Below are 72,089 nucleotides of genomic sequence, written 5' to 3'. Positions count from 1 at the left end.
CCTGAATAAACTAATTTAAATTATGAAAAAATTATTAAACGTGATAAACAATGACCTAACTTGTTATTTTCAATACTCTGATTTTTAATTTTAAATGCCCTGACTTCAATTATATTGTAATTACTAATCCAAATTTTAAAAATTTGTTCTAATGTGAATCCTAAATTTAACTCAAATTATAGATCGAATTCCAATGGCTAGCTTGGCAAAAAAAGCAGAGGTGCTCTCAAGAGAGATTGAGAGAACTTCATGCATGGCGTACCATATTCACTACAAGTTGGTAAAAGACCGTCTAATTTGAACAAGTTTGAAGCTAACTTATAGGGTTGATCAGAATTCAGCCCTAACCTGTTCCATGATAGTCGAATGCTTCAGTCAATTTAATGAATTGAGATATATAATAATACATATATATATATGTTTTGAACTCAATATATAATAATTTCCAACCTATCATGAAAGCCTAGCTAAAAGTAGCCCTTTTTCAGGATCATACAAAGGTATATGGTTTTGACTTTTGACTACTATTTAGCGCTACACGTACAATGGAGAAATTTGGCCTTTCGATGCAGCTCAACATCGGATACGAATCTTAGGTATACAAATCTTTGCCACACACCAGGATCAGGAGGGTAAGAGTTTGGTTTTCGAAAAAGGCAAGAGAGAGAGAGGAAGCCTATGCAATTTCGAAGCCTTATTGATCTCTTTAAACCGATAATCGGAAAAATGGTGATATTGCAAACAAAATGCTTTTTGGTTCGGATTTCCTTTTTTCATATCTAAATAATAAATGCATATTTCATATCTCTACTAGAAGATGGTATATTCGTACAGGAACACACTATATCTCTACTAGATGCCATGTTGTATTTGTTAATTTTGTTATTGGTACAAAATAATGTTGGTTAATCAATTTTGGTCAAACAATTAATTAGTTTTTGTCAAACAATTAATTAGTTTTGATCAAATAATTTTTGGTCAATAAATTTTGGTCAAACAATTATTAGTAAAACGCCCTTTGTTTAAATATTAATTTTTGTCGATCAATTTTGGTCAAACAATTTTTGGTCAAATATTAATTTTTTGTTCAATTTACAACATAAACAATTAATTATGGTCATATTCCAGTTATTTTTGGTTCTAATCCTAAATTAAATTATCTAATACTAAATTGAATTTTGTAATCCTAAATTTATCTAATTCTAAATTAAATTACCTAAATCCTAATCCTAATCATAAACCCTAAATCTAAACCTAATTACTAAACTAAACTAAAAATTGAAAAAAGAAGAGAAAAAGAAAACTCACCTGAGCTCGAAGGGATTGAGAAGTTTCAAATGAGACAAATGAGAAGAGCACTAGCGGCCCCCTTTATATACCCCAGGGGCAGCAGATTGGCTGTGCGGCCCTCCAAAAATGAGGCCACACAGTCAATCTGCGGTCTGAATAATTATCGAATTTTGATCAAATGAGAGTGTTTTGGTTTTTTTTTTTTAATATGGTATAAATAAAAATTTCGGTCATCTTGTCACATCAAATTAGTCTTTATTTTTTATTATTTCTAGCTCTCCGCGTGATAATTGAGTATCACATCACTTCAAAATTACGTAATATAAAAAACAAAATGTTAGCATTTTAACATACCATTTTTTTTAAATAATCACATTCTCAATAAAGGCACTTTACTTTAAAAGTACCTGTTTACTTGTAAAAACAAAAACTAGGAGCATTTTAAAAAAAATTCAGATAAACTAATTAAGACCTTTTTTTTTCTTTTAAAAAAAATGAATTATGATTTAGACCTTTTGTTACTACTGTAATTTGTAAAAATAATCTGACATAAATTATTTATTATTTAAATTGAATTATGATTAAGACCCTTTGTTTTTAAAAAAAAATTGAATTATGATTTAGACCCTTTGTTACTACCGTAATATATAAAACTAAGCTGACATAAATAATATGTCAATATTATGCTATTTTTGACAGGGTTGTTAAAATTATTCTGTTTTAATATTTCATCCGTTAATTGACAGAACAACTTTATGCGTTAATTACCTTTTTTTGTGGTTCCGCTCTTGCTCAGAAATAAAGGAACGGTGTAGGGATACTAAAGTTTCATTGACAAAAAGCGAAAGAAATTAAGAAATGAAATAAGAAAGAATACTGCTAATTAGCTTACTGGATAAGGAGAGCTAATTAATGCAATGGAAAAGCGGGGGTTTAGGGGAGTCAGCATCGTCTGCATTAACTCAAAAGAGCATCTTTTTAGTTAATAGATATCAGCCGTCCGACTATAAACGGAGCACATCTAAAACATAGGAGTCTTTAATTTTAGTGCGTATCTAATTTGAACGAATCTCAAAGGTAATCAGACGGTCCAGATACATAAACTCAAAAGATTCCTTTTTGAGTTAATGCAGAGGATATACTTTTTAGGGACAATTTCGTCATTTAGTTTATAAAAAAAATAGGGAAAACCCTATGGGCTCGGAGGCGGCGCTGGACCCCACTATATAGTAGTCAGTTCACACTTCACTCTTTCTTTTCAAGAGAGAACAAACCAAGAAACAAACAGGAGACAAAAAGATGCAGATTTTCGTCAAAACCCTAGCGCTTGAGGTTGAGAGCAGTGACACGATCGAAAATCTGGAGTCCAAGATCCAAGACAAGGAAGGTATATGCATATGTCTCTAATTAGATCTTGCTATCTTCTTTTATTTTCAATGTGTTTTGCCTTTTCAAGAAGTTTTAACTAGTTCATTTCATTGTTTCTTTTTAGGAGATAACGAACCAAGCAACAAACAAGAGAGAAAAATGCAGATTTTCGTGAAAAACCTAACTGGGAAAACGATCACGGTTGATGTGGAGAGCAGAGACACGATCAAAATGCTCAAGTACAAGATCCAAGACAAGGAAGGTATATATATATATATATATATATATATATCTGTTTTTAATTAGATCTACTTGTTTTCTTTGCTTTTTCAGTGTATTTTTACATTTGCCAGATGTTTTAATGTTCTAGTCTATATCCTTGATTGACTTTTCTGATAGTACTGATATGATTTCTGCTCTGAAATTGTTATGTTTCATGATTTCTTTTATTGTTTTAGTAGTTAGTACTTAGTACTTAGTACTTAGTTTGGGTCTTTCAAGATCAACAGATCATGTCTATTAAGTCGTAAGATTTACACTCTGATTTTCTTTAAGCTGTAACAATACTAGAGCATCTGGCTTGTTGATTTAACCTAGGTTGATTCTTTACCTTCAAAGAGGAGATGTAATGATATGCAAATACATACTACCATTTTTTTTTTTTTTTGTACAATTCAATGTAGTATTAAACTGATAATACTGATTCTGTTTCTGCTATGAATTTGTTCTGTTTTCATAATTATTTTCTTGCTTTTTATCCTTGAAATATAATGTGCACTTAGAACTTAGTTTGCGTCTTTCATGATCAACTGGTATACGTAATATTATCCTTGGATGATGTCTTTGCAATCGTAAAAGTGTCTATCTGATTCTAACTATTGGTTTAAATTCTGATTGTGTTTAACATGTTAGAATAATGTGAGTGTTTGTGGGTGGGGGGTTTCTTCTTGATTTAACCTGGGTTGATTCTTTACCTTTGGAGAGTGGATGTATTGATGCACAAGAATACAATTTCAGGTCCATATATAGATCTGTATTAAGTTCTTATTATTTCTTGATAAGTTGCAGTGTTTTTTATCTCTTTTGCATTTGCAAGGTTCTTAACTGCTTATATATTACCTCTGATTTTGTTCTTTTTTTTGGTCTTTTTAATTAAACAGTGGCCTTAACTTTATGATTATGATTGGTTTTCATTTCTAGCCTCTACCCGACTTGTTTGTTGTTGTTTTTATAGTAAAAATATAAAATCATTTTGTGCTAGTTAGCACTTATTTTATATCTCTGAAAATTGATTCTTAGATATATTTTTGCTTAATTGACATCTTTTAATTGTCATGGTGCCCATCTGATGTTAAAAACTATATACAAGCTCTATAATTAATTGGGCGTTATCGGTGTTTGATGTTTTAGGTATCCCACCAGATCAGCAACGCCTGATCTTTGCTGGGAAGCAGCTTGAGGATGGCCGTACGCTTGCTGATTATGACATACAGAAGGGTAATGTTGTAGTTCTGGCTTTACAATTTAGTCCCTTATTATTTATTAAATGTCTATTGAGCAAAAATAGAAATGTGAATTTTATGTTTCAGCTGAGTGGACAGTGCATTTGGTGCTGAGGTTGAGGGGTGGCATTCCTGGCGGTTTTCAATTCAAATACCAAGAGATTAACTGCATGTAACACTCTTTTCTTTTTGGTTTTAATTTCTTAATTGTAGTTTCTTCACTAATTATGCGCTACATCATACATTGTAGTCCGAGGTAATAATATGCTTTCTACATGTATATATGATAATAACATAATTGCAAATTAGTCAATTATTAATTTGAAATATGCATGAATAATATTAATTGTTACATGACCCCAGCTAATTTAAATTTCTCTGTCTGACTTTTCTGGTGTGAGTCCCAACAGAGATGCAGTAGAGAGACACCAGAATGTCCGCTGTAGAGGACTTGGCCCATCTCGGGTTATATGCTCAGAAACAATGGACACACTAGGCATCATTGACCAATTCCAGACCATGACTCAGTGCATCAACATTTGGGAATTCCTCAGTGACCTCACCACCTGCAATGTCTACAGAGAATTAACCTACAATTTCTTGTCCACATTCCACTATAACCAAGGGGTCGTATCATTCCAATTCAATGACGATGTCCACCAGATGCCTATCGAGGCATTCAACACGCTGCTAGGGTTTCCGGTGGATGGAGAAACTGAATTTACTGTTGATGATATACATGAAACCTGGAGCAAGATCACGGATAAAATGACCTTTCACAATGGCAGAAGCAATTCAATATGCCATCCACTCCTGCGTTACATCCACCGGGCTGTGTCCGGCTCAATTTTCGCAAGAGCGGATATGGCTACAGTCACAGAGGAGGAAGTCTTTTTCATTCGATGCATGCTCTTGCGCTCCGGGAAAAGAAGTGTGACTAAACCAAATGTGGGTCATTTCTTAGCAAAGCATATTGCTTGGGTCATCGAAAAAGATAGCGTCATTGGACCCATACACCTTGGTGGAGTTATACACTGTATTGCACGGAAATTGAGAGTGAGGGTTGAAGAAAATGAATTAAAACACAGTAGGCAGTTATTGGATGTCAAACAAATCCGAAGGATGCAAATGATAAAAATTTCCGGGGACGACCTGCTCTTCCACCTATACAACAATGAGGAGATTCCATTCCCACTCGAGCCTATCCATTTCTTGATGGAAAACACTTGGAAGGCAAGAAACCCCAGGCCCATGCAACAGCAACCAGCTGCAGAGCAAGTAGTAGTAGTAGGGGACAATGCCAATAAAGAGGAGCAACCCCAGCAGCTGCATGTGGCATCAGAAATAAAGAGGAAGAGGGGAAACCCACAACCATCAGGGCCACAGTTGCAGGGGATCCCGCATGGAGGATTTATGCCCCAACAGCCAGACGATGCAGGGGATGAGGGCTACGAAGATGTGGGGGACGAGTTGTATTGGACATTTTAAGGGTACTGTACATATTGTTGATGCCATTTTCTTTCTTTAATTTATTCTCATTTCATTTCATATTCAGTTTTGGATACTTATAATAATTGTTAATGTTGTGTTTTTATTAAGCAGCTGAGGAAGAGGAAGCCCCCCCTTGCAATAAGGTTTCAGATTTTAATTTAAACATGTTTACTTATGTTCAATTTTTTATTTTTGGAATAAACATGTTTATTTTCTTCCAATAACTTATTTTGACATTGATTTCTTTCTTAACTAAACAGCAGAGGAAAAAGAAGGCCCTTGACTAAATGAAGAATGCCACGGCTCTCTAGCAGAGATACTTTTTTGTTTGGTCATTACTTGCTATTCATGAACTGTGATCACTTTTAATAGAAAATGTACTTATTGGTCATATTATATTTCGTTTTATATCATTATTGCTGTTCTCTGTTCTGTGGTGAGAAATTGGTGTCAGTTACCAGCTTAATCATTATCCTATATTGACACAAATAAACATTGCATTTTATACAGGCATCATGAACGACATCAATATCTCACATCCTTAGCAGTTAGACATCCTCCAAAGTCCAAACCTAGAATTGCATGGATTTCAGTTGAAACTTTTTCAGTATTAGCCTATTAGGGGACAGTCTTAGTATAACTGGGAATTTGGCTAAGAAGTTATCTTCTCTTCAAAATGCCTAAACCAGACATTCAGAATGGCTGAAATCTAGTTATTTATCCTTTGTCAGCGTAAATTGAAAGATTGAAATAGCACTCAAATGTAAAATTTAAAAGCGAAACTTCAATTGAGTAAAATCAGCAGAAATTTATATCACTTGGTTTAGAATTTAGTCTAAAAGGAAAAATAAACGCATGTTTCATGTCTGCCCGCATGCATGCGAAATTGAGTCAAATTTTACATAACAGAGAGCACCCCCCCCCCCCCCCCCCCCCCCCCCCCCCCCCCCACACACACACACACACACAAAGAAAAAAAAACCACATTCAAGATGTTTCACCAGTCAACACAACACATGGATATTTAGCTCCAACTAAAATAATCAATACAAACAAAGCAATGAAATTGACTTCATTTAGCTGGACTATATATATGCAAGCCCAAGCTAGGAGCTACAAGCTTGTCTCTTAGAGGAACATTCCTTACAAAGCAACTTGATGACTTCTTTACGATTCTCTTTTATATGAAGATTTCTGAAATAAGCATTGCATTTATTACCATCAGCATTACACGGTAGCTTTGATTCCCATTCTTTCCTTTTCTTTCGTCGTTCATTATAACAACTGAACATGGGAACCTAATGTAAAAAACAAATTTTATAATTATATAGTCAGTAGCAATATACTATAGAATCTGGAAGGACAAAATATATATATAAAAAAGGATGCAATTGACAAATTAAAAACTGAGTAAAACAACTTTACTGTGTCCCTAGAAAATCTCAACCATAGTAAAGGAACTAAAACTAGTTCACATTCTATTCCAATGGAGGCGACACTAAGAAATGCAATTGAACCCAACTAAAAGTTCTAGGGTCATTTAAACAATTAAATATAAAGAAAGATTGACAATTCAAAATAATGCGGACGTTCAGGAATTATTTCAAACTTTCATAAAGAAACTATAAGGAAAAAAATTGAGAATAATTAATACACAAAAAGTAAATAAAAAAATTGAGAATTGAAAGAAGTACAAGGTCGAGAACAACGGACGGAAGTTTTAGCCAAAATTATACGGGCTATATTGAATAAAATCATGTATTGTCATCCTCCCAACTATATATATCCTAGTTGCTCTTTGAAAAATAAATAAATAAGAGTTCAATCCCAGCCATACCACTACGCTAAATTGAGATTATTGTAGCAGATAAATAATATGATGAATTATCAATTATGTTGCTTCCATAACTAAAATGTTAGTTTTAATTAGCTTGTATTTATAATTATAAAGTTTGATCTCTTCTTGTGTTGATTATTTTCGTCAAAGAATCATCAAACATTCATATGAGAGAAAATATAATGAAAAATTCTAAGCATATAGTTTACAAAAATAAAAGAGATTATGCACCTCATGAATCAACTTAATAGATTCCAAAACGGGACAATTATGGAGCATCGTGGTGACAACTTCTAAATTGTACTCATGAAAGCAAAGGGTCACATCCAAGTGCTTTAAATTAGAAAAATGTTGCACATCTTTTCCTATTTTCGACAAAATAGGAATTGGATAGTTCTTAGGCTGTAGAAATAAAAGAAACATGTCAAGTATATTCAAATAAAGCATCAACCAACAATTAATTGTACCATACATTACATTACGAAGTTAATTAGCATATAAAATTGTCATACCTAATTCAGATGCATATCTGACTATCATAACACATCACTTTTAATTTAATTTAAAAAAGACTTATAGGTTCAAACACACATACCTAACAAATTAAGAGGTGCAGAAAGGTAAAATTTATTACCGTGCTCTCTCTTATACGCAGGCTTAGCTCTTCCACATGTGAGATACAATTCAGCAGCCGAGCAGCAACACTAACATCTCTCTCACAAATATCGCTAAAGTTAATCACAACTTTTCTCAACAAAGGAACTTCTACATGAATGGTAGACAGACTTTGAAAGGCATACAAAGTTTCCAAATGAAGTAACTCTAATGAAGGAAGAGATAACACTAAATTATCAAGTTGTGGAGTGAATTTAATAATCAGTTTGAGATTTTTTATTGTGCGGGAGGAAAGGCTAAGCCCAAGCATGCCTTGCATATTAAGATGTAAATCTTCCAAGGAACATAATTCAGAGATAAGTTGGTTCAGTTTGGTCGGGTCTGTTTGACTTAATCCAAGGGAAAGATGTCTCAGGCAGGTTAAATTGGCTCCTGAAGGAAAACTATTTTTTTTTAAATTTTCATGAGAAGGCCAACAATCAAGGGTGAGGCACCTAAGAGAGTTAATGGTGAAGATAATAGGGACGATAGGTACTATATCTGACAAACGGAAACCCTGAATGGTGAGCTGGCGCAAGTCGAGAGAGCGGGCCTTGGTAAGCAAGGAAGAAAGAATTGAGAAATTTTGGTCACATGGCCACATCATTAGTTGCAAGCTAAGTAAGGGGTGGGAGGCATTGCGATCGAGAAGCGCACGCTTCGCCATGGAAATAAACTTTTTATATCGGGGGTTGGGAAGGAGGAGGAAGTGGAGATAAAGGGATGGAGAAGCCTCCCAGAGGTGACGAAAGCGGCGGCATAGGACAGAGGTGCGAGCGGCATCGTGAGTGGAGAGAAACGAGATGATTGTGAGGAGCAAATCATCAGAAAGATTAGAGAGGCGATCGATTTCGCCTATGTTCGCCATGGCAGCCGCTGGAGTAACGGGGAGAGATCAATATGTTTTAATGATATGTTTCAGCAGCTAATTATGGAGAGTCAATTTTGTGAATGGATGGAGCATGGACCAAGATAAATTTAGCCTACTAAGATAAATTTAGCCTGATAAGATTTCACTAAATAATGGTACACGGATGTCTTTTGGAAATTTACATGTTTATGTCCGGTTGTTTTATTTATTTTTTTATAAAGAAAATTTGGACTCAAATATTTTTTGCAGTGTTTTTGTTATTATTATTATTGTTGTTGTTGTAATCCGTATTTCCAACTGAGTATAATTTTTTCACAGAAAATTATTTTATTTTTTAAATTGACGCTTTTTTATATCTGTCAACATTGTTATTTTTTAGTTTAATTATCTTTTCAACTAAATCAATTTTGCACGTGCAAGTGCTAAATGGCTCTATAGGAGTTCTGTTAATTAAGTATCAATATGTAATTAAGCTATTTTAGTCATTGTTATCAAATAGCTCTTTTTTTATTAGTAAATGTAGTTGGTGCACACACCGGATGCATTTAGGTTTTGGGGGCACTAACTATATTTACTTAAACTAATTAAAAAGGGAGAATAATTTAGGATACAAAGAATAACCGCCATGACATTATATGTCGATCCTCAACTTACAGAAATAATATTTTAGAACTTATAATATTACCATGCAAATTTGAAATATCATAATCGGAAAATATATAAAAAAAACAACTTTCTTCTTAAAATTAAAATATTGTTTAGAATTAATTGATCTTAATTTATTGGACTATTTTCAAGTAGCATATATAGGGCTGGCAAAAAAATTCGTAATTCGTGATTCGATTCGGGTTTTATTCGAGTTTAATTCGATTCGGGTTTTATTCGAGTTTAATTCGATTCGAAATGAGTTCGAATTGAAACGAATCAAACCAAGTTCGGTTCGAAATTAATTCAAACCAAACTCAAACCTAACCTGGTTCGATCGAAATGGTTCGCGAACTTTTATGGTTCGAATCTCATAATAATATCGGCCGTTCATTTACCTGATGAAATTAAAACCCAAGATAAAGAGTCATAATTTAACTTAGCCGACGCTCCCTCGCTCTCAAATCTCAATAACCTAGTTCTCTCTCCGTCTCTCCCTAACTCACTCTCCCTCTTGCTCTAAAACCTAGCCGACGCTCTCGGTGACTGGCTGTCTCTCCGGCTGTCACTCTTCTCTCCGGCCTAGACGGTTGTTTCTCCTCTCTCTTCAGCCGTCTCTCCTCTGCCTTCTCTATCTTTTGGATTCTCACTTCATTAGATGGTCTGATCGAGAGTTTGATCGAGTGAGCACTCAAGGTACAATTACTTGTTTTATTGCATATTCAATTCTTGTACTTAATCCTTCTTTTACGATTATTTGTTGTGATGTATTTTTTCATGAACAATTTTTCAACTTAAAAACACTCATTTCATAGTTCATACCGGTAAAAGGAAGCCATGTGAATTTTGTCCCGCGAGAAAAGATTAATGTATAAACTACCGGTATAACCAGGGCTGCTAAAAAATAATTTAGTTCGTGATTTGATTCGAAAAAAGTGTAGTTCGCAATTAATTCAATTCGAAATGGGTTTGATTCGAAATGAATCAAACCAGGTTCGGTTCGAATCTTATTCAAACCAAACTCAAACCTAGGGTAAGTTCGATTCGGTTCAATTCATTGCCACCCCTAAGCATATATAATATAAAATTAAGTTTCTAATTTTTTTTTTGATATATATATATGAGGAGGGTTCAAATGCACCCTATCTTTTAAATCATTTTTCTTTGTTTTCAAAGTCCAAATAGTCAATCTGAACCGTTAGATGCGATCTATATATTAAGATGTGCTTGGAGATCAAATTTTACATTTTTGGAATTTTTTTACTATTTATTAAACCACTTTGAAAATCGCTGATCCAATGGTCCAGAAATTGTAAAATCAGCGATTTTCAAAGTGGTTTAATAAATAGTAAAAAAAATTCCAAAAAATTTAAAATTTGGTCTCCAAGCACATCTTAATATATAGATCGCATCTAACGGTTCGGATTGACTATTTGGACTTTGAAAACGGAGAAAAATGATTTGAAAGCACTAGTACAAAAAACCCCTTCACCGACCCTTAATCAACGACTATTTTAAGCAAAGCATCATTATTGCTCACACTACACTGACCCTTTTATTAAATAATAGTCAGAGTTGTTGTTCAACACTGACGCTTTATAAACAGTCAGTGTTGGTGATCAACACTGACTGTTTTTCAAAAAAGAGTCAGTGTTGAACACCAACACTGACTGTTTTCTAAAAAGAGTCAGTGTTGGTACTCAACACTGACTCTTTTGAAAAACAGTCAGTGTTGAGTACCAACACTGACTCTTTTTCGAAAACAGTCAGTGTTGAGTACCAACACTGACTCTTTGTGAAGCGTCAATGTTGAGTAGCAATACTGACTCTTTTAAAAACATTCAGTGTTGGTGATCAACACTGACTGTTTGTAAAGCGTCAGTGTTGGTACTCAACACTGACTGTTTGTTCATTTTATTTTACATTTTTTTTCTTTATTGTTTTTTTTCAAATATCATAATTAAAAATATATTATTTTGTTTTGAACATTTCATTAAACACATGTAATACATGAATTTATTTAATAATATCAAGTTAAAACTTAAAATCTTTCAAGTTTTTACAAATACGAATTTAATAATCACAAGATAATACAAGAAGACGGAGAATCCTAAAGAAAATCACGAGTTAATTATATGAAATGTGATTTCAACCGAGATTTTGCTTTCATTGACAAATTTGATAAGGGAATCCAATTAAGTAATTTGTGGATATTTTACAATACAATTAAGTCTTCCAAAATTCATAATATATTTTTAATCTTTGATTAGTTGTTAAGAAAGTATGTACATAAATAAATAATATGATAATATAGTTTATGTTGAAGAACATAAAAATAAAAATAAAAATATGTTAATTAGAAATTTAGAATTTTGTAAATTTAAATTGTAAATTTAAAAATAAATTGTTAAATAATTTTGACACATAAAATTATATAGCATTACATGCATGTTGCATATATGAATTTTGCATAAATTAAGGTGGGTTTCTAAATTCAATTTAATTCTAACTTCAAATTTTGCATAAAATTATTCTAATGTTTTTTTTATTGACCGGCTCTCAACACAAAGCAACTAAAGTTTAATTAGGATGATAGAATTGATTTATACAAAAAATATAGCATGAGACAAGTTAAAAAAAAACAGTCAGTGTAGGCAACGAACACTGACTATTTTTAAAAAAACGGTCAGTGTAGACAACGAACACGGACTATTTTTAAAAAACAGTCCGTGTTGGCAACCAACACTGACTGTTTTCTGTGGAGCCGTCGGTGATTTTCGTGAATTTCATTTCCCGGTTCGTAACTCAAAATACAGATACAAAGGTCCAAATATGAAAGATAAAAGGTATGAGTTCAGATCTAGTGCGGTATCATACCGTGTAGAATGAGATCTGCTTTTAATCTTGTAAAATTTCAAATTGGATCTTTTTATAATTCAAATAGAAACTGTTCTACTTTTATAAAATATATAAACATATGTTCTTGTTAATATTTTATAAGAAGCTTAAACTTTATAATTTCTGAAACATCAAACATAAGAAAAATATTTTTTGAAAGATGATCACATAATATAACAATTAATGCACTGAATTAAAGTATACGCCACCATTGAACTTTCATCGGTAAAAATCAAATTTTTTTTGAGCCATACAACTAATTTAGATAATAATTCATTCTTAATTTCAATACAATACCTCATATTATTGCTGGTTAATATTAAGAGATGGACTTAAAAAGAGAAAGTAGGGCTTAATTGATCCCAACTTTTTTAATAATTTTTTTAATAATTCACCCCGAAGGGAAGGCAACAGTTGCAATTATGTTAAGCACAAGCAAGACAGAGAGCATATGTTAAGCCAGCACCAAATTTTATGTCTAATCCCACGTATCATTGTGTAACACATGCTCATGCAAACTTGGATCCGTTAATTAAGGACTTAATACCCAACAACAAATATTCATGCATAAATAATAATGCAAACTAAGATCAAGAATTTTTTCAATTTTTTGTCTGGCGCGGAGGGAAATGAAATTTTGAGTTACAACTTCGGAAAATAAAATTCAGCGGCAAAAATCACCGACGGCTATAAAAAACAGTCAGTGTTAACATCCAACACTGACTGTTTTTTTTAAACAGTCAGTATTAGCAGCCAACACTGACTGTTTAAAAAAAAAAAAGTCAGTATTACAACTCAATACTGACTGTTTTGCATAGCCGTCGGTAATTTACATCCAACACTGACGGTTTTGTACAGCCGTCGGTGAAAATTTTATTTCCCCGTCAATTTGCGCCATTTCCCTTCCTTTATGTCCAAAAATTTTCATTTCCCCCGCCCTCCTCTATCCCTCTTTTGTGATACCGCACTAGATCTGACGCGCTCCCATTCTCCTCCGCCTCCGCCTCCGCCTCCGCCATCAGATCGCCTCTCTCCTCCGCCTCTTCACCCATCGGCGCCTCTCCTCCCATCCTAGCGCGTCCTCCACTCTCCACCGATTCTCTCCTCCGCCTCTTCACCCATCGACGCTTCTAGCTTGATGCTTCTGAGTTCTGATCAATAGTGCCACGAAGCCAAACATGAGTGTGTTTTCTTTCTTTTTCCACTTCTAAAGCATTTTTTAAATCATAACCTAAAAAGTCAATCCATCTACCTAGGCTGAAATTAACCTTAATAGGCTTGATTCTGGTAAATTATTCACTGTGGTTTACCGTTTGTTGTGCATCCTTGAAGATACGAGCTTTGCTTTTTAGTTTATTTTGTCTCTCTTGTGTGTCTACCACTGTTATCCATTTGTTTGGGGGCAGAATGGACTTCTGTTGCCTTTACGCCTTCCTTTTAAACTATGATGAAATTACTAATATTTTGAAGGCCTTGTTGTTCTATTTGATCAAATCATTATTAGAGAAGTTTCCTACCTTTTTTAAACAATTGTTATTGAAACAGGATAAATTTGTTCATTAGATTTGATATAAAAAATTAAACGCTGGTATTGTCAGTATTAATAGGCATATGTCAGTATTAATTTCTGGTTGAAAGGTATTGTATTGAGATCTTGCTAATAGATAAGTATTTACTCAAATTTGAAATTTGAAATCTTTTTTTCTCAACATATAGCTTATATGCACAACTAATTCTGAATGATGCAGGGATGAATACTATGCATGGGGGCTTCATCAAATAGCTAAAGCCGTTAGCTTTTTGAATAATGATTGCAAACTAGTAAGTATCTTTACTATAAGCACATCTGAATTTACACTCTTATTTCTCTGTAGTTTATTGTTGTCTTTCATTTTGGTAATTCCAGGTTCATAGAAATGTGTGTGTGTCGAGTGTTGTTGTCACTCAAACTTTGGATTGGAAGTTGCATGCATTTGATGTTCTATCAGAATTTGATGCCAGTAATGAGGCCGTGAATAGCCCCATGCTGGTAACTATTACTGTTCATGTTATCTGAATCTCACTAGGCTTGTTAAAGGCTCAAAACTTTTTGTTGCTCGACACTTCCTAATAGGAAAATAATGTACCTTTTGTAGCAATATGACTGGAATTGTCAAAGTCAGAGTGGGCTACAACAACAAAATCACCTCCATGGTCCATTGACGGTTGGGGCTTAGGTCAGTTATTATCTCTTATATTTAATTAACTTCATTTAAAAAGTTTTAATTTGATCCAAAAAGCATTCAGAATTGCATTGTGAAAACTATAACTACTTTGATCCAAAAATACGATTTTTTATTCTTTGGTATATTTTTGAATACTTACAGTGGCATTTATAGAGGTATGAAGTATTAAAGAGAATTTTATATGTGATTGGCCAAGCCAGAAGATCAACACTTGAACAATTGAGCAGGTATTTTTTTTCTCTCCTTATACAGGGAGAATGCCAGATAGTACTTAATTGCTGTTCCTTGTTGAATTTTTTTTTATTGTTTTTATTGATGCATAACTTGACATCAAGCCGCTATCTAGCCTCTATCTAGCTTTTGGCTCCATAACAACAGTATGGTACCCCTGTATGCTTTTCTAAAAAGAAATATTTACAATATGTTGTCAGAAATAATATGCAATTTATAAAATCTTAACTGATTTGGTTTCATTTTGCTTCAGGTGAATATGCAACAGCATGAGCTGCATCAATAGCCAGCACCATCATGGTTTGTTCATTAATCTCTTAAATATTTTCTTGGATAATTTTATTAGAGTGAGGCTATGGTAATATGCATAGCGCATATTGGTCCGCGTTATGAACTCAAAGCTTCAGTTTGATAGTCCTAACGACCAATCCGAATAGTTCAACATGGTCATTATGCAAAAGAATATCATGCCTTCTTATTTTTCATGCTCACTGCATTTTACTTCTGAATTGTGTGAGCATATTTCTGAATTCTGTATTGGGATGCAACAATGAAAAGATGCTTCAATTTTTTGTAGAAAATATATTGGTTAAGGATGGAATAGTTAAAATTGCGGATTTGGGGCTAGCAAGAGAACTTTACTCGGAGCCTCCTTATACTGAATATGTCTCTACGAGATGGTAAGTTCATTATTTTTGTTCACTAAATGCTTTAAAGTTTGACCCTTGAAATTCTACTGGTACCTCAAAAACCCCAAATGACCTTTTGTGACAGATCAGCCAGTGCAGGCTGATCAGGAGTCCAAACCAAAAATCCACATGGAGAGTCAGATAGAGGACTCAAAAACACACACTTTAGACCCAAATTTTATATTCATAGCATTTTTCTATGATTTACTAGCTATTTTTAAAGTTTGCTTTCTGAATCTCCAAAAAAATGCTGTCTCTGCATCTTTTACCAATCTGCCCCTGCATTCAAGCATCTGTTAAAAATAGTTAGAAAATTATGAAAATCCTGAAACTTGGCAAGAATGTAGTTTAGACTTTCCTTTACATTTCTATAAAAAGAACACAAAATTTGACTTTGTAGATTGTCCAGAATGAATTTTTAAAGATTGGCTGATAGCAGCTAAACTCAGATCTGGGTTGGTTTTCTTTCCATTGATCTATCTCGATCTTCTCTTCCTACTTTAAATCTGTTTCTTTTCAATTGCTAATACAACATTGCTTATGTTCTTAATTTTGCTTAATGGGTGAGCTTGCATTAATTTGAGAATCATTTGCAGAGTTTGCATAGTAAATACCCTTCTACGGTATATTGTCATACTACCCTCTTGTCATACACTTTATCATTGTGATATTAAATTTAATGGCACAAATTCTAATTTTCACTAATTTCTATCCGTAGGTTGTACTAGGTGAAGTGACAATGTGAGGTTGATTACGTTGAATAGGCCTCGTCAATTGAATATCATCTCTTCTCGGGTGGTACTATCCTTTATATTAGTCATAGGTTGCAAGAAAGAGAAACATTTTTTATTTAAGTCAAGTAAATAGATTTTTGATGGCAATTAACTTGGATAATTTGGTGTCTTTTGTGTGTTTTGTGGATATATGGCATGTAATTTGGATAACATGGATAACATGTAATTTGATCATTTTTAATGGCAATTAACTTGTTTGGTGTCTTTTGTTTGTGATTGTGGCATATTAATTTTTTAATGTCAATAAATGTTGAATGGTAATATATGGCTAGCAAAACAGAATCATGCCAACACAGAAAAACAGTTGGTGTTGGTGCTCAACACTGACTCTTTTTGAAAATAGTCGGTGCAACACTGACTGTTTTTAGAGAGTTAGTAAAAGGTAATCTTCACTAGCGCTAGTTTTACTGATGCCGCTATATTAGCCGGTGTAGGGGTATTTTAACAGTCAGTCAAGGGGTTTTTTGTACTAGTGAAGATAGGGTGCATTTGAACCCTCTATATATATATAGAGAGAGAGAGAGATAGTAAGGCTACGCTACTTTGTGAATTAATGGGGTATTTAATTCGCGCTCATATCTCTAGTTTCAACGTTCAAAATAGCTGATTCAAACTGTTAAATGTTTAATCTATATTAAAATTTGCTTGGATATCAAATTTTACATTTTTTGGAATCTTTTTACTATCTATTAAGATGGTTTGAAAATCGTTGTTTTTAATCAAAAATAACAATTTTTAAACCATCTTAATAAATAGTAAAAAATTCAAAAAAAGTGTCAATTTTGGTCTCCCAGCACATTTTAATATAGATTAAACATCTAACAGTCTGGATCGGCTATTTGGACATCGAAACTAGATATATGAGTGCGAATTAAAACACCCCCATTAATTCACGAATTAGCGTAGCCTTATATCTTCATATATATATATATATATATATATAGAGAGAGAGAGAGAGAGAGAGACAGATAGACAGAGATGGGCTATGGTGCATTGCAATGTATGGAGGGGTTTGTGCATTGTACCATAAATCTAAAATTCAAAATTCAAATGACCTATCCAAACCGTTCATTTTGTTCTCCATATCAATATGTGCTTGGCGACCAAATTTTACATTTTTCTGAAATTTTTTACTATTTATTAAGTATTTTACAAAATTATTGATCCAACGGTGGCTGCTAATTTTACTGTTTTGTTAAGCCATCGTTGGATCAACAATTTTGTAAAATACTTAATAAATAGTAAAAAAATTCAGAAAAATGTAAAATTTGGTCTCCAAGCACATATTAATATGGAGAACAAGATGAATGGTTTGGATCGGCCATTTGGATTTTGAATTTTAGATTTATGGTCCAATGCACAAACCCCTCCATGCATTGCAATGCACCATAGCCCATCTCTCTCTCTCTCTCTCTCTCTCTCTCTATATATATATATATATATATATATATATATATATATATATATGACGAGGGTTAAAATGCACCATCTCTTTTGTGCTCTTAACGTGACCCCTCCTCTCATATCTTCATTTTGAAAGTTCAAATAGTCGATTCGAACCTTCCAATGTGTTCTTCACAGTGTTCTAAATAGCGCGCTATAGCGCCGCTATAGCGTTTTTGGAGACCAAACGCTATGCTATGGCATTAAAACACGCTATTTGCGCTACAGACGCTATAGCGGTAATAGCGGTCCTCTATAGCGTATAGAGTGTAGCGCAAATAGCGCGCGCTATGCAACATTTGCTGTTTTTTTTTTCTTTTCAATTTATATGAGCTTTAAAATAAATAAATGGTGAAGATATTGTTTAATTTTGATGAATATTACATTATATCAAATTCAAGTCCGCTATAATAACTTTTTCATTTTGCTCTGGTTTTTTTTTAACTGATGATAAATCAAATAAATAATTGCTAAATTATGAAAATTTTAGGGACTAACAAGAATTTCTTCAAGGATCATGTGTTTATTTTACTAGAAGTATGATTTTTTTTTCTTTTCAATTTCTAGGTTATTTTGAAATTTAAATAGAAAAAAAGATAAATTATGTTATGATGTTGAAGATATTTTAAATAGAAAAAGATCGATAGTTTATGATATTAGTATTACTATAGATATTTTGAGTCGCAATTTGGACTTTGTATTGGTTCAATATGAATATTATAATTTTTTAATCAATTTGATATTATTTATTGTTCTATGAGACTAAATAATGTTGATATTTAATACAAATATATAATATAATTTTTATAAAAATAAAAAACGCTATTTGGAATAGCTTTCGCTATAGCGTCGCTATTCGCTATAGCTTTTTTCGGAGGCTCCCCGCTATGACGCGATAAACGCTATTTAGAACCTTGGTTCTTCATATTAAAATGTGCTTGGAGACCAAATTTTACATTTTTTGGAAATTTTTTACTATTTTTTCAGAATTTTTTATTAAACTAAACAATAATAAAAAAATTCAGCAAAGTGATGATTTTCAAAAATTCTGAAAAAATAGTTAAAAATTTTCAAAAAATGTAAAATTTGGTCTCCAAGCACATTTTAATATGAACAACACTTTGGAAGGTTCGAATTGACTATTTAAATTTTGAAAATGAAGATATGAGGAGAGGGTGCACGTTATTAGGAGCACAAAAAGGAGGGTGCATTTTAACCCTCTATATATATATATATATATATATATATATATATATATATATATATATATATATGTTCATATAATTACTATATATGCTACATATATAATCTTGTCACATCAATTACTCTATTTTTATTTCTAGCTCTCCTCGTAACAATTGAGTATCACATTTTTCCATTACTTCAAATACATTTTTTATTTTTTATTTTTTATTTTAACAACACATTTTAATTAAAAATACGAGCCCTCATTTCACTAATTAATTCAATGGTACAAAGATCTTGTAACACAAAATTTTACAAAGCAATTGTCACTCAAGAGTAATGAGTAATGAGTAATGAGTAATGACCGTCAGTGAATATAGAAAAGATGATGACTATTCAGTACATCGAATATAAAGCATTGAGGAGACCTTGCATGGTACTGTTCACTCACGTAGCGTTTCCAATTCCATGGCAGATCAACTTGCTATATCTTATTTGCATTCGTATTTCGTGTGGACTATTCACGTAGCGTTTCCAATTCCATGATGTTCTCCATTCTCTTAATTAATTAGCTCTACTTGTGAAAGATTATATATGGAGCACCTCTCTTTCTAATCTCTATATGATAAACAGAACTATGAGCATGACTAGGGGTGAGTAAATCGCTCACAACTCGTGAGCCGCTCATAACTCGCTCATTAAAAGCTCGCCTAAACTCGCTCATTTATCCGCTCATTTAAACTTGCTCATTAACAACTCGCTCATTTACTTAATGAGCGAGCATGAGCATGACCCAACTCGCTCATAACTCGCTCATTAAGCATTTGCCACATCTAATCCTTGTCACATTTAATCCTATGTAACTATGTGTAACATCAACCTTGCCTCATTAAGATTGATAAATAGTAAGCATAGTTTCATATTTGATCATGTATAATCTAGTGAGCACAATGTAACATTTAATCGTGTGTAATATACTAATATTCATAGTTTCATATTCATTTTTTTTTGTAAATCGGCAGAACCAAAACCTCCGCCTAAATTCCAAAACAAGTAATAGTCATAACAACTCGCTCATTTAAATGAATTATGACAATTTGTTGAATTTTGTTATGATGACTTTTAACAAATTTTGTTATGCGTGGGCACACTATATAATTTTGTTATGAGTCATAAGTCATAAGTCATAACTCGTGAGCCGCTCATAACTCGCTCATTAAAAGCTCGCTCATTTACAACTCGCTCATTTATCCGCTCATTTAAACTCGCTCATTAACAACTCGCTCATTTACTTAATGAGCGAGCATGAGCATACCCTAACTCGCTCATGCTCGCTCATTAATCACCCCTAAGCATGACTGATCTATCTTCGTGTGGAAAGATCTTCAGCAATAACGCTTGTCCAGCGTCGATATGATGTGCCCCACTGGCCACTGGCATATTTATTCTTTGCGCTTGGTTTATGTTTCGGTATACTTGCATTATGTACGGCCACCCTTTTGAGATTTGTAGATCACACACCTGTTAATTAACCAGATACGTACCAACCCCTTTGTTTAAAACCATAAGCCATCCAAATATCTTCATCCGTGCATGATTGGACCCAGGGGCGGATGTAAAGTGGGAAAATTGACACGATACGTGGAGCCGGCTCCGTCACGGAACGGCACAGTTACGGCACGGCACGTGTTACTATTATGTGCCGTGACTTGCGTGTCGCGTGCTGTGACCATTCACGTTCCATGATCACCCCTTGACATTTTGGTCACGGTACGGCATGTAATCACGCGAGTCACGTGTAATTATGACCGTTAGGTCTTAAATTATGAAAAAAAATAGTTAAACGTGAGAAACGTGACCAGTTACGTTTAGACATGGCACATCAATAGTCACGGCACACGAGACTCACGTGCCGTGACCACCCCTTAACATGTTGGCCATGGCACTACACAACACGGGTCACTGTTCACTTGGTCACGGCATGAGGCTAAGGTTACAGCGTGTTAGTCACGGCACGGCACATTTTTTTTCCCTCTAGGCGAATGCATGATTTTTGCCAGGGAGGGACAGGAATCGGATTCAAATAGCTTATTGATTCAAACCCATTTTCTTCACGAGATGTTCTAATAGGGTGCATTTGTTGAATCCTAAAAATTTGATAATTCATTTAAGAATTTTATCCGATTAATTTATTAGAAGATTGATCAATTCAATGCCTTAAAACCTAATTTTTTGAAATTCACAAAAATGAGATTTTGATTTATTAAAAATAAAATCCATAATAATATTCTAAGCGTTAAACCGAGAATTCCAATATGAAGAGCGCGGAAAACCTCCAAACGGTTGATTTTATATGGATTTTACAAGATTTAACACAGACTTGGGTGTGGTAGATGGCGATCCCACCAGGGGGTCCACTGTCATAGAGACGTCATTTTAATTAATTTGAATTCCTCATTTAATGTGACTTCTTCATTTTGGGTACATCCACATCACATAGACCAAAACATGAAAAACATGAAAAGAAATTGTCTCATCATAAACCAAGCCTACCCAAAAATTAAAATAAAACAAGAATAATTCTATTAGATCAATGACATGTGGGATCGCTTTGTAAGACTCTTCTCACTCTTTTGTTACCCTAAAATTGACCTAAATAAGAGGATTTTTAGAACTACAAAATTTCAGATAAACTGACTTAGACCTTTAGTTGTAAAAAAAAATAGCGATTCAAATTTACTTAATAGTTAATCGGATTTAAACTCATTAGCTAATCGGGTACTATATAAAAAAAATTAAAAAATTAAAAAAAAAAAACAATGATTTAACTTGCTATTTCCAATGCCCTGACTTCAATTGTAATTACTAATCCGAATTTAAGGAATTTGTTCTAATTTGAATCCTAAATTTAAACCAAATTACATATCGAATTCCAATGGTTAGCTTGGCAAGAATAGCAGAGGTGCTCTCAGGAGAGATTGAGAGAACTTCATGGCGTACCATATTCACTAAAAGTTGGTAAAAGGCCGTCTAATTTGAACAAGTTTGAAGCTAACTTACAGGGTTGACCAGAATTCAGCCCTAGCCTGTTCCATGATAGTCGAATGCTTCAGTCAATTTAATGAATTGAGGTATATAATTAATACATATGTTTTGAACTCAATAATAGTTTAACCTATCATGAAAACCTAAATTAAAGTAGCTTTTTTTCAGGGTCATACAAATCAAGGTATATATGGTTTTGACTACTATATAATTTTGCGCTACATAATGGAGCGCATGAAATTTGGCCTTTCCATGCAACTCAACATCGGATACGAATCTAATTAGGTATACAAATCTTTGCCACCTGCCACGCACCAGGATCAGGAGGGTAAGAGTTTAGTTTTCAAAAAAGGCAAGAGAGTGAGAGGAAGCCTATGCAATTTCGAAGCCTTGTAAATCAAAATTATATTTTGACGTAAATTTATGTGTTGTGCTATACTTCTTAATATTATTTCAATAAGAAGACCGAAAATGTTATGCTTAAAAAGTCACTTAGAAGACAATTTATACTATTTATTTTTATTCTTCATAAAAGTTTCATTGTACGTAATAAGTTAGTAATTAGTATTCAAGTAGTTATATATATAGCTACTCATGCAGTTAGCATTCTTTTTACAAGATATTTTTTTTTCTCGTTCATCAAATATGAATGAAGAAATAATATTCTCCGGGATAACAAAACTGATATGGCTAAAAAGACATTTAATTGGCTTTCAATTTCAAATTCAATTTGACCTAGCTACATCAGATATGATAGATATGAATGAAGAAATAATATTCTCCGGATAACAAAACTGATCTGACTAAAAAGACATTTAATTGGCTTTCAATTTCAAATTCAATTTGACCTAGCTACATCAGATATGATAGATATGAATGAAGAAATAATATTCTCCGGATAACAAAACTGATCTGACTAAAAAGACATTTAATTGGCTTTCAATTTCAAATTCAATTTGACCTAGCTACATCCGATATGATAGATAGATATGATACAAAGTGAGAAATCCAACATATGCTTTAGTGGATTGTTATATACACAATGTAAAGAGTAATGCAGTTGAGTAATGTAGATTTCATCTAATATCTATAAACCTTCTATACATCCGATGTGCATGTTCTTAAAGGCTATCACCTTACAAGTATTTAATACAAGAGTAAAACTAAGGTGTTCTTAAGCTCACCAAGCTTGGTGAGCTTAACTCCAAAATATATTATATATGCTTCAAACAACAAATCCAAGCCATTCAAATCCATTTACTTCACAAGTGATGAATTTATATGCAAATATTTCAAGTTTTAAATTATTTTTGTATAAAAACAAGAGGTCAAAATTAGAAGGTTTATAAATTAATTTTAGTGCATTTATTTTTTGACAATTTGACTTTATACAAAATTAATTTAAAATTCTAAAAACTTTACATGTAATTTAATCACTCGTGAAGTAAATTGGTTTCAACGGTTTGAATTTATTGTTTAACGTCAATTTAATAAATTTTGAAGTTAAGCTCACCAAATACCTTAGTGAACTTAATTGAGTCCTAAAAGAGAATAAAAATCCCTAAGTCCTCCTTTCCCTAAGCAACCTATAGTATAATACTCACCCAATACCAAAGACATAAATACCACTGTCGAGACCATGACAAACAAAGGAACCATGTTACAAAATTACAATATAACTCGTAAGGAAGCATCAAACATAACTTATTCTAAAAGAGGAGGGTTCAAATGCCTCCATGTTTTTGTGCCTCCATCATGCCTCCATCTCTCTCCATCATTTTCAAAGTTCAAACAGTCGATCTGAACCGCTCAACCTAACCTCCATACTAAAATATGTTTGGAGACCAAATTTTATATTTTTAGGAATTTTTTTACTATTTTTTTAGATAGATACAAAAATACTGTTTTTAGATGGTTCAGATTTACTGATTTTGTACCTATCTAAAAACATAGTAAAAAAATTCCTAAAAATATAAAATTTGGTCTCCAAACATATTTTAGTATGGAGGTTAGGTTGAGCGGTTCGGATCGACTGTTTGAACTTTGAAAATGATAGAGAGAGATGGATAGAGGCACAAAAACATGGAGGCATTTGAACCCTCATTCTAAAATGATAACTAGAACCTAAACTTTATTACGCAAGTCCAATTAATTGAAGCCCTTGACTGAGCCTACTCACCCACAGACGCTCCAGTAGTACAGCACCCGAGACAATTGTCATTAATGGGCTTATGACAATGTATTAGGCCAGGCCTTTTATGGTTTTAAACCAATTTGACGTTTACCATTATTTATGGGCTAACTATATTCGATTAAGTTAATTTATCATCAATATTAGTAGTTATTTATTCCATGGAAGTATTTATCTGCTCATATTGTTCATCACAAGTTGTTCTATAATTTATAGATTCGTACAGACGTTATGGGTGAAAATTATTATGGGTAAATTTAGAGCAATTAAGAAAGCATCTCTTTAGAGCACTGCGGGCTTGAAGAGAGGCATTCAAACAAATTTGTCAAGAAGCAACACAATCAACGCAGCAACGATGGGATTAGTGTAGTAATTTTCGGTCTATTCGGTCGAATATTCCTATTTGGTTGCAATCTGAATAGAAAATCTATATTCGGTTGAATATGCAGTTTAGAGCATATTACCGGTTTAGAGTATATTAACAGTGATTTATACCACCTATTACCGATTTAGAGTATATTAACAGTGATAAAAATACTAGTTTAGAGTATATTAGTAGTGATTTATACCACATATTACCGTATGCTTGTTTATATATATATATATGAATTCTCATTTAAAATCATATATAAGTCCGCATATACGGTCACATACTGCATATGCGGTATGCAGTGACTTTCCGCATACCAAATATAAACCAAATATTAAAACACTGGATGGGATGAATGTATGGTGGCATTACAAAGGGGATAACACGCTGGTACAAATCGCGGCCGATGCCTGATAAGGAGCTGGCTGTATTTCATAAAGAGATGAATAAAGTTCAAAAGCAGCCCGAGCTAGGGAGAGATGGTTGATGAAACAGCAATAGCAATTGAAATACAATGGTACTTTGAAGGCTCAAGAGGTATATTAGCATCAATGGTCCCGGATTAAATGACAGCTATTTGGTGACAAAAGTACCTCTTTCTTCCATTCTACCACACTAGTGAGAAGAAGAAGGAACCGTACGGAGTTCATTAAAAATATCTGATGACAAATTGGTTTATGGAACCAGAGATTTTAAATTCCTCGGCTCGGATTCAGTCGGATATATAATTTTCAAGGCCTACTGGTCTCTACTAGACCCAACAAAGATCCAGGCCCAAATGGTTTATGGGCTTGCTTTTCAAATATTAAACGCCAGGCGCCAGGTCCGTGAAATTCTTCAGCCCTTTGCAATGAGGAATTTCCAACAGCAAGCCTTGCTAATGAAAATGGAAAGTACATCTCACCTGTGGGTTCTCCCAACAGATCTGTGGCACTGGTCATGGAATGTGCAACCGCTGTTAGCTATTCAATGAAGCACTGGTGATGAAAATCTTTAGAATTTGGTGACAGACTGACAGGAAATAAAGCTCTCTCCTGTGCTTCCATGGAAGAGCCGTGGTATCAATACTTGGAATTTCGAGTTGTTATTTGGGATTTAGTTTACATCAGCATTATTAACCATTTCCAGAATGATCCCGGTTAACTTAAGTCTGCCTTCTTCAAAAAAAAACTTGAGTCTGCCTATGTATGCAAAGGCAGAAGCATCTCAACTATTGTTCAATTTGAAAGAATCAGCTAATACTGCCCAATAGTTTTTTTTTTTTTTTTTTTTTTTTTTTGAAAGATGTGGGCTTTAAATGCACACTAACAATTTTATTAGTAAAAAATGAATTTACAACAGATTAAATGACTCTCATTTCTAGATCTAAACTCATTTATTCTCATAAAATCACGTTAACTACTCTAATCAACTAATCATAGTTATCTACTCTAAAAAAAACACCCTGTTACCTCTTTCTCCATCTCTATCTATGACCGAATCTGCTTTCGTTCGATGGTCACCGCGCTCAGACAACCAGATTACTCATCCACGCTCCTATCAAGATGGAGGTAAAGACTCTATACTTCGAGTTTCAACAATACCGCGCTCTCGGCTCTGACTTGGCTCCCTCCCCTCTCCCTCATTCTCTTCTCCGCTTGAGGAGATAGAGACGAGAGAGAGGGAAGGAAGGATATTGCTATGTCGAATAAAACGAGTGAAATGGAGAGAGGTGGAGAAGGAAGAATAGAGCGGCAACGACTAGGATTTCTCCTCTCTTTTTTTCTTGGGCAAAAAGAGTGAATCCTCCAGAGAATTTCATACTGCCCAATAGTTAGAAAATTTTTTTTTTTTTTTTTGAAAAATTGAAATGAAATGCGATTCCGACAGCAGCCAAACTAGCTATGTGAAGATCGGTTATGAAGTATGAACCCGTTATGTCAGAGGTTTCAAGAGAGAGAAAGAAGAAACAACACATCATCTATTTTGGAGTCGTCAACACTCTGGAGCTATGTGGTTTGAGGCCGTTGTTCCACTCAGAAGCACTTATCTAGCTCACTGGTTCGATGTTCTTCATCCCTAATAGTTGATACCCTTCTAAAAGAAACGAACGTTCACAATTTGCTCTAATTACATGTTTTTTTAAATTAGGAGGGAACCCAATGAACTTCTCTTTTGCGGTAAGAACAAATCACCGCAGCAATTTATTCGAGATGCCAAGGCCCTTATCCATCTTCAACAATAGGTACCAGTATTAATTGCAGTTGCAGGGTCAGCCAGTGGTACAATATTCATTACCATATGTTATACCACAACATGGGGTATATGGAATCAGGTTTGATCCCACTGCAAATATAAAAAGTTGGAAACAATTTATTGATTCATGATCTGACATGTACAGAACGACTCCAAATTATTATCAAAATGGTTATAAGAATGATGAGGGACCTACTTACACTTTTTATTGGTGACACCGAATTACATCCTACATTTTTAAAATTTTCAAAATTCAAACCGTTCAACACGATGGATATATTAAAATTTGCTTGATGATCAAATTTTACATTTTTTTTTATTATTTATTAACTATTTTACAAATTTGTTGTTTTCATACCATTTAATTTATGTACCCATCTTAAGAAATAGTAAAAAAATAAAAAAAAAATGTAAAATTTGATCTGCAAGCACATTTTAATATATTCATCATGTTGAACGGTTTGGATCGACTGTTTAGACTTCGAAAATATAAGGTGTAATCCGGTGTCACCAAAAAAGGTACAAGTGGATCCCTCTATAAGAATTGATAATTCAAAATAAAAAAATCCCAATTTTTTTGTCAGTTTTACCTTATTTCCTAATTTAGTTAAATTTCTTAAAATGTAAGTTAGTTAAAGAAAGGTAAATTCATTATTTGGGAAATCAAAATATCTTTAGGTATCCTATTTTAATCAATCGTAAACAATGTTGAATTATATTTCCATTTTGATAATAATAATAATAATAAACTAAAAAAATATCTAATATTTGCCTTTAAGTCTTATTGTCCGATTTTTTTTTGTTTATTTTATACATTATTCTTGAAGTTAACAATATTTTAAAGATAACACTAGTGGAAAAACAGGAATCAGGATCGGCTTATCTGGATCGGGTGTACTAACCAACCGATACTAATACCTACATGAATCGGTTCTATCACTAAAACCGATACTAAAAGCTAATGAAAGCACAGCACATGCACTATCAGCATCGGTTCTAATATTAAAACCGATTCTGATTGTAAAGTATCAGCATCGGTTCTAAGCTTAGAACCGATGCTGATAGTATCAGCATCGGTTTTAAGCTTAGAACCGATGCTGATAGTTCTTATTTAGCTTTATCCCGAAGTCTGATTCTTCACAGAATCATTTTTCTTTCTTCTTCCTCCATTGCTTGGCGCAGCAGCTATCTTACTGGGCATTGATCAGCTATCTCACTCTTCGTTCTCAGGTTCATTAATTGATTAATCATCTCTTTTCTCAAGTTTGATGTTAGATCTAGCACAATTTAGGTTCTAATTCGGCCCATTTTATAAACCCTAATCTATCTTTTAGGTTTTAATACATTTTTATATTTTAAGCTTTTCTTTATAAGTGAAGATGAGCAAATTCATGATATATATGAATTTTTGATATAACTATATTTGCACATGCATGCTATATTTGAGATTTTGATATATACCCATATATACCCTAGCATGCATCATATATATGTTATATAGTATTTGGCTAATATGCTATGGGTTGCATAGAGGCCTCTCGTGCTACGGCTCAATATTTGAGTTATCAAAATACTCACGGTCGATCCGAACCGTTTATCTTGTTCTCCGTATTAATATGTGTTTGGAGACCAAATTTGACATTTTTTGGAAATTGTTTACTATTTTTTTATGGTCCAGATTTGTCTGAAAAACAACGATTTTCAATAAATCTAAAAAAATAGTTAAAAATTTCCAAAAAATGTAAAATTTGGTCTCCAAACACATATTAATACGGAGAACAAGATAAACGATTCGGATCGACCGTGAGTATTTTGAAAACTCAAATATTGAGCCGTAGCACGGGAGGCCTCTATGCAACCCATATATAGCATATTAGCCAAGTCCATGTTATATATATATACATCTCTTATTTAGGTTCCGATGGTTTAATTTTGTAGTTTGGCTATTATTGAGAGATTTGGTGCAGCGATCTTCATCTCACTCGGTACGGCATCTAAAAAAGTTGTAAGTACAACATAAAACTCATGTTTAATTAGTTTTGTGCATAAATGTGTATTTCGATAGCTAGACTAAATAGATTTGTAGTAAGTATGTAGCTAGAGTATTGTCTTGAGAGCCAAAACCGCATGATTAATGCCTTTAAGTCATGATACCCGTTCAAAATTAATCCATTAGGGATTAATTTTGAATAGTCCCCGTTTTGGGACTGCTCTTTGAATACTTTGTCTCAATTAGGATGTGACCACTTGTTAGTCGTGTTTTAGTATTTAAGAAAATTTCGGCAGTATTTCTCCTTATTAGTTCCCCGAATACTCGGGGAACTAAGGGAAAATGCTGCCGAAATTTTCTTAAATACTAAAACACGACTACCAAGTGGTCACTACTGAGACGAAGTATTCAAAGAGTGGGATAGGATGGTAACCAGGCCCCATGTAAGCCTTACTGTGAATATAATTTAGTACCCCAAGCTTGTTCTAAATTAATTGTGTTCTACTATAATTGCAGATGGACCGCAGTTGGATGTACGAAGCATCACGTCTATCGGATGAATATACGACAGGTGTCGAGGAATTTATCAGAGTTGCTATGGAAGATATGGCGAATAAGGGGAGTACAATGATGTCGTGTCCTTGTCGTGATTGTAATAATGGTCAAAAATTTTCCAACTCGAACCAAGTGAGGAGCCATTTAATCCGTCGTGGATTCAAGCAAGGATATAAGTGTTGGTGGATGGTATTTTCGATGCGGACTTCATAAATCACCCATTACCTGTACCAAATGGCGAGCAGGAAAGCCTAAAGGATGCCCTCGGCAGTTTCACTGCATGGCCGATGTCCATGATAGCGATAGGTTCAGCTGAGGTATATTATTATTACAAGTTCTTATACTTCCGAATTAGTATCTATGTGATAGAGTTATAGATGATTTTGGATTTTACTTCAATTTATTATGAAATTTTGCAGGAACCACGCAAAGAAATGATTATTCCTGGAGGTCCGAAAGTAACGAGTCACTGCAAGGCATTTGATGGTATCAATTTTGACAAGTTGGGACAGACATTCAAGCATATTCGTGATCGGTTTTCGGAGCTAGATGGCAGCCCAATCGAAATCGATTCCCCAGCTGATCTTTTATGTTCAGATGACTCCATATGCGTCTATGCAGATGATTATGCGGCCTTTCTTACTCCACGGGAGTGGCTCACTGTACCAGTTGTTCAGATCTGGATGCTGTGAGTTAATATTTGTAATAATTGCAGATGTTTAGTACTTGTAATTCAAATTTCACAAAATTGAGATCACCTTTGTGTCTTTATTTTGTAGGTATTGGTACAAATACCTCAAGGAGGAATATCCCGATGAGCAGGTTGGTTTCATGGACCCCAGTCAAACGAATGTCACCCTGTTGAATGATGACCGAGGACGTGTTCTTCAATACATAGGGAAAGCACTCCGAGAAAATCAGGACAAGAGATTAATCTTCATACCATACCATCAGATGTTAGTGTTACATATATATATATTCTAATTTTATTATATTTCTTTCAATTCATATAAATTGAATAATATGACATGCTACAAACCTAACATGCAGAAATTATTGGATATTGGTCGTGCTTATGCCAAGAGAACGTGCATTGTACGTGTACGATTCCGATAAGAAAGGTAAAAGAATGCTGATGATCAGTGCTGCTATCGAGGAGTAAGTGTCTTTCCTAAATTTTACGTTTTTTTAGAATACTAATGATTTTATTATTATATTATCATTTCAAAAATGTATCGTAAGTACTGATTGTTCAATGTTTTCATATTTCAACAGCGTCTTCATAAAGGAAATGGGTGTTTCTTTAACGGTTCGTAACGATTGCAAGGTAAAAATTCATATTGCGATATAATTATAATGAATATACATATAAGCCATTTGTATGCTCGTAATACAAACATTTTTTTTTGAAACTTGTTATGTAGTGCCCACAACAACCAGCCGGCTGGGAATGTGCATATTATACCATGTTGCTCATGCAAGACATAATAAACCACTGTCTCGATGTTTTTCCGCAATTGAAGGTATATATGCATTTATAAATTTTTCAAAAATAAGAATTGTTGCTTCAAATATAATAAAATACACAATTTAATTGTATATATATGCTCTTCACAAATTCTAAAAATGCAGGATATTCCCGCTAAATATACGTTACAACGCTTGGCCGACTTTCGCCAAATGTGGGCCAAAGCCTTGCTGAAAGAAATTAAGACGAGAGGAAGTTAGGAACATGAATTTTTTGTAATAAGTTAGGATGTGTATGATATATAATTAATTTATGATGTGTTTTATTGATAATTAATTTAGGATGTGTTTTATTGAAAATTAATTTAGAATGTGTTTTATTGATAATTTAGGATTTGTGATAATTTCAAATTTCGGCCAGCTAAATAAATATGGAAGCTGGCCATTTAATAAAAAATATTTTTTAAAAATTCAATTGAGTATCAGCATCGGTTCTTACTTAAGAACTGATGCTGATAGTGATTTTCTGAATTAAAATACAAATCAGTATCGGTTTTTAAGTCAGAACCGATACTGATACTCTATTTTCTGAATTTAAAAAATATAATTTGAAATATACATCTGTATCGGTTGTACAGTACAACCGATGCTGATAGTTTTTCCTGAATTTTAAAAAATCTAATTTACAAAATAGAACTGCATCGGTTGTTAATTAGAACCGATGCAGATTAGTAGCTATCTGCATCGGTTGTTAATTAGAACCGATGCAGATTAGTACCTATCTGCATCGGTTGTAACAACCGATACAGATTTGTTTGGTATCTGTGTCGCCCTCATCAGGATCGGTTGTGAACCGATACTGATATCTGTATATAACCGATACTGATTCTATTTTTTCCAATGGTGTAAATATTGGTGAACCAAAATTTCAGAAAAGAAAAAATATCAATTAATAATTAATCTTCTTAACATTTTATGTGGAACACATATATCAATACGCATGGATAATACATTTTTTTCTTTCACTATAAACCTATTTTTAAAACATTACAACTCAAATACATCCAAAAATAAAGGAAGTTGAACTCTCCTTTTGATAGTATCTGTTGTTGGGAACAGGTTTTGTCCGAAGCGCTTTGGACAGAACTCCTCTCCAAAGCCTTTCTTCACCGTACGATATAATCTCATCGTAATTTGCTAATTAATGCTAACAAAAGTTTACTCCTCCCTTAGACAAAAAAAAGAGGAAATTGCTCCTTTCTATCTCTACTCTATTCTGGAATCAAATCATGAATACAGATTATCAATGATTTTTCCTCTCTCGTCCTTATCAATTTCATTTTTCTTTCGGTGTTGAGTTGTCTCTAATGTAACCATCACGTTTGAAGGTACCTTCATTCTCTCCCTCTAATGGAATGCATGATGGGCCATTGGTACTTTAGCTGACAAATGGGCCATTGGTAGAAACATCTTTCAAGCTTGTGATTGGAGTTCAAGTGAAATTGAATGGAAATGCAAAAACTAAGAAGTAGAAGATTGCACACGGTACGTGCTCGATCAAATGCCTCAGTGACTATTATTTCCAACACTTTCTTTAGTTATTGGGTTTACTCATAATTTACGAATCTACTACCAACAACTATATATTTTACTCTTTGGAATCTTTTCTACCTACTATACATGTGTTTCTCCTTAATTAAGTGATAAGAAAGATTCTTCCTTGCAAATCAATATGTTGATGTCTCTTTTGAGAAATTTCTTGTAAGATATAAAATCACGGTTTAATGAGAAGAAAGAAAAGATGGGAGTCAATAAGACATCATTATACTACGTTAGAGGACCGTCTTAACAAATTCAATATTCATACTGATCAAGTTCGCACGAATCTCAATACATATCGGACCACCTACTCACTCGTTAGATAGGAACGTGTGTGCTGCCTTAGGAGACCACAATAGGATGGAGGATAATAAGAGTTCTTTTTATATTTTGTTTTCTTGAAGCAATTTGATCCCAATCTAACAGAAGAAAGAGAAATTATGTCTTTATTTTGTCTCACAGAGAAAATAAAGAAAATAGCAGTTTCCATATTTAGTTAACGGAGGAAAACATAACTCTCGTTAGCATTAATTAACAAATCACTGATGAGATTTTTATAAAGTTATATCCTACGGTGAATTAAGGCTTTGGAAAGGAGTTTAGTCCAAAGAGCTTCGATCGGACAAAACCCATTCCCTCTGTTGTTGGATGGATTTTTTTTTTTGTGGAAAATTATTTCAAAATAATTCCATTTAAAGACAGTCAAAAGTGTAAAGCGCGTCACATTTAGTGGAATCAAAATTTTATTAGTAGAAGCACATTTAATGATAAATTGTGAGCAATCCTTTGCTCCAGGTAAAGACAAATAACCTAAGAATGTCAACAAAAGAAACAACAAAAAATCAATTTTCAATTCTATTAAATTGTTCTGGCTTTGGAGTAAGATTCCTTCCGGGGCTGTGGATGCTGCTCTAGAAACAATTAATTAGCAAAGAGACAGTATTAAAAATTGCATTATTTCCGGTAGAGTAGACTTTGCTTAGGTTAAAATAACACGTGTCCGTACTGTCTCCCATTAAGAAACACTAGAAAATTCTCTCTATGGGGCTCAACGCTTGGCAGGGAAGGGAAGATGCCCATTTGGCATTTGCAGCTTTAATTGCACTGCCCCATACCATTTTATAGTAATTAGCAATTAGTGGATTCCTCTGCACCAATCCCAGAGCACTTCTAGTCTTGCTCTTTTCTATGAAAATAATCTATGGACAGCGACTGTGTAACTATCAGTGAAACAGGTTATTTTATGAATGATATATATGTTTTCAACAAAGAGAGAACTTATTATGTTATTTTTTTTGGAAGAGAGGTGAGGACAGCTTGTTCCACTGCACTAAACCTTCAGTTTTAATTACATGCATGATTGGTTATGTAAAACATAGAAATTTTTGGTATTAGTGTTGTAAAAAATTTATAGATATATAGTATTGGCAGGTTTAGTTAAAATGTAATGAAATTACAGTAAGCAAATCATTTCATATTTCATTTGGATGCACAAGTTGTCAATTGTCGACAAAGATAATGTTTATTACGTTAAAACACAATAAAGAATAAAACATATTAACACATCAATTACATACTATTTGAAGGACTTAAAACAAAAATCATTTAGAAGTAAACAATTTTCTCACGGCTAATTTGATCAGATATGTTGAACATTTGTACTTTCAAAAAAGTATAATCTAATGATTTAATGTGATGATGGAATTTAATGTAGAATAAATGAATAAATAAACTTAGATGTAGTCTTTTTTTTTTTTTAATTTATATATGCAGTTCTTTTGATAAAAAAGTGTATATACATACTTTTGGGAGTCCTAATTAGACTGCTTTTCGTAGGGAATACTAATATAATGTTCAACATTTAAATATTTTATTCAATAATTTGGTACCAGGAGTTTATAAAAAATATATATATATATTTCCTTCAAATAAAAACCTGGAATATGTAAACTGGAAAGTACAAAGTACATGTTCCGCCACACCAACTAGACCATAGAAAATCTGAATTTAAACCCAAGCAGAGGTTATACGCCAATGGTTTTGCTCTCAGCAGATCTGGACTGGAGAGTTCATGGTTGGCCCATTTGGAGAAGTTACAGGAGACAATGCACTGGGCTGATCAGGCCTTCTTTTTGCACCAGTCCAGAGAGACAAAAATATAAAATGTGCCTCGTAATTCGTGCAAAGTAAGATTATGGGTAACGTGCACCAAAGTTATATTATTGGCCATTAGACTGCATGTGCATGCATCTCCAAGCACACTCCAGTCATGATCTGACTAAACAAATGGAATAAAACCATATAGCTTGTTTTCTATCAATTTTATTCTGGTTTTATGAAACTCATCACGTAACTCAGGTTGAAATTTTGAATAGCTCTTTTTTGTTTTTTTGAGGGATCTTGGCAGATGCTGCAGAACTTTGAATAGCTCAATCTATAAAATTGCTTTAAGAAGCACAAACTTAGTATCTCTAGAGCATATCCGATTCTAGTCGTTGGTGTTCTATTCTTATATACTATTCTTTTCTGACCTAATAATAGAAACTGTAATATGTCTCCAATTATATTAGAACATTCTTCGGTTAATATTACTCCATATATACTGCAAATAAATTGGCCAATTAATTAAGAGTCATCATGATTGCCACTTTTTAAACTTAACATTATAAGTTCTTTCGGTTAGGCTAAATAGATATTAAATCTTGATGGGCAAATATCTATCTCCCGGAAAAACAAATTAATCTATCAATTGATTTGTGAACCTAACTTTAGATGGGATAAAAGATTCATGAACCCAATTTTAGAGCCTATAGTTGGTAGAGTGCATACATACATATACACTATACTAAAAAACTTTACATTAATTAACTTGTAATGAATTTGTTACAACATGTAATCTTCGTCGATCTTTGGTAAATGGTAAAACAAAAGGATCGCCAGCTAAGAAATAAGTCGATATCTGTTATGGCATATATATTAAATAAAATTTGCTACTTGAAATAATTACCAAACCAAAATGTATATTGATCGGATTAAAAGAGAAGCTTAAACAAAAATCCAAATTAAAGGCTATCTTGAATATATATCATAAAATATAAGAAAGTAAAGCCAATATTTATTATTATATTTATTTCAGTATACTAATTTGATATCAATACCAAATAGGAAGACCTAGAAAAGTACACTAAGCATTGCATTAGTCATTAGGTTCCGTCTTCAACTCTTTGTTCTGTAATTGGAGAAGAAAAAAGGTGTGGTGGCAACAGGCCACTAGATTAAGACCTACATTTATGCAATTCATATGTACACAACGCATTAACAAGGTTGTGTATAGCATTATAGGCTTGTTAGGCTTCGATTTTCTTCCCATTAATTTGTTGGCAATTTTGGTTCTATCTTATTCACATACTTAGGGAATCTAATAGCATATGGTCCCCTACTATGACTAGCTAATCTTAATTGCTATTTACATAGAGTTTGGAAGTGGTCCAAGAAATCACATCTTTAGGAAACCAAATCTTGATACTTTGTCTCATGTGCATTTTCTTTACCATAACTTTCTTCTTCATATTTTTATTCCTTTTGTTGAACAAAAATAGAAGTTATAAAGATAAGCAAGGCTTTAATTTATGGAAGGGGAGTTGCATTTTTTGATGTCTCTGCTCTCCATACCCCTTGTCAATGTAAAAACAGCACTATTGACTTCATATATGTATGCAAAAGGAATCTGATTTGATAATGTTTAATGTTCAAGAAACAAAACCAATGGACACGCACAATTTATTCAAAGTTTTTTTTCAAGAATCAAAATGTTCAATACATTTTGAGAAAATTAATTAGAAATGGATTATGAAGTTGCTACATTAATTAATTGGGTACCCATAAAAACAAGTTATATAGAAATATTACTGAAGTTTCATGGCTACATTTAACAAAACGAATTAACAATTATGTTATTACATCAAAAAGTCTACTAATTTCAGTATTACCTAATTAATCCCTTCAGAAAATGAGCAACAAGTCCCTTTCAAGGATCTAAGCTTCCCGTGCTTTATATGAAATTGCAATGCTATTTGAACAAAAAATAAAATCTAGAAAAAAAAACTAACTAGAATTTTCATCTTGCAAGCATAAACAAATATAAAATTGATGAATTTATCGGCGTATAGTAACTATACATACCAGTTAAAGCATAGTGAATTACCAATAACATGAGGTACCATCCTACCAGTTAATGTATAGTGAATTACCAATAACATGAGGTACCATCCTACCAGCATATTACGTACCGATACATGTAATAAATGGAAGCTGGTAAAATATTATGTCTTGTTTTGATGGTAAGGTGGCAAGTTGCAAATATTATGTCTTGTTAAGAGCCTTAGAATCATCTAACAAGTGCAACTTAGTTAACCAATCGAGTTGCAAACTTGCAATCATGAGGAAATTAATAGCTTCCCTAGATGACAGTGTCCCGATCGTTGGGATGGACAACATTAATAACTGAATTTTAATTAAACCTTCAATGAAAGAGCAACTAGATAGGAAAATATATATTAATTAGAGGAACACTGAGGAAAACGAGAAGACATGGGCGTAAGGACACTAAGCAACAACTTGACTACAAAACATCATGGAATGACAGTCTAGACTCTGAAACAGAAAAAGATAAACAAAGAAAAATGTAGTTGATCAGCTTTGATATATATAAATGAAAGGAACCAAACTTGTTTTGCTAGAGAAGGTTTTTCCTTGCACCATGTTAGAAGTTTGGGTTATCGTAAATAACAAGCAGATACATACATTATACATCCTCCGGCGTAATGTATATCTTTCATTTACTGTCTCTTAACAAGGTACCATTTCTGCTACATATATAAGAAAGGGGAAAAATAGAGAGTACAGCAAATGAAGGTATCATCAAAATGCACTGGAATGGTCTAGCACATGAAGTATTCTTAAGCAGAAGAAAGCAATTTTAATACATGTAGAGGGAGCTTAGCTACTTTTTGCATTACCACACAAACAAATGATTATTAGGCAGACAGATTCAAGTGTAAAAGCACTAACTTACGGATCATGATATGGATAATGCTCTTCCACAAATATTAAGGTACCAATATTCGATGAGAAGATCTCTAGAAACTATAGACACATCTATATTTTGGACATCATGCGTATAGATTTATGTAGTTAGTAACTAGTAAGGATAAACAGAAACAAAACTCTGAGGAAACTATTATGTACTTGAAGTTTCGTGCAGTGTCATATATTGCAACAAACAAACAAAATTCCTAACATCTAGATAGTTCTGAGTTAGGGGGATCGGATTTACTAGGCCAAACTAGAAGGGAAAGAAATAAAGAGAAAGAAAAATTCAAATATTGCCTCACAGAAACAATGAAAACCCAACATTAAGTAAATGACAAATAACATTTGTTTGATACTGCTATAAGTTAAAACATAAAATGATCAGTGTACTCGGAACGAATCTCATGCATAATAATAGTTTGGAATTTTGAAAGGTAGCAATTAATGGAGACACTCTTTTCAAAAGAGGAACAACACAACAAATTAAACTACTTAGGGATTCTGTTCATACCAACTTGCAAATAGTTAAATAAGGGTTTAATTTGAGACACACAAAAAGAAGGAAAGCTGGAACAGTACCATCATAACACTCCAGCAAGTTTCTTCTTGGAAAGGGCACTTCTAGTGATTTGTTCTCAGCATTAAAATGCTAATTATGAGACACTCCATATCTACTAGTCTACTTTCGAGTACCTTGAGAAAGCAAAAGAGAGTACAGAAACCAGCTAAAAATCTCAAAGAAAGCGATTTATGTTGCCAGTTGCCACCACTTAATTGCCTAAAGTAACTCTTTTGTTGGCAGAGAGAGATCTAGAGAGAGAGAACCTCGGGAGCCGCTGCCAACCATTTCAGAACGAGAGGGAGGGAGAGAGAGAGAGAACTTCACTTGGCAGCCCCTGCCAAGCTTTTCAAAGAGAGAGAGAGAGAGAGAACTTATATACAAGGTGAGGAACTGAGGATCAGGAGGTGTACCCAAAAAAAGAATCAGAAAGATCAGAAAAGATTCAGAACCATTATGGCAAGAGGCGCAACCCTAGAAATGTATATTTTTATAAGCAGTAGTTTAACTAATGGATAAGAAAAGTAATTTTAATTTTCAATTCTTTAATGAGAAGCAAGTCAGAAAGAGGTCTTACACTCCTACTATCTATTTCATTTTCTGCAGTTTGAAGACTTAGAGAAAAAGGTTTAATTACACGATAAAAATAAATAACATTTCTCGAAAAGCCAACACCAGTCCGACCAGGACTTGAAAAGAAACATAAACATAGAAGCCACCAAAAAATAATGTTAGCAGAGATGTTTTACTATTTTTTTTATTTTTTTTGGTTAGAAGCATGTAGGTAAACATAAATGCATATATTATTATGTGGAAGTTACGACCAGAACCCAAGAGAAATCCATCACTGCTACATATAGAAGTCAGAGAAATAATATTCTGAAGAACACAATTATATGCCTAAATAAAATTATTGATAAATAGCTCAGAGGGAGAGAGTGACTACATTTTTAAAACCCTAGCACAGAACCCAAAAAAAATAAAAAACCAACAATAGTTAATCGTTTTTAAGATGAATCCAAGGGAACAAAGAGAAGAAAATAAAAGAAAAAACGAAAACAGAACCTCAACTCCTATATCACAGATCTCAGTTTCTGGGTTGATGTGGGAAGAACTGGGTCCCTTGCATGAACGCACCTAGCGGAGTCGGGTAAGGATCCATTAACACTGCAGCAGCTGATGTGGCAGCATGACTGCCTCCTACTCCACCACCTGCCTCATGACTACTAGTTGCAGCGGCAACACTTGGAGAAGATGCTGGGTCTCCACCTTGCAATTGGTTATAATCTGCTGTCTCAGGACCATGATTTCGCAAAATCCCCTTAAAAACATGCCCACCGATGCTAACAGCCGTCTGATACGCCAGCTCATCTTCGTCGGCCTCATCCAACGGACCGATTTTAACACAACGAAATACTGCCTCAGAGCTCACCTCCGCTGGAAACCTCCCTCCATCTCCTAAAGAAAATTAATATTAAGATAAAAAGTTGAGTTAAAAATTTATCAATGTTTTTACTACTTTTCTTTTTTTTTTATTTTAAAGTTAAAAAGAAAAGATATATAATAATTTCAATTCAATTTGGGGGGGGTAAAGCCCCACTAGATATCAAAATCACGTCTAATCAAAGGAGAAAAGTAAAGGCGGAGACAACGGTGGACGCACACGCAAGGGATTCGGTGCAACAGTGAAGTATGGTAACTCCAAACAGTGCAACTCAACTTACCCGATATTTAATTATTTTTTACTTTTTATTTAGCTATAATTATTTCCCTCAATTTTTTCTTTCAAGTGTATGATCTTAAATGATTAATCCTGGAATAAATTCTAACTTCAACCAGGTGTGTGTAATACCTGATGAAGAAGTAGTGGCGACAACAGTTGGCATGCGGTCGACCCGTAAACCAGCTTCATCCCGGACCCGCCTTGTGCCTTCGCTGGAACCGCCACTTGTACCGCTTTGCAAGAGTTGTGCTAGCTGCTGTTGCCTCTCTCGTCGCTTCGAAGCAGGAACCCATGTGCTCTTGACATGAGTCGAGCAGTGGAAGCCTCGGCTCCTGCAGCAAGTTCTGCACCTGAGATGTATGCAATCCTTCTTTGCGTTATTCCCGCAATCCTGGCAGCTCGTCCCGGAACGGGCCCCACTGGATGTGGTGGGGCCGAGAGTTGGCTCATGAGAAAAGGAAAGCACGGTGGCTGGGCTGGAGGAAGTGGCACCGGGAGAGAAGAACTGAGGGTGGTGTTGCAGAGAGGGGTTTGGAGGCCATAATTGAAAACCACCGGTGCGGGAAGAGGTGCGTGCGTAGAGAAAGATGCTCTCCGTCGGAACGCCAGAGGTATCCGTACGAGTGGTGGTGGGACCGCCTCCGCCTAGATGAAAACCCGCCATGACCCAAAATCCATAGCACAAGAGACTAGCCCAGGTTTTGGGTTAGTCTGTAGACTGTATATCTCTATCTATATCTTCTAGAGGTTGTTGTTGTTAGGTTAAATCTGTAGAGAAGAGTAATAATAAAAAGTATATGTATGCGAGAGTTATATAATTGGTATCGATCTCTACGGAAGACAAATGGAGGGATGTGGAGGTGGTCCTTTTTTGTAATTATTCAAATTGGGGGTTGTTATCAGAACAACGATCAGAATGGAAAAGAGGGGAACTGACACGCCGCCATGGAGGCGGCTCCAACGTTAATTCCCATTTATTGCTCGCAGCGCTCGCTCTCTCTCTCTCTAGGTCAAGCTCTTCACTCTCTACTCTTGACTTCTTGAGTGAAGATAGGAAAGACGAATATTAAAAAGACATTTATAAATTTATTGCTTCTTTTTTTACCTTACGCAAACTAAGTTTTGGAATTTACCCCAAGAGATCAAAAGGATGGTTCTTTGATGTTCCGTTTTATTTTCGTAAATTTGTAAGTTTTTTGCATGACAATTGATTTGTTTGGTGGTGTATAATATAAAATATTGTTTTTTATATATATTTAGGCGGAACGGACGAGGTCTGTTCGGATTCAAATAAAAATCCGTTGCTATCATTTTTTTTGTGAAGTAACTCTGCTATTTTGGCTTTTTCAATCTTTTTTAGAAAGGAATCTCAAAGTAGTTTTTTTAGAACTTTTATCTGCACGCATCTCAAAACAATTCGATAACTGGATTTGAAAAAGCATATATAGCAAGACTACTATTCATGCACGAGAATAACAGCAAATATAGATCCGATCTGGTCAAGCTAATTTGCTGATAATATGAATTTTAAAAAGGAATGACTAATGTTAGGAGCATTATTAGAAAATATATAAATACATCTTGTTCTTTATGATGTAAGATTTTGCAAGAGTTTAGACAATTATCCTGGTGCGCTCGTATTAGAGTTGCTATAATATATAGATAATTTGATCATATGAATTTTGAAATAAGAAAAAAAAAATATTAACAACTACATTACTATAAAATACATTATCTTTTGGTGATTAGTGTGCACAATTTGCCTACGGGCTATTGGTGAAAATAGAGCTGAGGATAGATTTTACATTAAAAGTTATCTTAAACATAATAGTTTAGGTAGCTTAAGAATTTATCCTTGCCGAAAATGAGTACTAATAAGTTTTAGATGTTCAAAAGCTTCACTTAATTTTACAAAAAGAAGAAGCTCCAATTAGTGAATGAAATTTCACATTCAACAATTTATTTATCGTTTTACATAATATCTTCTGTGACCTATTATGGAGGATTCAAATATGAACAGTTGTAGGGTGTGTTCACATAATATCCAAAAAAATATAGGGTTCCAAACAGAAATGTGCAAGGCCAATCAAAGTAGAAGAATTTAAGTAAAGTGAAAAAAACAAAATAAAGAAGAAATTTAGTAAACTCAAGACGTGTGTTTTCTGTTGTTTGTTGCCTCCTATGCTGCTATTCAGTGAACCTACCGTTCTCTGTGTAGCTCTACAATTCTTGTAGAATCTCTTGTGCAATTCTTAATTTCCTACAATATATTATGGCCTACTTAATATATCTTTGCAATTTTCTGTATAATATGTCTGATACATACTAGTTAGAAATTTACTAGTTAATTTAGAAAGAATTTTACATCACATTAAAAAAATTAATACTATAAATAAAATGAAATTACATTTCAAATATGCCAGTATTTACTAAAAATTATTGTGAGCGTAGTTTATTTCATACTTTTATTTGTTTGCCTAGTTGCCCATGAGACGGACTTAAGAAGAGAGAATGGGGTCAATCAACACCTTTTTTTTTTTTTTAAATTTTTGGTATTTATATTAAATTTTCTATATAATTTATAACAAAATATCATGGTATTGTTAACTGTCATTAATCATAGGAAAATTTTATATAATTGACTATCAATGTGTGTTTGACTTACATAGTTCGAAAGTCCGACTCCACCCATACGTATGAGCTCAATAATACATTTAACTCTTTTTTTTAAATTGCAAACTTCTTCAGTTTTTCATACAAATTCTTATTTAAAAAAAAAACAATACCCAAAAATAGTAATGAACAAGAGCAAATTGTCAAAATATACTTCCAATGTAAAAAACATTCTAGAGAAACTTAAGTTCTCCTAGTCTCCACTGTGTACAGTTTGCATCCTGGCTGTCCGTGCATGAGGGAGCTAACCGGATGGTGCCACGTGTCGAAGTTCGGGTGGCTGGGTGGACCCCCTTTGGAGTCCGGAAAAGGCGCTGCTTGACCGTGACACTTCTCTCTCTTTTAATGCCTGCTGTACCTATCTTACTAGTCGTTATAAATAAATGAAACAAATGCAATTTTGCATATCTAAATTTAATAGGAGGTCACCGACTAACCGAACAATCTTAGTCGTAATTTTTTTTTTTTTTTTTTTTTTTTTTTTGAAAGAAGGGGTATAGTCGCGCCGATTTTCATTACTAAACGAAAATCATAATACATTGTTTATCAATCCGATACTCAAACCAATACCAAACAACAACATAGAACAAAGAAAAAAAAACACTAGACATCAAGTGAATACCATCAAATAAAACTACAACCTGATACTCAAACCTGCACTAAAACATCATTCAACTAAAAAAATCAAAATAACCTGCACTAAAAAAAACATATATACACCAACAATAAGCATAATACCCTGCACTTAGAAAAAACATATACAAACAGCCACTGTGAAGTTTTCTTGTGCCTCCATCCTCAAGGTTCTTCATCCCTCGTATAATCGATCCCAAGTATAGGGATTGTATCCATGCTAGCCATCATAAGGATAGTATATAAATCACCTAATAGGTCTTTTACATCAGGAGGTAATATACACATTAGATTATCTAAAGCATTATATTTTTTATTAGAACACCAAAATCTAGCGATAGCAAGAATTTGTGTTCCTGAACTACTAGCCTGTTTTGCAATGCCCCCTTGAAAATAACTCTATTTTTCTCAAGCCACAGAGTCCATAAATTAGTAATCAGGCTGAAAACTAGGCTATTTTTACTTTTATTTTGATATATTTTCATCTCTAACATTTACATTAAAAATTTGCAAGATATGTCTAAAGACAATATTTATTACAGTATGTACTAGATTTTCATCTTTAACCTAGTTACATTATAGATGCACAAATGACTAATATATCCTTTGAGAGTTGAGACCTATATATTGTATGTTCTAACTATAATTATTAAAAAAAAATTATGGGGATAATTAAAAGGGCAAATAATTTTTTTGTACATGTTGTTGGCTGAAATGCGTTTGATACTGATGCATGATACTTGATGTGCGGCTAACACGGAAGAATGTGTCAGCCAATTCTAAATTGACAGTTAGTGTTATTTATTTATATTATTTAGATGTCAACAGTGGTTCTTCATTGGTAGTCGCAAGGACAGACCAAGTCTGTAGGGTCGTGACTAGAAAAATAATATTGATGTGTGTGGTATATATCTTGCTTATATATCCATGAAATAATTAATTTTAATATCTTAGCATGTGACTTTTAAATCTTACCCCCTTTTTTTTTTCTTTTTGATGAAACACCTGATTTAATAATTGTTAGGTAGTTAAAAAGACGTAATATAAAAGGCACATTTAATTATTGTTGGGCAGTTAAAAAGACATAATATAAAAGGCACTTTCGATATGTGATTAATTAATTGATTATGAAAGTTTTGAAAAAAAAAAACTTTTTTTTTCAAAGGAGAGGTGAGCACAGTTGGCTAGAAAAAAAAAATTACGATTGTTGGTTATCCAACGAAGTTTTTCAAAAAAAAAAAAGCTTTTTAGATTCACAAATAAATAATTAATGCACGTATTAAATGATAAGAATATTGGTAATTTAATTAAGAGGAGGGTTCAAATGCTTTCATTTTTCAAAACGTTAATAAATCAAAATTTAAATCATAAACGTCAAAATAAAACTGTTAGATGTTATATATGTTATTATTTTCTCTATTTGCTAATTAAAAGAAATATCGCATTTCGTTTTTGTTTTTATGTGAATCAATCATTTGAAAAATCAACGTCTGTAAATTATTCACATTAGTGTGTTTTTACAAGCTCTTGATTGCAACCGAAACAAAGTTGATATGTCACAATTTTTTACACGTGCATAAATAAAATATTGGAGATCATATCCAACACTTTTATTTTGAATTTTAAGTTTTAAATTTTAAAATTTAGATTATTAAAGTTTTTAAAAATAAAGGTATGACGAAGGCACAAAAAATGAAGACATTTGAACCCTCCTCTTTAATTAATTACGTGGTGCTAATTCTATCACCGAGTTCTGAAATTAATGTTGAGATAATTTTCAATTAAAATGGTAATTTTAGCATGGTCCCAGGGTAGCTCTGAAAGTTGTCACTGGCACGTTGCTATAGTCTTGCTTCAAAAAAGTTTTTCTTTTTTTTTGAAAGACTATTTTGTTTTGTAATTGGCTCTCTTTTTATTTAAGCATGCATGTTTGTGCACACACTTGTTGCACCGAATTTTTTATTAAATGGCATTCAAATTTTACGGAACTATTTAGAAATTAATTAATGCATTCTGAAAAATAACAAGGATGAGATTTTTAATCTTGTTTTGTACACTAGCTAGCTTGCCATATTTCTCTAACAATATTTTATTAAAAACAAATCGATAAGGAATATTATATATTTAAATGTTAGTTAGGTTGGTGTACCATATCTAATCTATCGTAAGGATAAAATTTTAGAATTCGATACGATGAACGGTAGGGATTAAACTAAAAATTTGGCCCCAACAAAAGGTGGTGTCATCTTTCGTATCGGCCTCAAGGGATCGGTTTTCATATTTCATTTCTGACATTCATATTGAAGCATCAAGCAAAATTTTCAAAAAAAAAATTAACCACTAATTAAACCTAAAAACTAATGATTAAGGGCGTGTTCGGCGTGCACGTAGGAATAGGAATGCATAATTTTTGAACTGATTTTTACTGTTCACGTAGGAAAAAAAAATTCAGTCTAAGTGATTTTTTTTTTCCCACGTGAACAGTAATTTCCGAACAAGCCCTAAGGGAGTAGGTCTGATGGTCATCAAATTTACTTTTGAGTCCAATGAATTACAACACTGTTCGGTCAACATTAAGATCTGTGTGTATGGAAATATAAGCAGACATGCACGGTTTGAGATTATGATTTATTAATTAATAGTTCATTATTTTTAGATACTTTTGGGCGTATAGATATGCCTCGATTTAGATATATATTCTATGTAGTGTCTTGTTTTTATATTTCCTAAAAGAAAAGTTATTAAAAATATCTAGATGTTATAATTAGAAGTAGAGATTAATATTTTAAATTTAATTCATCAAAATTTGAAAAGAAATGACGCGTGACAGGCTGACTGCACGAATAGCAATAATCAAATTCTTTTATCAGAATTTGAGTTTTGCAAAATATCCCTTGAATTGGGATCATGAAACTAAACTTTTTATAGCGAAATTTCGTTTTTATCATGTAGTTCACAAATCTCGAAATGCACTTATTATTTTTTAGAAATTCGTTTTTAAATTGAATTTTTATCAAATAAAAAAAAATCTGGTCGTTATATAAAAAGCCCAATTCTTTCATGGATAATAAAATCCCAAATTTTCTTAGTCAAATTGAATTGTTTAACAAATAGTTCCACAAAAACAGTATATATATAAATATACGGCTATTGTACGGACTGGCCAGTACACATGAATTAGTTATTCCATTAATAATTTCCCATTTAATCTAATTATTTTGCTCTAATCAAATGCAGTGCATGTATCACGTATGTATGCCTTTGTTATTTAATATAAATTGTATTTTAATCTCATATACTATTTTTGTAATTTCTTGTCTTCTAGACATCTATAAATAATTTAATATATATACGCCGTTGCTTTTAACTTACACTCATATATATTAATTAATGAATAAATACAAGCGTGCGTGCAACCAAACCATATTAAAAAAAGCTGCATACTTTGGATCCAGTGGCTACAGATTCAAACCAAAATCGACTGAAATTAACACACAGACAATCTAAAAAGGATGCATGAAACATTTTGGTTGGCCTCATGTGAGAAAATATTATATTGTAGAAGGAGAATGGATGCAGAGGCAAAGCCAAAGGTTGTGTTGTGGTGTCCCAATAATTGAGAGAGAGAGAGAGAGAGAGAGAGAGTATTCTCAAAAAAAAAAAAGAGAGGAGAGAGGAGAGAGAAACCTCGAGCCCAGTGCATCGGCCGGAGTTGACTCTTTATTTCCTTTCTTTCATCCTTTCAGTCTTCTTTCTGTCTCATCCTTCTCTAAAGTAAAAAACCATAATTTAATTTTTTTTACCCCCCACCTCTCCCTGCTGTCTCTAATTCTTATTCATTCATGCACACATGTGGAGGGGACTAGCTGCTAGGTGATGACTGAGGCAGACTGACTGTGTGAGCAACAGCAGATGGCACAAAAATAGAGAAATTTTTAAGAATACACAGGACATTTTATGTGCATATTGCAGTACCAAACAGCCAAACACGCTTCATATTGCATATTGCATATATATCTATATATATATATATATTCTCCATTAACTTATGCTTCAGCCTTTTCTATTCATCTACACAGTAAATAGATAAAATATTATATTGTAGTTTTCAAAGTGAATATGAACACGGACTTGGATAATTATCCGTATTTTGTCTTTTTCTAATTTCAAATATTCGCTTCAACAAAATAGTTTGGAAAATTGCTTGACTTGTCACTTGAACCAAAACAAGTTTGTTGTATGTAGACTAAACATATTGTGCTTTTGTATGAGCTTGGCCTGTTTGGCTTGCATATAGGAATAGGAATAAGAATAGGAATAGAAATAGAAATAGGAATGTAAAATTTTTGAACGGATTTTTACTGTTCACGTGGGAAAAAAAAAATTCAGTCTGAGTAATTTTTTTTTCCCACGTAAACAATAATTTCCGAACATGCACTTAATGTTGTATACATCAGATTCAAATCCGTTGTTATTCTCTTTTCATAAACAGTAATCCTGCTATCTCTGCTTTTTCGAATTCAGCTGTTTAATTTTTTCGGGAATGAATCTCAAACCAATTTTTTTCAGAACTTTTTTGTGTGCACATCTCAAAATAATTTGACGACTGGATTTGGAAAAACAGGAATAATATGATTATTGTTCATGCACGGGAATAACAACAGATTTAGATCATGTATAAATCAGTACTTATTAAAGACACATAAACTAAATTAAATTAGAACTGTACTTGATATTGTGGGAATTTTTTTAAATCTTCCAGACCACTATATATTTATTCCATACAGCACTGTATGAATATATCATGCACTAATTTTGTTACCATATCAGACTAATTATATGTGTATTTGCATTCATCTAGTATTTGGGAAAATGTTTTTGATGAAATGCATGCATTCAGATTTAGATATATAATGTTATCAAATTTTTAAAATCGAAATATTAGTGTTTATTTTTCAACAATACCAGACATACAAATTAAAAGTTTAAATAATTATCAATTCATTGAAGCTATTCATAAATTAATGTTAGTAAATGCATTTGGTGTTTTCCTTATGAATTAGTATTATTGACCATTTTGACAATTCTTATTAATAATTTTAAATTATAGTTAAATTTTTATTGTGATCCGTGTGATAGATCAATTATCTGTTCCTTTCATTTAAAATTTGTATTTAATTTTGGCTATTGAAAAAAGATATATGCTACCATGCATACACGCTCTTCATCAACTCCCGAGAATATTAATAATTATACTGTCGGACATGCAAACCGAGAATTTTAATTATTATAGTGCCGGCAATGTAAAACTAAAAACTAAAAGGGACGAAAAGTTCATCATAAAAAAATTTAATAAAGAGAAAAAAAAGCTGAATATTTTATTATTTATATTAATTCAAAATAACATTGACAAAAATAGATGGATGGTGTTGGAATTTCGATGTCATAGAAAGAATCTAATTATTAATGATTCAATTTTTTTATACCAAAGGAAGGTAAATTTTTTCGTGTTAATCAAACGAAAGCTTTCACAATCATATCTTCAAAATGAGAATTGGGATAAGATAAAGTAAGACTTTTAAGTCATCAGCACGAAAGGAATTAATAAGAAGAACTGATTCTGTATTAATGACTCGTATGAAAATAATGACATTGTCAAAGAAAGAAAAGTAGAAGATTCCTTAAAAAGAAAGAATCATTCTTTTTTTCTCACATATAAGTCTTATTTATTAGTTTTAGGGATATAAAAATACTCAAAATCTTATTATTTATCATTATCAGAGTTCATTTTAAAAAGATTTTCTCACTTATCAGAACATTTTTTCTAAACAAACTGAATTATTGATAATTGTTTTTTTAGAAGCCGTCAATAATAATTTAATTTGTTTAGAGACCTATAAAGAAACCGAATCAATGATTCAATTCTTTTGATGTACGTGCCAAAAAAATTTCTCTCCACCCCCATTTTATTTTTACATTTAACAAATCAACAGTTCGGTTCTTTGTGCAGTACCCAAATTTCCAAACAATTCATCCATATTTCTAAATTATTTTTAATAAATTTTATAAATACAAATTCTGAAAAACAAAAGAACCCAAATTTCCAAACAATTCATCCATATTTCTAAATTATTTTTAATAAATTTTATAAATAAAAATTCTGAAAAACAAATAACCCAAATTTCCAAACAATTCATCCATATTTCTAAATTATTTTTAACAAATTTTATAAATAAAAATTCTGAAAAACAAAGAACCCAAATTTCCAAACAATTCATCCATATTTCTAAATTATTTTTAATAAATTTTATAAATAAAAATTCTGAAAAACAAAGAACCCAAATTTCCAAACAATTCATCCATATTTCTAAATTATTTTTAATAAATTTTATAAATAAAAATTCTGAAAAACAATGGATGAAGAGAGTGGCAATGAGACCCAAATCCCAAGCTTAACGAACTAAGGAGGTGGTGCTTTTTGGATCACGAGAAGCGCATGTGATGGGGACTAGGTTGGGTTTTCAACTTTTAATCGAGTAGCCCACGTTAGACGTGCCAATTTATTCCTCTCTTCCCTTCGCCGTATCTTTCTTTCTTCGCATTTACTACCTCTCTAACTCAAGTCTCAATATTCAATATTCCCCCCCTGCTTTCCTTTCCTTTCCTTTCCTTGTTGGTTTCAGTCTTTTTTTATTTATGTACGGTTCATCTGTAACCAGATGTATGGCGGGTTACACTTGAAGGAGATTTGACGCCATGAAATTGGGCTATATATATGGAATGCGTATCCTCTGCGTTAACTCAAAAGTGAATCTTTTGAGTTAATCAATCTCAACCATCTAATTTTAAACGGAATCAATCCGGCTCCTTTAATATTAGTGCGGATGTAGTCCGCACAAATCTTGAAACAGATCGGATGGTCCAGATGCATTAACTCAAAAGATTCCCTTTTGAGTTAACGCAGAGCAGTGGCGGAGCCAGACTTTCAGACTATGGAGGGTCAATCATATAAATTTTTTTTACATAAAATAGAGGTCAATTTTGTAGTATCGTGTCATTTTAGTCTTAATTATATAAAAAATCATATATAAATATTAAAAATTTGAAAAAAAAAATGGAGGTCGATTGACCCCATTCTTCATTTCTCCCTCCGCCTCTGACGCAGAGGATACAAATTCATATGTATGGAAAGTCTGGGAATTAAAGCTTTGACATTTTAAGATTTTGTTCTCAACTAATATTTACCATGAATTTTCAAATTATACTTGATCTAAAAATTCTGGACCATCCTAAAGCGGTAATTTCTATATATTAAAAAATAGTAAATTATTCTAAAAATGTAAAATTTGATCTCTAAGTACAATTTTATACGAAAATTATGTTTAACAGTTCTAATCGACTGTTTGTACTTTGAAAATACAATATGAATCTACAGTACAAAATCTATGGATCGATATGCATATTATTACATACACTATCGACCAGATAACCTAATAACACAATGAGGCCCTGTTCGGCTGCACAGTGGGAATGAGAATAAGAACGGGAATAGAAAAAGTTTGAACTGAAATTTACTGTTCACGTGGGAAAAAAAAAATTCAATCTGAGTGAATTTTTTTTCCCACGTGAACAGTATTTTCGGGATTACATCCGAACAGGCCCTGAATATTTACTAATTATGAAGTATCTGTTTTATTTTATTTTTCGTCTCAAAAGCATAATGAGAATGAATGATTATATATTTCTGTTTTGGGCCAAATTCCAAATATGAGAACAGTCAGCTACTGTGGAGACAACCCAAATTGCAAATATATATATATCTCTATCAGACTATCACTGTTTATCCAAAATTCCAAACTATACATTCTCAAACTTATTAGCAAGATCTCTGAAATATCTAATATAGAGTTTTTATAATAATATAAAATAAGGTTACCGAGGCAGAAGGATCAAAGCGTCTGGAAAACCTTGACAAACACACACAAACAGACCTTCTACTTGTAATAGTTGTAATTTTCTCTACACAGATAAACAATCAAGCTCTAGCATTTGTCAGAAAGCAAAGTTCTTCAGTAAACTTCAAGAACTTGACACAACCAGACTGTGAAATGCTGTTGTCTGCTCAATGTGGATAGATATAACAAGGGTATAGATACTAATTTCAAATAAAAAACCCTAATAGTTCTTACATTAGAGAACCGATAATCATATTGTGTGAATCTGTATCCTCTCAGGTATTGCCGAGGATTACCTTCATTTTACGGTTTGAGATTAAATTTCAATCGGTTTGGGATTCGGGTCACCATACAGTATTTTTGGATTTTGAGATTCGTGCCAAGTTAAAAAGAACGGTCTAGATCTAGTAATTGTAAAATATTCGCTTATCAGGTATTGGACGGGATGTGAATTCATATTGTGTAAGGGGTATCTTAATGCAACTCAAAGGGTCATCGATCCTATGATTTTAAACAGTGGCGTAGCCAGGATTTGAGTCAGGGGTAGGCAGAAATTGGATTCGAATATATTTTTTTAAACGGGTTCGGATTCAAATCGCTTTCATAATTCTCTTCCCGCCTTCGTCCGCCTACCAAATTTCATTTTGCCTATCGAATCGGTTGTAAAATTGCATGTGCATTGCCGAATTGAACAAAGATTTAAAAATACATTTCTTTCCTAATTAGATTAAACAACTCACAAACTATCTCTGAAATATGAACTGACAATTGGTACTCCGAATTGAATTCAGAGGTAGGCAAAATCAAATTCAGAGGTAGGCAAGACCTATCGAAGAACCTAGTTAAAAGAAGAAAAAAAAATTCCAGGGGTAGACAGCTGCCTACCCCTATGCCACTGTGGCTCCGCCACTGATTTTAAAAACATTAATTATATATATTGATGTTTAATTATATGAATTTTTTCTCTAGGTTTTTATATCATTCATCATCCTGATGATATATCAAATTATCCTCTACTAAATTAGAATTCTACATTATTGTTGGTGCGGAGACTTGAATTTCTTCACGTTAAATATTTTTACATTTTACGTTTCAGCAATCTCAATCTAAATTTTCAAATTCTGCTTCTGAAGTTGTGTGAAACTTATCCGTTGTGAAGTGGCTCTTACACAAGAAAGTTGAATTTCTTACTTGATGGAGATATATATATATACCACGTCTAGAACAAGTTTATCCAACTAATGCAAAATCATCCGTTCTCACTTTCAACTCAATGGAGCAAAGAATTCAATTTTTTTTTCAAAGGGTGATTACTGATTAGTAAAAGTATATTGGGAGAAAGAGATTCGGATAGGGTCAAATATTGTGCCAAACAGAGGAAAGGGTGCCGCTAGTGCACAGGGAATAGGAACAGTCTGATGGACATATCTGAGCCATCTGATTCACATCAAAATTCGTGCGGATAAAAAGATCTTGATATATAGATTGGATGTCGACTCTTGTCAAGTATCAAACTGAAAAAAAAAAAAAAAACACCTGGTAATTTTTTTTTTTTTTTTGGAAAAATAGGCAGAGCCCTTCCATTGAGATATACCTGGTAGTCACTACCTGGTTTTCTCAAATAAAAAAAAAGGAAATTATCTTTAAATTTAAGTCTAAGTTTTCTTCTCCGCTATTTCACAATTTCACTCAATTCTAATTACATCATAATTTCTCAAGCTTAATGCCACTACAATTTTTCAATCACCAATATTCAAGTTCTTTAGTTCTACAGAACAAGATAATATCCTCACGTGGAATATCTTGTTCCACCTTGATGGAACAGATATGTGCCTAATTGTAAAAATATCTATTATGTCATAATTATTCCATCCCACACCACACACCCCCCCCCCCCCCCCCCCCCTCAAATTCCAATCGTTCAACTACTATTCCATCTTCCCCCCCTCAATCCTGCTTTATTCCAATATGCAAAATAATCTCTAATAAGCAAACATGATTTTTTATTATGTCTTTATTTAAAGGGACAGAACTAGAAAATAGAGATTGGGGAGGCTGAAAATTTTAAATATTGTGTAATTTCATTTTATAACGGAGCTAAAAGGTATTAATGCTTATAAAATTTACAAAATTTTATGGACCAAACTATAAAATTTTAATTTATGGAGGTGATTTAGCAATATTTACCCATCACTGTATTCCGTCACTGTTTACTTGGTGGCTATCCTCCACTTTTTATCTGAATTTTCATCTTTATTTGTTCAAAAAAAAAAAAAAAAAACGAAATCGTTCTTTTCTTGTTTTTGAAATATTTTGGCACAAAATGAATTTGTCAAAATTCAAACGGTGGATTGTAGTCACTTAAAAGAATACATTTCAATCTTGTAGCTTTTGTAATTTCTTTTTCAGGTTCGATTCTTGCAGGAACTCATTGATTGTTCTTTTACGGATTCTTCACATAATTGTTTTGCTTCGGTAGTGGTAGCACTCAAGACAGTTTGCTTTTGTAAAAAGATTACCGAAAGTACAAATTGAACCTCTATCTCTCGCCTAGTTCATCAAATCCCAGCACACTTGTGTTTGTGCTAAAAAAGGTAAAAGCAACTGAAAGCCCAAAATAATTACCGAACCTCCATATTTCTTTCTGATACAAGTTTCAGAGAAAAAAAACAGCTGTCGAGGGACAAGGAAAAAAAATGAATTACTTGGAGAAAAAAGAAAAAAAAAACTAGCGAAAAACCCTAACCAAGCAAATAAAGCAACCAAACATGATTTGATAGAACGGACATTGGAAAAAAAAAAAAATGCTTTTCCAACAAGCAAATGGAGGCAACACACTATAACATGCACCTCTCGAGTCTTGATATGAAAGCACAACAGTAGAGGGGACTTGATATCGATGGGCCCACATCACATGGCAATCTGATTCATGTCCAACTTTGTGTGGCGTAGCACATGTAGTTTCTTATGTGGTGATCAGCTGCCAATATAGTTAGTCCCATAGATTACACATTTGTGTTCCATTGCGATATTGAATTACAACAGGTACGAGTACGATCCCAATCGTTAATCTAAATCAGTGTTATAAATAACAGTAAGCACTCGTCGGACGGACATAGTACTGTCAAGCAATTAATAAAAATAATCGATAATAATCAACCGATTAGTTGGAAAAATCTATGATAATTTCGTCATCATCAACAATTAATCAGTTAATTAATCGGTCTAAACGGTGAAAGTTCTATGGAGCATAATGGTGTACCTATATAAATAAACTAAACTTTCTATATATATGTAAAGTGAATAGTAAATATCTTCTACCCAATTTTCATGTAATACACCCTTTTTAGTTAGGTTGTTAATATTTTTAGAAATTATCCTTGCATCTCTTTTGTTTATTTATATATGTGTGTGGTTTTGCACTAGAAAATTGCTTATATATTATTTTCAAAAGTGTATTAAAATTGATGACAAAATTACTTATTTAAGTTTTTGTATAGAAATAATAATTGCTTTAGGGACATATTGTAGGCAATATAATTTGAACTTCTATACAATCTCAACTTGAATATATATAGGTATGTACATAATTATCCATCTCTACTATGCAAAATAGAGTCTGGGGTGTTCTTAAGTTGATCAAGGTATTTGGTGAGCTTTAACTCCACAATCTATTAGATTGATTTTAAATAATAAATCTAAATCGTTGAAACTAATTTTTTACGAGTGACAAATTTACATATAAAGTTTTTAGAATTTTGAGTTAATTTTGTATAAAGTCAAGCGGTCAAAAAATATTTAAAAAATGAATGCACTAGAATTAGTTTATAAACCTTCTAATTTTGACCGTTTAACTTGATACTATAATAATTCGAAAACTTAAAATATTTGCATGTAAATTCATCACTTGTGAAATAGATGGATTTCAACGACTTGGATTTGTTATTTGAAACGATATAATATAGTTTAGAGTTAAAGCTCATCAAACACCTTGGTGCGCTTAAGAACACCCTAGTTTTACTCTACAAAATACATACATACATACATATATATGAGGTGGGCTACAGTGAGTTGCGAAGTAAAACGCGTTTCTACTTCACGCCGTATTTTTATTTTCAAAATCCAAACGACCGATCCGAACCGTTAGATGTTTAATCCATATTGAAATGTGCTTGGACCCCAAATTTTATATTTTTTGGAATTTTTTTACTATTTATTAAGCATTTTTGAAAATTGCTGTTTTGCTGGAACAGTAAAAACAGTAAAATTTTCTGGACCATAAGATCAGCGACTTTCAAAATTGCTTAATAAATAGTAAAAAAATTTCAAAAAATGTAAAATTTGGTCTCCAAAGACATTTCAATATGGAGAACAAGATGAACGGTTCGGATCGACGTTTTGAACTTAAAAATCGCAAAATATGAACGGGAAGTAAAATAGTCGCTTTACTTCGCAACTCACCGTAGCCCATCTATATATATATATATATATATATAGAGTGTGACTAATATGCATTCGGTAGCACTTCGGCCGAAGTGCTACCGATTCATTTTCAGATTTTTAAAGTCCAAATGATCGATCCAAACCGTTAGATGTCATCTCCATATTAAAATGTGCTTGGAGATCAAATTTTACACTTTTTGGAATTTTTTTACTATTTATTAAGCCACTTTGAAAATCGTTGATCCAACGGTGGCTTGCCAAACAGTAAAAATTAGAAGCTACCGTTGGATCAGCGATTTTCAAAGTGGCTTAATAAATAGTAAAAAAATTCCAAAAAATGTAAAATTTGATCTCCAAGCACATTTTAATATGGAGATGACATCTAACGGTTTGGATCGATCATTTGGACTTTAAAAATCGGAAAATGAATCGGTAGCACTTCGGCCGAAGTGCTACCGAATGCATATTAGTCACACTCTATATATATATATACAGAGAGAGAGAGAGAGAGATGGGCTATGGTGCATTGCAATGTATGGAGGAGTTTGTGCATTGGACCATAAATCTAAAATTCAAAATCCAAATGGTTGATCCAAACCGTTCATCTTGTTCTCCATGTTAATATGTGCTTGGAGACCAAATTTTACATTTTTCTGAATTTTTTTACTATTTATTAAGTATTTTACAAAATTGTTGATCCAACGGTGGCTGCTGATTTTACTGTTTTGTTAAGCCACCGTTGGATCAACAATTTTGTAAAATACTTAATAAATAGTAAAAAAATTCAGAAAAATGTAAAATTTGGTCTCCAAGCACATATTAATATGGAGAACAAGATGAACGGTTTGGATCGGTCATTTGGATTTTGAATTTTAGATTTATGGTCCAATGCACAAACCCCTCCATGCATTGCAATGCACCATAGCCCATCTCATATATATATATATATATATATATATATATATATAGGCTGTGGCTAATTTGCTGCCAGCAGCATTTCTGCCGGCGGTGCTGCCACTGTTTTTTCTATTTTTTGATGTTCAAATGACAAATCTAAACTGTTAGATGTTTAATCTATATTATAATATACTTGGAGACCAAATTTTACATTTTTTGGAATTTTTTTACTATATATTAAGCTGGTTTGAAAACCGCTGATTTCAATGCTGCAGAAATTTACTGAAATCAGCAGTTTTCAAACCAGCTTAATATATAGTAAAAAAATTCAAAAAAATGTAAAATTTGGTCTCCAAGTAGATTATAATATAGATTAAACATCTAACGGTTTGGATTTGTTGTTTGGACATCACACGGCTAAATATAGCCCCGGCAGCACCTTTGCCGAAATGCTGCCAGTAGCAATTTAGACAGACCCATATATATATATATATATATATATATGAATATGCTACGGTGCTACGCGTAGTATAGAGGCCCTCTGTGCAACAGCTCAATATTCGACTTTTCAAAACCCTAACGGTCGATCCGAACCATTCATCTTGTTCTCCATATTAATATGTGTTTGGAGACCAAATTTTACATTTTTTTGGAATTTTTTTACTATTTTTTAGATTTATTGAACATCGCAGTTTTCAGCAAATCTGGACCATAAAAAAACAATGATTTTCAAAAAATCTAAAAAAATAGTAAAAAAATTTAAAAAAATGTAAAATTTGGTCTCCAAATACATATTAACATGGAGAACAAGATGAACGGTTCGGATCAACCGTTATAATTTTAAAAAGTCGAATATTGAGCTGTTGCACAGAGAGCCTCTATGCTACGCGTAGCACCGTAGCAGGTTATCAGTGTGGCATCTCTTTTGTGAGTGACCGTCTTATTTTGTAGATGATTTTAAGATTTCTAATAGATGCCATATTAAATTAATAAGAATGATGATATGGCTAGGTACTTGCCTCCAGCATAAATGCACGTTTGGCAAAAGAAATTTGTATAAGAAAAATTATACAACTTGTCAAATGGATGTAACAATTAGTCTATTACAAATATTATATTTGATTAAAAAATCACTTGATCTAAAGATATAGACCATTCAAGAGTATGATATTTTTGACCAATGTAAAAGAATAATAGAAAAATATACTAAACATGTAAAATTTAGTTTCCAATTACTTTCTATGTGGAACGGTTTAGATCCACTATTTAAATTTAAAAAATAAAAATATTGATTTATAATACAGACCAGTGTTCTAAATAGCACGCTATAGCGTTTTTGGACTCTAAACACTAAGCTATAGCATTAACACACGCTATTTGAGCTACGGACGCTATAACGCATAGCGTGTAGCCCAAATAGCGCGCGCTATGCAACATGAGTTTTTTTTTTCAATTTATATGGGCTTTAAAATAAATAAATGGTGAAGATATTGTTTAATTTTGATGAATATTACATTATATCAAATTCAGGTCCGCTATAATAAATTTTTCATTTTGCCCTTGATTTTTTTTAATTGATGATAAATCAAATGAATAATTGCTAAATTATGAAAATTTTAGGGACTAACAAGAATTTCTTCAAGGATCATCTGTTTATTTTACTAGAAGTATGAATTTCTTTTCTTTTCAATTTTTAGGTTATTTTGAAATTTAAATAGAAAAAAGATAAATTATGTTATGATGTTGAAGATATTTTGAATAGAAAAAGATCGATAGTTTATGATATTTTGAGTCGCAATTTGGACTTTGTATTGGTTCAATATGAATATTATAATTTTTTAATCAATTTGATATTATTTATTGTTCTATGAGACTAAATAATGTTGGTATTTAGTACAAATATATAATATAATTTTTATAAAAATAAAAAAAACGCTATGTGGCATAGCTTTCGCTATAGCGACGCTATTTGCTATAGCTTTTTTTGGAGGCTCCCTGCTATGACGTGATAAACGCTATTTAGAACCTTGATACAGACTTATATGCGCTCTGTATAATAATTTAGCCTCACTCATATGATAGATATTTAGAGTATGACTAGTATGACATCAGTGTCATTCAAGCCTATATAACACCAACTCCAAAATCTATCGAATCGACTTCAAAAGATGAATCCAAACCGTTTAAACCAATCTACTTCATTAGTTGTGTGTTTACATGCAAATTTATAATTTTTCGAATTTATTTAGTATCAAGTCAAGTAGTCAAATGAGTGAGTTTTTAAGTTAATTTTAATACATTCATTTTTCAACATTTTTACGGCTTGATTTGATACTAAAATAACTCAAAAATATAAAAAAATTTACATGTAAACGCATCACTCATAAAGTAAATTTGTTTGAATGGTTTGAATTAATCGTTTAAAGTCTATTCAATCAATTTTGAAGTTATTGTCATATAACACCAATGTCATACTAGCCGGACTCTAGATATTTATTTATCTCCAATACAAATACATGTCTACTTGACAAAAAAAAATTGGCTAATAAAAACAGTACAAGAGCTATTCCCGAAATGGACAATTTGTAGCACAAAAAAAAAAGATAAACAAAAACACTCTAGATTTGAGTGATTTTCATATTTACTCGGACCGCACAGTCAATCTGCGACTCATTTGCGAGGGCCGCATATTGGCTTAGAGGTTCTCCAAAAGCACAAAAAAATGCACTATAATATTGAATATATTTAAGTTTTGGGACCTCTAAGTCAATCTACAACCTCCCATAAGTGGGCTACAGATTGGCTGTGCAGTCTGGGTAAATATAGAAATCCCTCAAATCTAGAGTGTTTTTTTTTATTATTATGGTATTTAAAAAAATTCGGGAGCTATACAAAGTATATGGAATGGTATTAGGGGTGCAAACGGATCGGATACGGATCGGATAGTGGTAAAACCATATCCGTATCCGTTTTTATTTTCCGGATACGGATACGGATCGGATATTAGACGGATATTAACCAGATACGGATACGGATATCCGCTTTTTATAATAGTGAATGACATAATTTTTTTCAAAATACATATTAAATTATATAATATATATCTACTATTCGGATACGGATAATTAAAATTCAAAACCATATTCGTATCCGTATCCGCACGGATATTCGGATATTGGATATCCGTATTAAATTTTCGGATACGGAGTCGGATATAGTCGGGTAATATCCAACCCGTTTACACCCCTAAATGGTATGTAACAATTAGTCAATTACTGTACTACAGGAATTGCTTCACCACAGTCAATCAATGCTCTCTTATCTGTCACGCACACAGAGGGGCACACATATTTGATAATTGCTGGCCACAGTCAAAAAGTTTAAAACACTGAAACTGTATAAATGCAAGTAATAACATCTCCCTTCGATTCTCTTTGTTGCTGTGCTGCCTCCCTTGGACCAGCAACATTACATTGCTGCCCCCACCTCCCCCGCCTCTCTCTCTCTCTCTAATTATATTTCTTAGATCTCGTGTAAACCATCCCACTGTAATAAATGCCAATTATATATATTTGAAAAATGTACTGCAACTAACTCTACCGAATTCTTCAATATTCCTTCTCCCAGAGTAATGGAATGAAATCTGGTTCTTTTCGGGCGTGTTCGGCAGACGGACGGAAATAGGAATAGGAATGGAATTGCAAAATTTTTAAACTAAATTTTACTGTTCACGTGGGAAAAAAAAATTCAGTCTGAGTGAATTTTTTTTTTCCCACGTGAACAATAAAATCCGAACACGCCTTTCTTGAAAAAAGGAGAACCCTCCTATGCCCCAATCTGAATCGTTCATAATCGATCAAACAGTTTCAATTACATATGATTCGTTTTAATAAATTATATTGATATAAAAAAAATAATTGAAGCCGTTTGATCAATTTCGAACGATTCAGATTGGAGAATAGGAGATCCTCCTTTTTTCAAAAGCATATTTGCTTCCCAGAGTAATTAGGATCCGTATCCTCCTAGGTACCTGACTCAACACAATTGAAACAGACGGCTCAGATTTACTCTCAGCCGGTCAAGATTTGGGATGACAGAGGGGGCATGATTATTTGTGCTTTGAGATGTGTGCCAACTCATTTTTTGACTGTTCGATTCAATTCTACTCAGTCGGGTAACTTGAGGGGATACGAATTCGAGTAATTAACTGTTATTGATATCTTACTAAAATTCATGAGTTTTTTTTTTAACAATATTCTAGCTCGTAAAGTTTAATAAATTATGTATTTTATTTGTAGTTATATCATATGTGCCATTAATGTATTATAATTATTTTGGAAAAATTGTAAATAATTAATGGGTTATCAGTTTAATTATCATCACCTTACAAAGGCTGTACGGATGCAACGATAAGTTCCACAGCGCAGTTTTTAATTTCTCTTTTCAGACAATATATTTAGTGCGCTCATACGTAATGGCTGATTTAATTTACATTGAGCCTGTCTCAGGCAGCTTTTTTGTTCTAGTTGTCTGCCTATAAAGCTGTCAGACGGCTTATACTGCAAGGTGGACCCCATCTGACAGATATATTACTACAACACATGCATGGACGAGGATTTAAATTAAATGTATTTATAATATTATTGTATGTCTTCATTATGTTTTTATTTTTTTTATTTCAAATTAAATACAATCTAAAACTTTAATAATAAATAAAATTGTAAAATAGCATCTATATATTACGTTCTATATATACACGCACAAAATAATTAAATTTTGACATTTCAATTTTTATTTTGATGGGAACTAAATTTTTTAAAATTAATGTTAGTACGTAGATGCAAAACCTATGATGCCAAATTGTCAATTAAAACAAAGCCGAGTTGTAATAATTCATGCATGTGCACACAAATGTTTGAGTTAATAGTACATATCACTACAGTAATCTATCGCTATATGTGAGAGCAACAACTATACACCAACAAAAATTATTATTCTCGAAAATATCACTATTACCAACAAGAGGATTTGCGAAGATACCGTCAATAAAAGAAAAAAAAACACTTTCACTCTTGGTTTATTTGTGACGATACCGTTAATAATATTTTGATTGAAATATATATAAATGGTCTAAATTATAATATTTAATTTATATGTTCAAATGTTCGATCCAACCTGCTCAATACTATTTTTTGGATTTGTGAAAGATAAACCTAATTAATTATGCAAATATATAAATTTTTGCATCATGAAAAGGGTCATTTTTTAAATAAACTGAAATAATATATATTAAAAATCTTTAAAAAAAAAAATATTAAGTATATATCCTACAAGATTTTAGACATGCATAATGGATTTAGTAGGTTGGATCGGCGCCCCTACGGATATGAAAAATCATAATTAATTTGGATTGAAATACAAACGTTTTTCCATAGCCTAAGTACTCACACTGTATCCCATTATGTTATAGTTTGATATTTCTGTTTTAGATTACAAGTCATTATAGATCTAAAATAGAGGGCTCGTAATGGAGGCAATTGAATTTAATTTCTTCTATAGTTATTGAGATACCACAATTTAAGAAGTATAAAGCATTTATGTAAAATACTTTTCTACATTACAATAAATTACGAGTTAGATATATTGCACCAATCTAACAAGCTTGAGTGCATGATGCGTATATGCAGGTTGCACATTACCCATGCATTGTTCTTTTGTCGGTAGTTGTGTTTGCCTGTGGATTTTTGAATGATTATCAACTTCAGTACTTCACTACTGTTACATAAAAAATTCAAGACTGCATCAATTGCGGAGATTAAATAATTATGACGAATGATGATTGATGAGTATATGGTAACGGTATGGGAAAAGCATAGGCCATTAAATATAACTAGGGGAAAGAGATAAGTTAATTAGGGTTTCATGTTTATTTCAGAAATAACAAGTGATGATCATGTGATGACTCATTTTGAGTATCACCATTCAACACTACTCGGAATATACTGTGACAAAAAAGCCAACTCAGCAAAACTGAACTTGGATTTAGCACTCCATTTACACAAGTAATGGAGATATCAAGAGCCCTTTTTTTCCTTGGAGGAGAGTAAAGCTTTTTCTTAAAAACGGAGAAGAGAAGCTCATAACTTTGAACTTTATCTCAGTTGTGTACCTATGACTCTACGAGGCCGTGCTATTATTACAAAATGTGAATTATGTAGTTAATGGCAAGAGGTAGATGGGGTAGCTTCCTACGCTATCTACATCATTTCTCCGGGCTTTTCATGCAATCACCACTAGCAACCTAGAGAAATAATTTATACCCTTTTCTCCTTGGTTTATTCGTTTGATTTTTCTGTGCTTGTATAGTATTTGCATATTTCCCTAGATATAATCATGAAGCCCAACTTAATAAAACAAAATGCACAAACAAAAGGGAAAATGCAGCGAGCAATATATATATTACAGCTAGCACAGAGTACAATTAAACCGGTACTCAATTCTCCCTACAATAATCCTTGATTCAAACATGCATCTATCTAAGAGCCCGCAGACAACACCAATGAGCACCATTCTTCCAATACAAAATTATCAGTTAACAAAAGTCAAAGCTCAAGCTTTTTCTATAATTAATAAAAGCCCAACAAAATGCTATCCATGAAACAGTAACCATCTCCAACATTTACACACGGGCTGACATTCATCATTTAAGGGCATCATCTCCTTTTGGCTTTTAACGACTTCCACTGCTTGAAGATGTACTGGATGACCTCCTTGAGGGTCGCCTTGCGGTTCTCTTTCGCTTTCCAGATCTCATTAACTGTGTAGCGACCATTCGGGTTGTACTCGTTCAACTCAAGGAGTGCGATTTTAATTGCTTCATACACCTCTTCGCCGTAAATATTCTTCACCTCAATAAGCTTCTCGTCATCCTTTATTACCACCTGTAATTAGAAAACATGCAGAAAGGAACAATGCCTTGAGGTAAATTTTTTTTTTTATTGTTATTGAAATTTGTTGGACTGCACTACAACATATTTTGGCATAGGTGAGTATACTGTACGGTCAACACAACCATATGTTGAGTTAATGGGTTGGTTTTTCAGATGAAAATGTTTGACCCAGCTCAGGAATCAGGATTGTTTGGTTAATTAGCTATATGCAAGACCTGTGTAACTTGACCACTCAAGGGCCAGATTAGACACCACTGGACACTAATTTTCTTTTTAAATAAAATCAACTTACTCAAAGATACAATTTGGGCCCAACAAGATTCTCAATTGGTAAATTCGGCCCACAGAAAGAAAGGAACCCATCAGAAACCAATATAAGAAGATCAATCACTTGCCACAACATAGATATACAGCAATACCAACAGAAAACAGATCATGAAGGAAAAGCAACCAATCAAGAGATCGAGGGTTTCTTGAAAGGGCACCATTTAGTTACCTTTTCCTCTCCTCGACGGCCATCTTCCTTGAAAGGGTACCATTTAGGATCCCTGAGCTCGTCTTGCCACTTAGAACAGACAGTTGTAGCCCACCTGTCAGCATCCTCTCCTGGTGGTGCTGATTTCTTAAACACCTCCGCCTTAAGCTCCCCCATCCTCTTTAGTCTAATAGCCGTGCGTGGTCCCAATATATTTTGCAGTTGCTGTATATTTAACCAAAGATTAAATTATACTGGGCATAGTTGAATATACAAGTTCCAACCATTACCCAGTGTCATGCATTATTCACTTAAGGATTCAGGAGTGCAGCCCCGTATGGTGTGCTTGAGCTTAATTAATTAATTAACTACAAACTATATTTAAGCTTCAGGTACTACAATTTTGCATCTTTCAGATGAGGAAACTTATTCCTAATGTATATTACCTGGATCAGTTCCTTCCTGGCTTCATTGACCTCATCTTTGGCTCGGCTCTCTCTTTCAAGGAGACCTTTATAAGTGTCTTGATAAAACTCCAATTCTTCTATTTTATCCTGCAACTCTTCCTTCAGACTTTCCATTTTTTCCTTCAGTGCTGAGTCATCATTGCCTCCTCCCATGTGGCGCCTCACCTCAATCTGTCCTTTCAACTTCTCTATCTCCAGTTCAAGCTGCTGCTTTGCATCCAATTCTTTTTGCAATTGGAGAATCCTTTTCAGATTCTCCTCTTTCTCCCTCTAATGTTGATATAGTTTTATATTAGAAGTTTTGTTGACAGTTCAGAATTTTACCAGCATGGATGAGTACAAACTACTAGTACCCCATAAAAAAAAAAATTCCCCCCAAACATAAAAGGAAATATATATATTAACAACGCATGGTAAATTGGATATAAAAAGGACTGAACAGCTTCATTTATTGGTTTGTGTCTTAAGCTTAAACAATGCTTCTTTTTGAATCAACTGTGAGATTTGGCAAACTTTACAACAAAGCCGTACAGAGAAAAAGAGGTAGCCATCCATGCCAGTACTAGTACTACAAAGCAGAGTAATACAAACCTTTTGTTGCTCAGTAAGTAGCAACACTTCTTCATTCACCTTTAGCTGTTCAATTTCTGCTTTCTAAAATAGAAGTACCGCAAAAAAGAAAAAAAAAGAAAAATGTTTAGCAAAAGACATCCAAAAGACTAAGCAAACAACATCAATTCCTATGCATGTTAACCCTAAGTGCTTTAAAGGACTGTAAAAGAACCAGTAGGGACCAGCTATGCGCAAGTAGGAATTGTGCTTAACAAATAAACAACACACAACAGTACCTGTTAATAAGACCAAGAGTAACAAAAGGGTAACAAAAAAAGTAACTACTTGTACAGAACCATCAAGAATTTATGTTGCTTAGAATACCTTTTGCCTTTCGCTGTCAAGCTCTTGTTTGTTGATTTCATACTGAGAGGACTCAATAGTGAGCTGCCTGCTTCTTTCCTCCAGTTGCATCCTTTTATATTCCAATTCTGCCCTCATTTTTTCATTCTGTTTCAGTACAGATTGATGATGTGCACAGAAAGCTTCTTCCAACATTCTCAGTTCTGATTGATATCGCAAACAATGAAATCGAGTTATTAGCATTTGCATCAAAAGAAAATGAAAGACTTTGGCATGTACAAACTGCAAATAGTTGATTCCTATTGTCTCCTAATTCCATAAAAATTATCCCAAATAAATACCAACCAATGAGACAGTAACATAACCCAAACAACATCTATGGGCCTATTTAAATTAGTTAACTCTTTTACTTCCATATTTTGGCTTATCTGAGGCTAAATTTCTATAGGAAAGGTCAAAAAGAGAGTTCAAACTAACCTTCATTATAAGCTCGTGTAAGCCCCTCTCTATCTTCCATAACTTGGGCAAGGGACAGGGCCGAGCTATTGTACTTGCACTCCATTTCATATATATCCTGATTTTTGGCCTCAATCTGCACCGTTAAATTAGCCACACAGGACCTAGCCTTGCTCGACTCCTCCTGCATGACATCATCAACCGATTTCAAAACCCCATGTTGCCTCAGATGATCGGCAACCTGACCTGACCGGTTAAAATCAACCTCCATGGCAATCCACCCATGAACCTCTTTTGATTTATGCTTTCTTTCTTGCCATTTGAGTCGACCCACCCCTCTCGACTGGAAATGCTTGTCGAATGACATGGCATTGCGAAAGCCACCCCAGTCAGCTCCAAAATCAACTATGCACCTGCCAGTGTGCCCCTTGTGGTCCAATAAGGGGAAAACCTCAGAAGGGTTGAAATTAGAGATCATTTCTTTGATCTCATCGGCTGTCTTGCCCGTATACTGGCCACCTTGGTGCTTGACAGGCAGATTTACCAGAATGCCCTTCCAGGGCCAGACATACTTGTCGTCATCTTTTCTCTGAGGGGGGACTGGGTTGACGGCCACAATCTGGTGCACTAGTTTGGGGTTTGCCAAGTCATGTTTCATATACTTGGCAAGAGCTTGGTGCTGTGCTTTCATTTTTGGTGGTTTATTGGACATACCAATACCGCTCGCATGTTGAAGGAGATCTTTGTACTGGTACCTTTGTTTTTTCTTGGATGGGCAAAACGGGCATTTGTAAGCACCAGACTTCTTAACCTTATAGTGCTTTGACTGAAGTTGAGAGTAGATTTTCTTAACGCAATCAGTTATTTCTGACTCGCTGATCTCAGATTGTTCTTCTTCTGGGTCCGAGCTGGAGGCCATTTTAGAATGGTAGCACACAAACTAGATTCTGAAAACAACAAAACAGATATAACGAGAGAGATGCAAGGAAATTAGTGATTTGCTTAAACCCATATCGCATCTGAGCATGCAATTTGCAACAAACATTCAGTATTAATTATATACGAGCATGGACAGAACGGAAGTGTTATGCATAGAAGCAATGAGCAGAGATGTCAATTTTAAAATAAGTATACTTCATACAAATTTTGTAGACTAATGGTCAAGAAAATTTACTCATTTAATATAATGATATATTTTTCCTTTTGAACAAGCATGTCAAGATAACAGGCAATTATCAATTAGTGGAAAAAAAAGAAATTTTGGGTGGCCATCTAGTGTAACCTGAATTTCATTTAATTTGGTCTCATCTGAAATGTGTTCAGCAATGAACAAATAATATGATAATATAAGTGAAAACAAAATTTGTCATCTGACAATACTAAGATGAATACTATATATCTTATCACTGTTTAAGGAAAGTCCATGCAATAGTACGGGGAAAAGAGGCAAAAAGGTTCTACATAAATATACCAAACATAAATTAAGTCTAAAATAAATACAAGAGTTACAGTAACTTGTAAATATTTTATCAATGCTTCAAAATTCACCAATCTCTCTAGGTTGACTAAAGTATCAGCCCCTCGTGTCCGGAGAGTCATCACAAAATATGTGGGAGAAGTAAAACTACTATAGTAAAATTCTTAATATTACACTATCATCACAGTCATACACCAACTATGTTAAACATTGTAATCACCAGAAAGAAAAAGATAAATAACTCTAAATCCAAAGAAAAATTTAACATACCAAGCTGTATGCCTAAAAATTCTTAATATACCCAAGTAATCTGGTACGTTATATAACCCAAGTTATTCCTGAATTGACTAAAGTACCTTTTACATGTTAAGTAAGAATGGGATAAATATGACCAGGTACATGCACTATTATGATAAAATCCTTATATATCAAAAGCAGAGCATTTATGCACTGACTAAGTCATTATTTTAAGGAAACTAGAATAACAGCCAATGACTATGAAGAAATAAAAATTATCTTAAAATAGTATGCAGAATCAAACCTCAATATATACTTAAAGTTTCAATCATTCTCCATATATTAATATAGTACGTCATGTTATACAATTTTAACTAGTTTTGACAAAGTACCCTTTACGTATCAGGTATGTTCTTCAATGCAAGGAAGTAGTTAAACTAGTATAAAGAGCTGTTAACTTACATAAATTAAGCCGTTATGCATGGATTAAATCAACTTCAGTAACTTAAGTTAAATTCTACTAACCAATGAATGAAAATAACTTGTAACGAGAAACAAGATCTAAAACCCTCAATCATATGCTTAAAGAAACAAAGAATTCTCTAAATATTTTCAATGTCATACAATTAAATTTAAATTCAGGTTGGTCAGAGTACCCTTTATATCTGGAGCAATATTCATGACTAAATATGACGTCAATCACAGAAGACGACCATAGTATATACAAAATTACCAAAACAGTCAAATCATTCTCAAGAAAATGAAAAATAACAAAATAATCAGAAGCACTCAGCCTAAGAAAAAAACTAGTATGAGTTTTCAGCCCACCACAGTTTCATGAGCTTAACCTCAATAACTATAAGATCGGTTTCATTTTTTGACTTTATTTTCATAAACTCAAAATGCCAAATTTTGTCCAAAGCAAAAGCAAAAGCATAAAAATAATTTATTTTCTAACCTCTTGATCTTAAGCAAAAAGAACTTGAAATCTAAAAATTTGGAACATAAAATTCTGTCTTATAAAGTACATTATAGAATTCCAAATTCATTATTTTGAAACCTGATCAGACAATTTCTGACATTAAGGTAGAGAAAAAGCCCCTTGATGAGCTTAAACTCATACTACTCTTAATTCCTAAACCAGAAAACCTAAGCTGAGTGGCAACCGTAAACCCAAATTACAGAATTTTATGTTACAGTAAAATTAACCAACTACAGACAAAACCCAGAATCAGCAACAAAGTTAAAATCGGCAATTTGAAAGCTGTATGCGTGACTCGAAAAATACAAAACTAATTACTTGGCGCAGCAAAAAAAAATAATTCTAAATTTGTTATTTTCAAAGCTACCAACTAAAGATGAATCGCAAGGGACATGACAAAAACCTAATTTTTTTTTCAACTAAAGATGGGATTTTATGACCAAAACCCAGAGAAATCAGTAAATTAACAAAATGCCTAGACCAACAAAACAGGGGAAAAATATTTTAAACTTCAGTGGTCTTTGTTTTTCTTTCGTTTTATTTTGAGGAACTTTTTACTCTGGTCGCGTTTTTTAGGGTCTGATCGGAAGCCGGAAGCGTTTCTTCTTCCTTCAAACGCTCGTCACCTTTTTGATCGGAAACTCTACGAGAGAACGACAGGAAGGAATAGAGACGACGGGACTTGAAAAATCAAAAGGTCGCGTCGTGAAATCACACTATAAAGAGTAGAAATTTGACGAGAATTTAATTTACCCCTGTGAAGAAAACTTTCTTCTCCTTGTTGCCACGCTACGATAGATGACTTGAGTTCAGAAATTTTGACAAGCACAATGATTCCAAGGAGATAACGAGGGTGTTCTCCTTGTCGGTTTTTACCTCCTTGTCTATTCTCCGCTTCTCGCCTTCTACTATCAGTTTTTTTTTCTGTACTGGTTTTGGCAAATGGTTCCACTTCCACTGAAAAATGGATCGAATTGGAAGCAAAGCCTGTGGCCTGTTCATTTCGTACTTTAACCTCGGTTTTGCTGCTGTTTAGTCTTTTACGGAAACTCTTGGTTGGACTTGGTCCATTATAGAACTGGTACACCGTTACGGAAGTATTGCAACAGGTGGCACGTCATAAATGGTTGTAGTGTAGTATAATTTAGGAAAGAAATGAAAGGTTTATTGTCCCATACCCCCCTTCCGGCCATTTTTATTAATATAACAACAAAAATAGAAAATTTTAAGAATGTCCTCGATTTAATTTTTTTTTTATTGATGCCCCAACCGCTCAAATTCTGGGCGGGCCATGATCAACACCAAACTGCCCCATTATTGGGCGATCCATGCTCAAACCAAACCGCCCCATTTCCGGGCGGTCCATGCTCAAAATCAAACCGCCCCGGAAACGGGCGGTCCATGCCCAAACCAAACCTGGCGGGTCATTAACTATAAAATATTCCATTATTAAATTCTTATTTTATTAATTATTAAATTCTTATTTTATTAAATTATTATTTATTCTTTAAACTTTACCGTGACATTAGGTCCATATATATTATAATATTCAATCTTTTCAACATTAAAAACAAAAACGAAACCGCTGGGCGGTCCGTTTATATTATAATATTACCGATCAATATTTTTTTAATAATATTAAATTCCTAACCGTAATTAAAATATTAAAATATTCGAACCCGTGATCCAACAGTATATTAAATAATTGGTGTCACTAATATATATAATATATAAATTGGAGTTTTTCTGAGCTCCATTCGAATCCGTGATCCAACAGTATATTAAATAATTGGTGATCCACCAATATATATAATATATAAATTGGAGTTCTTCTCAGCTCCATTCTTTATTCTTCTCTCCCGTCATTCTACGCCTATTTTTCTCTCTCATCATTCCATCATTCAGTGTAAGCCTGTCATTTTACTATTTGAGAGAAGCCGATTCATTTAGCGATTGAAGGCGATTTATTTGACGATTGAAGAAGAATTTTACTGTAACAGGTATTTTTTTTAATTATTTTCTGTTTCATTTACTGTAAGTGTAATTGTTGTATTACTAAATTAGTTATTACGGTAACTGTTGCTAATGTACATTACTTTAACTATTACAATTACTGTAGCAAAAGTAGCGGTTTTTTTTAATTATTTTGTAATTAGATTATTGTACCCGTTTTAATTTATGAATAATTACTTTAATATTCATAAAATTATTTTTTAAATGTAGTTTGTTAAGAAAAAGATGTTAGTTGCACTGCATGTGGGCGGCAAGCTACAAAGAGGTGAAGATGGCGTGCATTACACGAAAGAGGTCGCATTTGGCTTCGAGGTTAATGAAAATACCACATTTGAGGAACTGAAGCAGCTAATATACGAAAAGACTGCTGTAAACCCCAACAGGTATGAAATAGAATTGGCTACACGGATTGACAACTCACGTGGGGGGGCGGGGGTAGACCTTACTTTGTGAAGTTTCCAATAACAGATGCAAATTTGTGGAGAGTTGTATACACTCAATTTGCGGCAAGTGGGGTCCCGGTAATGGACATATATTCAAAGAGGGTTCCCCGGACTAGGGCTGGACCTTCAAGTGCGGCTGGGGCTGGACCTTTAGGTTATGACAACCAGGGGTACCACCAGCACTCCCCTTATGACAACCAGGTGTACCACCAGCACTCCCCTTATGACAACCAGGAGTACCATCATCACTCCCCTTATGACAACCAGGGGTACCACCAACACTCCCCTTATGACAACCAGGGGTACCACCAACACTCTCCTTATGACAACCAGGGGTACCACAACTCCCCAGAAAATACTGAAGAGTTACCACCACCACCGAGACATACACCCATAATCCCTAGATTTCCAACTATGCCAGAGTCAGGACCGGTACCGGTTAATCGAACTGATATTGATATTGATGTAGATGCTATTGATGCCGTACCAGAAAGAGAAATGGAAACGGGGGATGAATACCAAGGGGTTTGGGAAGCTGATGACTTATCAGATGGTGATGCAAATGTACCAGGGTTGTCCAGGGCAGAAAAATTCCCGATTAGAGGTCGGGGGAATAAGCATCCGGTTGCCACATTCAACGACACCACAGCTTTCGAAGAGGCAGACATTAGTTTCTTTGGTCCTCGTGTTGAATACAATAAAGAACTTGCCGCAGGGCAACTTTATACCAACATAGACGAACTTGTAAAGAAAATAAATGAGACTCATGTTCACGGTAACTGGGAATGTATATTACACAAAAGGGACCGAACAAGGTTAGTTGTGCTATGTAAAACTCACCCGCACTGCGAGTTCCGCCTTTTTGCAACCCCTGCGGGTTCAGGAGAAGCATGGATGATTAAGAAGTGTGAACCACCTCATACATGCAAGTCTGCGTCCACAAGGACAGACCATGCGCAGCTGACGGCATCACTAATTGCCGATGCAATTGAGGAGGACATTAAGTTGGATCCATCGATGAGTATCAATGCGGTGGCTATGACCGTCAGACACAAATACAAATATGTAATCCCAAAATACAACAGGCTGTGGAGAGGTCGTGAACTTGCGGTTTGCAGAATATTC

General features: G+C 33.4%; 3 protein-coding genes and 1 long non-coding RNA gene across 5 annotated transcripts; 1 reads left to right on the top strand and 3 right to left on the bottom strand.

Annotated features, from left to right (window-relative positions):
* Positions 1-6,757: 6,757 nt before the first annotated feature.
* LOC144557123 (uncharacterized) lies at positions 6,758-9,010 on the bottom strand. Its single transcript, XM_078305654.1, has 4 exons — positions 8,598-9,010; positions 8,123-8,273; positions 7,720-7,890; positions 6,758-6,949 (listed from the first exon to the last, which is right to left on the bottom strand). Exons 1-4 carry the CDS (start codon positions 9,008-9,010, stop codon positions 6,758-6,760), a joined length of 927 nt encoding a protein of 308 aa, XP_078161780.1.
* A 4,468-nt stretch (positions 9,011-13,478) lies between these two features.
* LOC144557363 (uncharacterized) lies at positions 13,479-62,779 on the top strand. 2 transcript variants are annotated; one of them, XR_013512631.1, is made up of 9 exons: positions 13,479-13,738; positions 14,305-14,377; positions 14,463-14,585; positions 14,692-14,772; positions 14,923-15,008; positions 15,266-15,312; positions 15,590-15,692; positions 16,420-16,657; positions 62,768-62,779. It is a non-coding gene; the product is annotated as an uncharacterized LOC144557363 (long non-coding RNA). The 2 variants fall into 2 exon arrangements; XR_013512630.1 differs by lacking the exon at positions 62,768-62,779 and having other exon boundaries at positions 14,923-15,312; positions 16,420-16,682.
* LOC144556982 (protein SHORT INTERNODES 1-like) lies at positions 39,107-40,720 on the bottom strand. The gene is made up of 2 exons (XM_078305503.1): positions 40,078-40,720; positions 39,107-39,683 (listed from the first exon to the last, which is right to left on the bottom strand). The coding sequence occupies exons 1-2, from the start codon at positions 40,610-40,612 to the stop codon at positions 39,313-39,315; spliced, it is 906 nt and encodes a 301-aa protein (XP_078161629.1). The 5' UTR covers positions 40,613-40,720; the 3' UTR covers positions 39,107-39,312.
* A 319-nt stretch (positions 62,780-63,098) lies between the features above and the next one.
* Positions 63,099-66,781, bottom strand: LOC144557643 (factor of DNA methylation 5-like). The gene is made up of 6 exons (XM_078306246.1): positions 65,834-66,781; positions 65,378-65,559; positions 65,033-65,095; positions 64,421-64,711; positions 63,996-64,199; positions 63,099-63,490 (listed from the first exon to the last, which is right to left on the bottom strand). Exons 1-6 carry the CDS (start codon positions 66,729-66,731, stop codon positions 63,263-63,265), a joined length of 1,866 nt encoding a protein of 621 aa, XP_078162372.1. The 5' UTR covers positions 66,732-66,781; the 3' UTR covers positions 63,099-63,262.
* Positions 66,782-72,089: the final 5,308 nt, after the last annotated feature.

Source organism: Carex rostrata, chromosome 7, assembly GCF_964058835.1.
Source record: "Carex rostrata chromosome 7, lpCarRost1.2, whole genome shotgun sequence".
NCBI lineage: Eukaryota > Viridiplantae > Streptophyta > Magnoliopsida > Poales > Cyperaceae > Carex > Carex rostrata.
Note: the sequence above shows the minus strand (reverse complement) of the source record. Positions and strands in the feature narration are given on the sequence as shown.

Coding starts and splice junctions, on each gene's coding strand:
- LOC144557123 (XM_078305654.1), bottom strand. CDS start 9,010: ATGGCGAACATAGGCGAAATCGATCGCCTCTCTAATCTTTCTGATGAT. Junction 8,274..8,597: donor TTCACCATTAACTCTCTTAG/GTGCCTCACCCT, acceptor TGCCTTTCAAAG/TCTGTCTACCATTCATGTAG. Junction 7,891..8,122: donor TGCGTATAAGAGAGAGCACG/GTAATAAATTTT, acceptor TTATTTCTACAG/CCTAAGAACTATCCAATTCC.
- LOC144556982 (XM_078305503.1), bottom strand. CDS start 40,612: ATGGCGGGTTTTCATCTAGGCGGAGGCGGTCCCACCACCACTCGTACG. Junction 39,684..40,077: donor CGCCACTACTTCTTCATCAG/GTATTACACACA, acceptor AATTTTCTTTAG/GAGATGGAGGGAGGTTTCCA.
- LOC144557643 (XM_078306246.1), bottom strand. CDS start 66,731: ATGGCCTCCAGCTCGGACCCAGAAGAAGAACAATCTGAGATCAGCGAG. Junction 64,712..65,032: donor TACTTACTGAGCAACAAAAG/GTTTGTATTACT, acceptor TATCAACATTAG/AGGGAGAAAGAGGAGAATCT. Junction 63,491..63,995: donor GCCGTCGAGGAGAGGAAAAG/GTAACTAAATGG, acceptor TTCTAATTACAG/GTGGTAATAAAGGATGACGA.